This window comes from Salvia hispanica, chromosome 1, assembly GCF_029641045.1.
Source record: "Salvia hispanica isolate PSC_SH4W2 chromosome 1, Shi_PSC_v1, whole genome shotgun sequence".
NCBI lineage: Eukaryota > Viridiplantae > Streptophyta > Magnoliopsida > Lamiales > Lamiaceae > Salvia > Salvia hispanica.
Genome location: NC_142692.1, coordinates 56891574 through 56963662, shown reverse-complemented (window position 1 = coordinate 56963662; position 72089 = coordinate 56891574). Strand labels below are relative to the sequence as shown.

At 40.4% G+C, this 72089-nt stretch overlaps 1 protein-coding gene and 3 pseudogenes across 1 annotated transcript; 1 reads left to right on the top strand and 3 right to left on the bottom strand.

The window, feature by feature from the left end:
- The first annotated feature begins 5018 nt into the window (after window positions 1-5018).
- LOC125220334 (protein FAR1-RELATED SEQUENCE 5-like) lies at window positions 5019-8236 on the top strand. Its single transcript, XM_089062226.1, has 6 exons — window positions 5019-5092; window positions 5546-5643; window positions 5942-6127; window positions 6344-6542; window positions 6799-7748; window positions 7803-8236. Exons 1-6 carry the CDS (start codon window positions 5019-5021, stop codon window positions 8234-8236), a joined length of 1941 nt encoding a protein of 646 aa, XP_088918352.1.
- A 31159-nt stretch (window positions 8237-39395) lies between these two features.
- LOC148934185 (nucleolar complex-associated protein 3 pseudogene) lies at window positions 39396-41872 on the bottom strand (annotated as a pseudogene).
- Window positions 41873-52416: 10544 nt separating this feature from the next.
- Window positions 52417-55033, bottom strand: LOC148934184 (nucleolar complex-associated protein 3 pseudogene; annotated as a pseudogene).
- Window positions 55034-59840: 4807 nt separating this feature from the next.
- Window positions 59841-62457, bottom strand: LOC125220335 (nucleolar complex-associated protein 3 pseudogene; annotated as a pseudogene).
- Between the last annotated feature and the right edge of the window lie 9632 nt (window positions 62458-72089).

Sequence of the window (72089 nt, the reverse complement as noted above, 5' to 3'; positions counted from 1 at the left end):
TTTTATGCATGCTGAAAAAATATCATTTTATCGTGTATAAATATCATTTTTAGTAAAAATGATATTTTTGACCCATAAAATGATAGGGTTATAAATATGAGTTATGATATGATCGCACCCCTCTTAATACATCCATATATATATATATATATATATATATGATCGACGGAAAGGTCCGAGATCAAGAATCCCATGAGCTGCGCAACAAGATGAAAAGTAAACAAGAAAGTTCCAATCTTAGGAGTTAGGAGTTTTATCCGGCCTTTAGGCGAAGCCATTTGAAATTTCCTTGGTGCTTGCAAACTCGATCAACGGGAGGATCCGAAGGAGCTGAAAGCTAAAAACTAGAACAAACAACTTCTTGAGCCAACGGTTCTCTACTCTTCTTCCGACCCGCTTTTCCTGAACCAGAGGAGCAAAGCAGTGAGGAGAGGAGAAACAAACAAGCAACAAGATCCTTGCTTTATAATCCATTTGCCAAGGAGAGGCCTCCAAAGGAGAAGGGAAGCGGAAAAGCTAGATCTAGATTTATCTCAATATAAACAAACTAGTTCCATCTTCCTCAACAAGCAGATTACTATAGGAAGTAAAGCGGAATAGCGGAATTAAAGTCCCGCTGAAGAACTATCAAGCTGCAAAAGATGCTTGAGCAAGCGATGGTTGCTGAGTATCTGATACCTCCGAACATCAGGAGAACAACTTATTAGCGATAAATGATACTTTTGAGTCAACTCTTTCAGAAGATTCAAATCCTGTCATCCTCAGTCACCGAAGCTTAGCCAAAGGAGCTCTAGAGCTACAGATTCCATAGCTCCTCGTTATCACGCCTTCGGGCTAATAACCCTTTCCTGAACCTTATAGCCGAAGTCAGGAACTTCTTGACAAAGCTAAACCTGCCAAAACGAGGAAGATTCCTCTAGTCTTTGGAGCTAGTTAAACGCTTCAAAACTAGGAAGAAGACTCAGCGAATTAACCCGCTGGTTAGATCGATTGAACTCCTTACACTGATAGAAGACAAGGGAACTAAAGATTGAATGAACCCGTAGGATATATCCAATTCATCCTTGCGAGAAGAGATTTCTTCCCGTTAAGAACGCTACTGTTACTGAAAAGATACAGAGCGAACTAGCCCAGTTCATCGATTAGTAATAGACCAATTCATAAGTAATAGAAGAGTAAGAGCTCGATCAATTCGAAGATGTGATAGAGTACCTTCTCGACCCCATGAGCTGAGCCACGAGCGGATCAGGTCTATTGACGATCCCGCGAAGCCGGTAAGTCAGAGGAGCGAAGCCAGTTTCTTACTGATTGAGTTTGGTACGAAAGTAAAGGAAGAATTTATCATATACAAGGATATTTTATATAGGAATAAAGAAATCAATAGGAAAACAAGCAAGAAAACAAGGAGTTTTTGCATTCAAACAAGAAACCGGTGAAACCGCCGAGTGAGGAAGTCAAAGACAGACTCTTCTATCCTATAGCTCATACCCCTAGCTGCAACACCCCGTCGCCTACCGGCTCAGAACTCAGGACTAACAGCCTCGTAATTCAGTGCCGAGTGAGGCCTTCGGAGTTGTCCTGCTGACCCGATTGCCTTAGCTCACCGATCACATCCAACTGAACCAACTCCACTAAACCATCAAGAACAGAAGGACAGAAACTCAGAACATTAACTCTATCCTCTAGCTCATGCCGTGGAACAACAACGTGGCCTATTGCTTGGCTCTTTTTTTTTTCTATCCTTTCGCTCAATGCCATGCCAATGCCGAATACCGAATGGCCTAGCTGCACCGATTGTTTAGATGCATTCTCTCCTCGGCTCGGGCTGCATGTGCCTTCCTAAGCCGAATGGACTATTGAAGCGGTATTAATCAGATATTAAAGGACAGGGAAACGTGAAGACGTGACCGATTGCTAGCTTGTTGCTAAGCTCATAACTCAATAACTACAGGAAAACGAACTTGCAAATCACTAACAAAGCGAAATCAAGCCCCTACGAAAAAGAATAGGAATTACTAATCTATTACCGACATAGAATGGATGAGCGCTTATGAGTCCCACTATCGAATCATCTCATTTCCTATTCCGGGCATTGCATTGAAAGCGGAAATCAAAAGACATCAAGGCCTAAGCCTAAGTCAGACTAATGCCAATGATGATCTTCTCTTAAACTTAAAATAGCAAGAATATCTGGTGGAGGACTCTGCACCCATATATATATATATGGTGGCATGTTAAGGTGCCACCACCCCTTAAAATAACACCATACCACCATTTCTAGCCAATCATTTGTACACGTGGACGAATAATAAGCTGTCACGTGGCAAAAAAAAAATCTGGAAAAAGACGGGCAGCAATGTGCTGGTCTTTATACAACAATTTTTCTTGAACAGCAATATCCGACACACTATACATCAATCTATAAATTGCTGTGTAATGTTTGTAATATTGCTGTATAGCGTTTATAATATTGCTGTATAAGCGGTGCCACGGTGTCATTTTAAAAGGGGTTGTCATATATAGGTTTTTGATCAAAACAAGAATTGGTTTAAATAAAGAAATCAAGGCCAACTTCCAGCCTTTTTTTTCTTTTTTTTTCTTTTTTTTTTAAATTTAAATTCACCCCGAGGGTGGAGGGTTAAGGCGGACCCACACCTATGCATTACCAAAGACAATAAAAAACAAACACCGACTCGCCCAAAAGTGACGAGTCGCCAAGACCATTGAGAGTACAATGAGGGCTTCTCTATCAACTAGAGTAGCCACCTATCTACTCTTAACGAAACCTAATACAGTTGGGATGATGCCACCCGCATCGCAAAACCAAGCTTTTCATTGACCTCACAAATTGAGGTTGGTCGAACTTCCTCCCGGATCGATCACCTCGGCATTGCCAATCCCAAAAGACACCGTCGCCACGTTGTTGCCCTTGAGGAGAGTATCCAAATAATTGCCTTTATGAGCATATCCTTGCGGTTGGTGAAAGGTATATGTCGGTTGTCCTTTCCGTCGGTTTGACACTAATTGGAACCCATCTTCATCAACTTGGATTTGCACCTTCATTGGTGCTTTTACTCTTGATTTCCCGTCCGCATCCCCCTTCTCCTTGCTTGTCCCCGGCTCGGTTTCCTCCCTGGATGTGGTGTCTCGATCCGGGTTCAGGACGTGGGTGTCGGACGAAGGCTTTTTTGGCCTCCACGCCCGTCGGTTGGGATCTGACCCGAGATTGGGTCGACGGCCATGAGAAGGTCGACTAGGCTCCTTCGTGGGTTGCTCCGCCTTTTTCTTTCTCAATGTGAAGCATGTATCCTTGACGTGCCCAACGTGCTTGCATTCCACACAATACAAAGGGATGCGCTCCCACACCACCTTGTACCTAGTATCCTTGCCAAGGATGTTGAGGATGATCTCTTCCGGTGGAGGCGTCGAGATATCAATCTCAATACAAATCCGGGCATAAGTGAGTCGATTTTGGTTAAGTGTTGCTCGGTCGGCTTGAATTGGCTTCCCCAAGAGCTTGCCAATCGCAATAAGGGCTGATTGGTCATAGAGGTGGATTGGGAGACCAATCACCCTGCACCACACCACGACAATCGGAGATTCAAAGAAAGTGTCGAAATCCAGTGTCCACTTGAACACCCGCATAGGATGTTGCTCTATGTACCACACCAGCGCTCCGTTGGGGCCATTGAGCATCCGGCCATAGTCTCGTGCATCCCGGAATGGAATGAGGATGTGTTTGGCATTTACAAACTTCCACTTGAAGCCATCAATGAATTGGATGTGGGATAGGGATTTTTGGATTTGTTGTGGTGTCGGGATGGTATGGGAGAACTTCCCGATGATGGCGTGCCCAATCTTGTCCGCCAATAACTTTGTTTCTTTGTTTGAGAAAGTGAGCGATGGAACTCCCTCGCTCCTCCCGGCTGTTCCTAGCTCCTTATCGTGGCCAGCATCAAGGGTCACCGGGTCGGTATCCGCTGCTCCTCTAATCTCTACCTCGGCGCTTTGGCTCTCGGGCTTCTCCCCACGCGTCGGGTTGACTCGGTGGCTCCACACATTGCCGAGCAGATTGGCATTAGAGACCATTGGCTCCATTGGTCTCCCGGAGGGTGCAGCCATGCTGCCTTCCTCAAGAACCGGGCTGTCAGTTTGGGGCTGATCATTCTCATGTTGGGCCAAAAAAATTTCCGGCGAGCTTTCCGGCCGACGGCTTTCCGTCGGGGTCAGCCTCACCACCCACGATGGCTTCCTCGACCAAGGAGGATGAGCCAGCAGCAAATTCAAATTCAAGGGTGCTTTTGACATGAGACAGATCACATGTCTCACTAGCTAGTACAAGACTAGGCATTTCCGGAAATGGTGCAACAATATTGGTTGACTCGGAAAGCATATTGGCACCATCCCCGATCTGGAGGTTGTCCTCATCCATTGTAGCAATGCTTGCATCTACCACCACATGTAATGGCTGAGCTCTATCTAGTGCAACGGCACTATTCTCCACGGGCCGGTCAACCACCGGCCGAGCTCCGACCACGCTCGTCAACCCCGTTCCAGCAGCTACTTCCGGCTGCTCCTTGGTCGAAGTTTCCCTCTTGCCCATAGAAAAACGCAGGTCCTTCGCAAGCAATGGAAGGACTCCCGGCTCCACTTCGTTCAAGCCCATGGAGAGGTGCAGGGCCTCAAACGGACCAGGTCGGGTCTTTCTAGTCCACCGGCCTCCCTTTCTATCGCCGGTCGGCGAGCTCACCTTGCCCACGCCGGCGGGGGAATTTCCACCATTGATTCCGGCGGCTGATTCTTCAAGCTCGAAGACAATCTTCTTCCTCACCCGTCCGGTCTCCGTTAGTGAAGCAAGCGCATCACGTTTAGTATTACCACTAGCTTTTCCGGGGTGAGGAGTGGCTGTCCTTTTCAATTTCCGTCTTGCATTGGGTGGCCGGAAAACCCATTTCGGCGGAGGCGACGGATTTGTGTCCTTCACCGCCTTCACCGCCGAATCCCTTCCGGGCTGAACCATGGCCAAAGAGACGATGGTCACATATCCACCTCACCCAAGGGTGAGGGAGATGACCGAGATTCTAGAGAGAAGGTAGAGAGTTTTTTAGAGAGAGAATTCTCGTGGAGTTAAGGTGGCTGTACCTGCATCCAGGCCAACTTCCAGCCTTAGGATCTTGCGAGATCATCTTGCGATTAAAACATCTGATGGCTCACTTTATTAACTAAATCTTATTATTTTATTCATTAAAAATCCAATAAGGTTACTTTATTAAAACATCTGATGGCTCGCTTGTTATGGCAACTCCTATAATTTTGCAATGTCTCTTTCCACTAACAAATCATATGCGTGAATTATGATTTAACTTTCCTCAACTTCATCTCCTTCGTATCTTCATCTTCTTCAGCCACAGTACCATCAAACTTCCATTATACTTGTTCCAGATATATTTGTTCACAATCTCAATTCTATATCATCGTCGTTGGCAGATCCCAACTCCAATCGTGTTCCATATTAATCTGTTCTATTCTCAATTCTATATCATAGTCGTTGGCAGATCCTAACACCAAGAATGGAATCCGACACAAATTCTACTTCGCACGTAGATAATCAATCATACTCCGATGACGTTGTTGAGAATACAGGTTATGGTTATTGTTGTATTTTTAATTTATTTGTTATGCTCCATTTCATATATTTGTATCTGTGTCTTTCAGTGTCTTCTGTCAAAATGAATCTTTTCACCTATATTATTTGATCGATTTTTCCGCTATGCTTCGTTTTGTGTTTAGTATGACCCATTTCCGTATAAGACAATTGAACTTGTTGTATGCCGCGATTTCATCCTATTATGACCTATTATCATTCTAAATCCAGTTGATGAAAACTTGTCTTTACTTCATCGTTAGTTTTTAGGTGTGTTCTGATTATGAATTTTTATAGATTTAAATACACCAGAATGCCCTATAGAGCTTAAACCTTTTGTTGGCCGTAGCTTCCCCACATTGGACAACGCCATTGAGTTCTATGAGAACTATGGGCGTCGTGTCGGCTTTGACACAAGGAAGAACGGTTCAAAGAAGGTTGATAATCTCACCATATGGTTTTACATGGTGTGTAACAGAGAAGGTGAGCAGAAATTTATCGATGAACAACCCAAACGACGACGTAAATCGAAAAAATGTGGATGTAATGCTCGGGTTGCATTCAAATTCGATTCTGACCGTGGTTATGTCATTCAACACTTGAGCGAAGAACACAACTACCCCATGGTTTTGGTATAACACCAGAAGTTCATGAGATTAAATCGTCAACTTGATCCAGTACACCAAAAATTTATTACAGATTGTGCTGGTGCTAATATTGGTCCTTCACTCACTTTCAAGCTGTTGACTGAATTGATGGGCGGATATGATTCCGTTGGGTGTACAGTGTTGGACATCCGTAACTACACACGGGATATCAGAAGATATGCTGAAGGATATGACGCCCAAATGATAATAGACGAGATGAAGAAGAAGAAGGAAAGTTGTGACGCCTTCACGTACGAGTATGAGGTTGATTCTCGTAGTCGACTGACGCATTAATTCTGGTGCGATCCTATTGCTAAGAAGAATTTCATGCAATTTGGTGACATTGTCTCGTTTGACACTACCTACTCAACGAATAGGTAAATGTTGACCACTTAAAATTGCTACCTTTTTCTGTTGTGCTATGATTTCAGTTTATTATGACATATTATCATACTACATCGAGATCCACTTGTTCATGATTTAATCCTTTGTTGTTTTGCTGTGCAGGTACTCTATGATATTTGCTCCGTTCACTGGGAAGGACAACCATGGGCGTGCGGTGTCCTTTGGAGCTGGTTTGCTTTGTAGTGAGAGTGCAGACTCTTTTTCATGGCTTTTCAAACAGTTTATCAAGTGCATGGGACTAGCTCCTAAGTTGATAATTACTGATCAAGACTTGGGAATGAAAGTAGCTGTTGAAAAGGTTCTTGTGAATACACGTCATAGATGGTGCATGTGGTACATCATGGCTAAAGTCGCTGAAAAGGTACCTAAATCACTTCTTGGTAATTCTGATTTTAAAAAGGATTTGAATTCATGTATTTGGTCGGAGTTGATTGAACCCACCGAGTTTGAAGACAAGTGGAAGACTGTCATGGAGACATATGAACTTGAAGACGCTGAATGGTTTGTTTCTATGTTCGAATCTAGAGAGTTCTGGGTTCCGGCATACTTTAGCGACTTCCCTAACAGTTCTCTGATAAATACGACACCTGTTTCTGAATCTCAGAACAGTTTTTTAAAGAGGTATACTCAGTGTAGGGCTAACCTTGTTATGTTTTTAATGAACTTCAATAATGCTGTTGATGCCCAACGCAACCAGTCCGCAAAGTTGGATTATATGGACGTGAATACTACCGCAAAGATAAAAACAGAGTGGTCTGTTGAGAAGCATGCATCAACAATATTCACAGACTATGCATTCAAGGAAATTCAGGAACAGATTCTGGAGGCGTATAATCACTGCAGCCTTGTATCTATATCAAATGAATCAAGTCCTGAGCTTTACAAGGTATTAGATCATTATTCAAACACATGGGATGTAACATTATCCGTGGAGGATTCTTTGTTCCAATGTGGATGTAAGATGTTTTCTAGGATCGGTCTTGTATGCTGCCACATCTTTCATGTGTTGAAGAACAAAAAGATGCGCTTGATTCCGGAGAATCTGATTGGAGGTCGGTGGTTGAAATCACCTCTAGTTAAGGCTGTGCATGCTGTCTGATTTGAAGATGTAGCAACGCATGTTTTTGTTGATGAGAAGAAAAATGCGCAAGCAATTTTATTGGGAGAGATATTGGGTTTGTACCAGGCTGTATCTTTCAATATTGATCAAATTCATGAGCTGACATCTATAGTTCGTGAAGCAAGACAACAGATTTTCGCTGGCGGAGTAGTAACATCTACATCACAGAAGAAGAAGCTAATTGAAGAATTTTATGGGGCAGAGGCACCCCAGGAAGTAGATGTTCAACCACCTGATGTCGTCAGCACGAAGGGATCTGGTAGTAGACTCCCGTCAAGAGTGGAGAATGCTTTGAAGATTAAGAGCAAGCCTTTGCGTCAATGCAAGAAATGTCAGGAGTGGGGTCACCACGATTCAAGGAATTGCGTCAAACTCAAAGAGAAAGAAAAACGGCGTTCAAGAAGAAATTCTGAAGTTTGATACCATGTAATTTTATTTTTTTTTCTAGAAGTGACATCAGTCCAAGCTTCAGGTTTTTTGAAATTTCTCAGTTCGGTCTGTTTTGTATGCGGCATTCTGATATTCAATAGTTTTATGTCATGACTCGAATAGTGGATTATTATTACCCAATTAATCAAAGCGTTTCCATGACTCAAATATTCGTTTATTATGACCCAATGATAAGAATTGTGTATTTTTGGTTAAGTTTGTATGATATGAACATTTCGATCGGAATGACAGTAATGTGATGTCATGCATCAAATGTTGGTTTATTATGACACTAGTTGACCATAAGATGGTATGACTCATATATTCATTTATAATTACAAGGTGTTTCAGAGTGCAGTTTTATGCAACGACTAATTTTGGGGTATAGAAGTCCAATTTCACGTCATTATATGTGCAATTTTAATTCAAATGACTGAAAATTGGATGGAAAAAGGCGTAGGTGTAGCTTTGTAGATATCGGCAGCAAAATTGGACATACGACGTGTTGGTATATCTATTTTTTTAATAATTGGTACAATGCAGCATGAGGTGGAGTACTATTACTAGTACATAGAGACTCCAAAAATGAATACAAATGAAATAATATATAGTAATAAAAACAACAGGCTGTCTTATATAAACCATGGTCCTCAAAACAAGAATTACAATGTCTAAACATCATTTATTTCAAATAGTGGTAATCTATAAAGAAAATGGACAATAATTTTCACTAGTTTTAGTTATGACAAAAGTAGTGATCAGGATCCGTAGTTTGCTATCATCTTTTCTACGTTGATCTTTGTTATCTTGCTCTCCTTCGCATAGTGTTTGGATGCCTCCTCTTTATTCAGTAATGCAATGGTTATTTCTTGCTAACAACAACACACGATTGTATTTAGCTCTTAGATACTGAAGCACACCTCTGTTTTTAGTCGATAGTCCACAACTCCATTGACCCTCTCTTTCACCCATGTAGACTTCAAGGTGTCTTAGCAAATAAACACCACTGTCCGCAATATTATCCGTCGTTCTCCAACTCATCTTCAACCTCTAAATAGGTGCGTCGATCACTATCTTGCATTGATTGTGGCAACCAATCATGCTTAAATACTTACAGAAGAACGTCATCTGCAAAACATGCAACGCGTCAGTATAAATAACATTTAAGTATTACTGCGAGGACTAATGTGTCACACATACCAACATCTCTGGAACAGAACCGTAGGTATACCGGAAGTCATGCTCTTCTCTATCTTTAGAAGCGTCTATTATTACCACTGCTTTGCGATGGAAACAGAAGCACACAGTGTAGTACTTTTTTGAAAGGCAGAATGCAAAGAAAACCTATATTTTGTAACATGTTAGGCTTTTTGTCAAAAATGATTGGAGTTTGCTCTTAACATTTTGAATTTGTATCATGGTTGCAACATCAACATACCATATCTATATCTCCCCATCTGAAGTGTGGTATTTCGCTGACCTCTTTGTCAACGTTTGTTGCAAATTTATTTAGTTTGTCTGCATCATCAGTTTTTCCATTTGCCTCCACAACCGTGTACAACTGCACAAGTTATAGCAGCAGAGTTAGGTCATAACTTTTAATCATAAAAAAACCATGTCATGATAACTAGATATTCGTGTCATGATAGACTGATTAGGTATACTCACAGCAGGGTAGGTTGTGAAAAACAGCCTTTTGGGTGAAGTGACCGATTTCAAATCTTCCATTTGGTTAAGTACCGAGCAGTAGGCACTAATTATTCCAGTAGAAACCTCTTTATGTGGCAATAGCGAACAGAATTCCAAAAGTGTGACTTCAACAACTCGATCAATGTAAATAATATTTTCTCTGACATTCCAACAAATTATTTATTAGTTATTAGTCCAAAGATTTATTAGGTTGGTTTATTTCATAATACTTACTCATTTCCGTGGTAAGTGGTCATCATCCAGTAATACATAACCCGTTCCTCCGGAGTAAGCTTGCATGACACGGTTACTGCTCTCTCAAGAAATGGCGAACGCAATGCATTAGAAACTCTCATTTCTGCCTTAGAGCGAACGTTCATCTTCAAGTTTTGATGGTTGTCACGTAACTACAAGTAGATATTACAGGTCATTTGGATATGATGTATAAATACTCTCTAACTTCAGTTTAGGCAGTATATCCCCCTTCTACCTGGAACCAAATAGATCAGTACAACAAAACTTACTTGTTGGTTTTCATAGATGACCACATCTTTGCCCACTTTTGTTTTTGACTTATTAGAGAAAGGCGTGACAAAATCCTCATCAACTTCATCACATTCCATGTACGCTTCCACTACCGACTTTATAATTCCTTTAACATCGTGTTCCTTAACCTACATGTTAATTTTAACATAATGTTACAAAAGACGGGCATATAACATTGGAGTTGTTCTTTAATAATGGAACTAAGGATACACACATACCTTAGTTTCATCAATGCTACCAAGCTTATGATCCAAATTTGTTATTAATTTTGTTCCTAACGCTTCCAAGAAAAAATCGTCTGCAGCATCATTACCACCGCCTTCCATGTAGTCAGCCATGGTTGATTTTATAATCTCATCCACATTAATAGCTCCTCCCTATTTATAAGACAGTTCAGAATAAGCTGTGAAATTATCTTTGACTAATGTCAATTTGTATTATCCTTTGGGTCATAATAGATGCAAACAACGATATTTATCAACGCGTAATGTACCTTTTCTGAACCCGTCGTATGTGATCCACTTCCACCACTGTGTAATGATGTACCAGTATTTGGGTTGCGCTCCTGATACTCACTCTGCAAGAGTCATAGATAATAAGTACTATACACTAACTCAACAAATATTTCAATACATATAGTTTTTGAATTACATTATAACATAATCATTTACCTTCGATGCACATAAACGTGCTGCTCCGGAACCAACACTCATAACAGACTTCTCTATGTCCGAGCATTGATTTCTTCCTATAGCTGTGAAACTACTGATCTGTGAAACAGACTAAATAAAACAGTAATATTAATGAAGGTTTAAGTATGACATTCATATGCACTCAAATGTAATATAGATATCGTACAATGAAGCCATTGTACAAGATATACCTTGTTGACTCCAATATATGGTGTACCAAAACAACTCTGAAATTCATTTATGTTAGTTCTATTTCTTTCTTTCATGGCGATTCTTCTGGCGATACCACCCTGCGAGTCACTATGTTTGTGTAACAGAATTCATTGGAAAAGAGTATCATGCATCAGACTAAAAGAGCAAGTATATCACATATATCAGATAAACTTGTCATGGGTAAAAAAAAATTCTACGCCCGAAGAATACTCTAACAATATCCAAAAACATTATACTAAACGCATATCTGAGTCATACTAAACGCATATACGAGTTTGGGTAATACTAAATGCATATCCGAGTTTTGGTCATACTAAACGTATATATGAGTCATACTAAACGTAGAGCCGACTTTGGGTCATACTAAACGCATATCCTAGTCATGGAAAAATAAGTGAGGAGTGTGTCATAGCAAACGGTTCTTAGGTCAAACATAGTCATTGCACCATTACAAATTACATACTACTGAGACAACAGTATTGAAATATTTAGTACAGGCAGCTTGCTTTTTCATCAAAAATTACATTTGTGTTCGGGATAGTCTTCAACTTACATTATCTGCTACAAAAGATGGATGGAGTTCAAACGATGGCCCTTGGTCTGTAAGCTTGTTCAGTTGTGCTGTAATTTTGATCATGCGTTGCACAACCTCTATAAGCTCTGGTGCATTCAGCTTGTCCTTTGCCAAAGCTGTCTTCATGGACGCAACCGTTTCCTCCTCGCCCACCTCCACTTCAGGAATTATCCCCATCATATTGCAGGCAGTTGATGCAGCAAGCTTCATCGCTTCAAAGTTCTTGATATCAGTTAAATCATCCATACTTCGCACCAAATTCTCCAGTCCCCGCACTGCATCGTCACTTGCATTTGCGAACGCCTCCATCGCGGTTTTCAACTGCTCCTTTGGCTCCGGCTCTTCTGCTTCAAAGACAACTAGCATTGATGGCCGAGGCAGCTTTTCAGGGTCACCTCTTTCTACCACACTTCCGCTCCCGATAGTATCACTGGACTCAAGCTCCATCTTCTCCCTCTGCCTGAGCTTTTCGCTTGTCCAACCATAAACGATCGGGAAAACGCGTGACACTAGCAGTTTTTTGTGGAAAACGCGATCCACATAAAAGGCCTGCAAGAATTTAACAAGTTATAACTCATGCTTCAAGAATTTAAATTATATACACAATGCAGATTTAGTAAATGGAACGTTATTTGGAAACTGTATATAAACAGAGTGTAACAAAGATCATACCACCAAGAATGCAATTGGTCCTGTGAAGGGGGCGTTGTTGGTTATCCTCCAGTTCTTTGTTGCAACTGCCAGTGTCTCAAGTACATAAGCACACCAGTTGTATTCTTTCACAACTGACATGTCTCTGAATAAATAGTCTATATGAGTTCTGCACTTGCCATCCCCACATGGATTTATCAGCACTGTGTCTAAGATAAGAACGGAGATCTTTCGAAACCATTCACCTCCAGACTTATACTTCAAAACCTGTTTTATAAGGTCTCCTGGAAGAATACGACCAGAGTTTTTTCCTATTCTTCGAGCAACCTCCTCAAAGAATGGTTTTTTTTTCTGCCTTTCGACGCGGTTGATCAACGTCCCCCCCATAGGAAACCCCAAAGTCATGTAAACATCTTCATGGTAAATAGGCAGTCGTCTGGTGTCCAACTATATTGTGCAGTCTATTTCGCGGAAACCTCTGACCAGGTCATAAGCCATTTTTCCAGGGACCTCAGCGATGAAAAAATGCTTTAACTCTCCAAATCCCATCTCTACCAGTTCATTCATCTGCTCTTCGTTTAGAGCTTGTAAAAGCTCTATGATTTTCTGCGGGCTGGCTTTGAGTTTAAGCGTTTCGTGCCTTATTATTTCTTCACCTGTCTCTGCTGTTCCAACAACCTCCTCGACCTTTTCCTTCCCTTTACTCTCCTTCTTCCCTGGACCCTTTTTTGGTAATTCTTCTTGTTGTATGACGTCAACCTTGTCCACCACTGGATCGCTTGTTTCCATAACAGATTCGCGAAGACGCTTTGAGCCTGCAAAAATAAAATAAAATCAAATAATATTTATACTTTATAGTATTAGTTGTTATATAATAGAGTAATACCTTTACACATATTAGGCGATTCAGTTACATCGCCAATCGTGTATGCCTTTGATGTATCTGCCTTATCTCTTTTTGTTGTTTCCATTTGCATAAATTTAAGGCTCTCCTTAGCCCTAGCTCTTTTTTCGTAATAGTTCATTGGCCTTGTTTAAGGACAGACCAGTCCTGCCTACACCTACACAGATATAGGCAAAATCAATTATTTTTCCAATGATATAATAATTTCACATAGGATTCATTATATCCGCTATGATGAATTAAAACCTAAAAATACAGTAACGCAGACAAATGGGAAACAAATGGGCTGATCATTTTAATTCCTTATTCAATGTCACTGTCACATTACCTACACAAGTATGACTTCATTCTTAGATGGAAGTAGGTCATTTTAAACAGTTATTACATGATTCAAATATGTTGCATACACATACATTACACACACATGCCATTTATATTACCACATCACAAACACCAAGTGGACAATCTATGACATGTTCCAACTGAATATATTTCCATTGGAACGTGTTTTTCTTCATGTTGCTGAATTTTTTACACATATTCCCTTAGTATAAGGACACAACTAAATCAACTTAATGGTGCGTAGTGCTTAAATATGATATCAGATTTAACATACTATGACATGTTCCAACTTATTTGTTTACATAAAATTAATTTTCAAAGTGTGTAACAAACAAATGCAAATGTATAACCTTTTACCGCATTCATTACGTTTGCTTCCACTTCTTTCCCTTTTGTAGTTGTGTTTGAATCTCCTATCAACGCATCTGTGCAATTCAATGATGCTAATATTAATACGTAACCGTCATAAAACAACATTTGAGTAAAAGAAATATCATTGCAGTTAGGGCTGGTTATTCGGTCGGTTCGGTTAATAACCGAACCGACTTGTCGGTTAACCGACCTCAAAATGCCTTCAAAAAACTAACCGGAACCGACCCGATCTTCGGTTCGGTTACTTAATTAACCGACTCGGTTAGAACCGGTCGGTTCTCGGTTATAACCGAACTAACCGAATTGATTTAACTTATTCAAATGTTTATTTTGCATGATTAAGGTTGTGATAGATAACTCAACCTACACCTAATCACACTATTAGTTTATCACCGAAAGTTGAATTAACTACCAATGATCAATCATTCAATTCAATGATTCAATCTATAATATATAAAATTCTGAAATTTTCTCACAAAGATTGTTAATTGATTTTGTGTATTCTCAATTCTACGCATTTCTGCATGATTGTAAAACCGAAAATGTCAAATTTTTTATCATATTTTTTTGCATTTTAGTCATAATCATTCAATTTTATCATACACCATAATAAATTAATTTAAATTAAAATAGACTTTTTTGACATTGCAAATTTGCAATATGAGACTTTGACAAAATATAGAAGTAAATTACAGATTATTATTATTATTATTATTATTATTATTATTATTATTATTATTATTATTATTATTATTATTATTATTATCATTATCATTATTATTATACTCCTATTTACAAGCAATACATATATGATATATTTTTTAGGCTCTTTAATAGACTTAAACTTTAAATGATCTAAAATTTGAAAACTTTTCTCTAATAATAAGTGTAAGGTTATCTTATTTTTAAAATAGTAGTATTGCTTAAGCACTTGTTAACTTTGAGAGATCTTATTTTTAAAAATATATTTAGAAACTTTATTGAATTTGATATATTATAACTTTATAAGTATAAATAACTAATAGGTAACAAACTAAAATAGATTTTTTTGGCCTTGCAAATATGCAATATGAGACTTTGACAAAATTTAGAAGTAAATGACAGATTATTCTATTGTGACAAAGTTTAAAAGTAAATTACAATTTCTGTTATTATTAATTAAAAATATAATTAAATTTAAAATTATTTATGGTTTTAACTTTTAACTTTTCATCTACTTTTTTATTATTATTATTATTATTATTATTATTATTATTATTATTATTATTATTATTATTATTATTATTATACTCCTATTTAAAAGTAATATATAAATTGTTTAGGCACTTTAAAAGACTTGAACTTTACATGATCTATATTCTATACTTTAAAAACTTGTCTCCAATAACAAGTGAAGGGTTATTCTATATTTAAAATTAAAATAGTAATTCTTAAGAACTTTATTGACTTTGAGATATAAATTTATAAGTATAATACTCTAATTGATAGTGACACAAATTAAAATGGACTTTTTTTGACATTGATTTAGACAAAATTTAGATATAAATTACAATTTCTTCCATTGTGACAAAGTTTGAAGTAAATTATAATTTATTCTAGTATTAAATAAACATATAATTGAAATTAAAATTGAATTTAATTCGGTTACCGGTTATAACCGATAACCGGTTGGTTATAACCGATAACCGACTTTTAGCAAAACTTAAAACCGGAACCGAACCGATAACCGTAAATGTCGGTTATCGGACCGGTTTTGGTTCGGTTCTCGGTTAACCGATTAACCGAAAACCGTTTACCCACCCCTAATTGCAGTCATATCAAGTTATGATTTGAGTTAAAAGTAATTACCTTTTCCAGAAATGGTAGCAGCTACACCCGTCCCTTTAATCTTTTCTACTTCAGCAATGACATTTGGAGGTGGTCCTGCATCTGAAAAATCAACAAAATAGTTTCTCAAAAAGGGCAGGTCAAGTAGATCTAACTTTAACCTTGTTAAAATGATTATAGCCTCAACATACTATGACATGTTCCCACTTAAGTATGTGTTAGAAATTATATTCAAAGATGTCAAACATATACTCCCTCCGTCCCAAGGTATTAGACCAACTTTCCTTTTTGGGATGTCCCAACATATTAGACTCATTTCCTTTTTTAGCAAAAAGCATCTATCTTATTTTATTCTCCACCTACTTTTTTCTCTCTTCTCTCCCCTACTTTTTCCCTCTCTCATACTTTACTCTCTCCACTTTAACTATTTAAATATCAATTCCTTAAATCATGTGCCCAAAAGAAGTGAGTCTAATACTTCGGGACGGAGGGAGTAATATTTACAACCTTTTTCAACAGTGACTACAGTAGATGCCGGTTCCATCCCTCCGGTAGTTGCTTCCGAATTCGCTGCATAAAAAACAAGGTCAAAAGTCCGGCCTGCTCGTCAATAAATAATAATTTTGTATATCAAGTTCTGATTTGTGTTTACTCACCTGTTCCAGTATTCACAACGTTTTTTTTCTTTTCATATCCATTACTGTTTAACATTTACACAAACAAAGCATAATAGTATGGCCTTTTTACAGCAAATATATCCCACGTTTGTCTTATTATAATAGTAAATACATATATGTTTAACCTGTATACCAAATCAGATCTCACAAAAAGAATTAAAACTTCATTCCTTCAAATAATAATCCAGTAAAAGGAATTCGTCATACCTTTCCGTTCCTTAGGTTTTGGGGATGCCTTCTGCTTCCCAGTATTCGTCATACCAACCTTTTCCGTCATAAGGCGAGTTTCCTGAAGATCTTGTTTCCACCATGGTTGGAGAAGACGGTACACAAATCGCGCTTCACAAGTTGAGATTTGAAGTCGATTTCGATGCCCAGCCATGACCCTCTTCGCCGATAATGTGCCTAGTGTTTTGTAGGGTTAGGTGATTTTGCTTCCGAGTCGATTTAGGTGATAATTCGTGGGGGGAACTGTTAGGGTTTTTGGGTTTTCGTCGGGATTTTGAGCGAGAGAGAGAGGGAATTGAATGGCGCGGGAACCGAAGAATCAACATAATATTATGGGGAGTAATTATTATCCCAATAAATCCGCTCCTGAAAAACGGAAGGGCGTTTCATTATATTTCCAGTCCCTGTTTTACCCTTGCATGACACAGAACGATCTTATTATGACCCACGGGTTTGACAAAACCAATCCAGATCGTGGCCTTTCATCTCCAGAATCTAACGGACCATATATGGTCTTTATTTCTTTACTTAGGGGCTTACTTGGTAGGTTAAAACCCTATATATATGTATATATATATGTATAGAGTTTTGATCTATGAAAACTAGATTTAAATACAGAAACGCAGAACACGGTCATGCGTAGGGCATTTTTAGGTCATAGTTAATTTAGTTATAGGTCATGCTAACGAAGTATGACCTAAAATGATCTTATCATGACATTAAACCCAAACCTTATAATATGACCTAAAACTGCTTAATTATGACCTTACGTATTTTTGGTTAATTAAATGCATACTTGTTTTGATCATCTCTCTCTCTCTCTCTCTCTCTCTCTATATATATATATATATATATATATACCCTTAGATTCTTTTTCCTTCTTAATATCAACCATTAGATTGATGGAATGGATGGACTAGATTAAAAGGACAAACATGATCCCGTGTTGCATTATTAGTTCAATTTCGTGCATTATAAGGGTAAAGGAGTAAAATAACATACTACCCAGGCGATTCAAAACGGCATGTCTGATATTCACGCGGCATTTTGATCGAACTTTCCATCCCCTCTCTCTCTCTCACTCCATCCCATCAACATTCTATCAACACTATTTCTCCCCTAATTCAGAACACGATAAACCCTAGCTACCGCACTCTCGAAATTCAGCAACGATTTCGGCCGTGGAATCGCCGTTCATCGACGAATCTCTCTCACAAAAGCTTCTATTTAGGTTCGCGCGCTCGGTTGGTAGTCGATTCATCTACTGGACACAACAAAGGTGTGTTTCTGAAACATTTTTTTTAGGTAGAAACACTAATTCCCCTCGATTGGCGATGTTTTCAAACACAACCAGTAGTCGATTAACAATTTTTGGTGTCCTTTGAATTTCGATTCGAAATAATGCACAAAATTTTTTTAGTCGTTAAAGGTCTCTGTGGAACAAGCCAACTTCGAATCCGATCCCTCCCCCGGCAACAGAGCTAATATCAACAGGGCCATCGCGGAGTACATCCTCCTCCTAAGAATGGAAGAGGATTTTTGGAGACAAAAAGCGACTCTACGTTGGCTTTCAGATTGGCATCTGGCGTAGGAAACTGGTTGTCTGCCCAGTTTAAGATAAAGGATTTAAGAGAAACTAATTACATTCTTAGCTTGCTAGAAAGAATGTTGAGATTCTCTTAGGAATCCTATATCTACACATTGCTTGGAACATTTTAGCATTAGAAATTCCATGAAAAGGTTTTATACCTTTCAGGATGGAATTGTCTTGTCTCTAGTCAAGTGTCGTTTGACTAGTTTCAGAGATAGTTGTCTCATGTATGCTATAATGTGTACTAAGTTTGATATTAGTTGTGCTTATGCATGATAAACGTATATCATATTAACCATGGCAAAGGACTTTGATTGAGGTAAAAAGTATACCATAGTACTTGAGAAAGACTAATTGCTATATTCTAGTTTACCAGTCATTCATGTAATGTCCTTGGGGTTACACTGACTTAGTTTTATGACTAATCAGTTATCGAGTAACTCATCCTCTGAATATGTGTTTACCTTAGGAGTATCTTCCTATTTGCTTTAATAGAGGCTTTCGAGACCGACCCCTCTCCGGATAATAGAGCTAATGTCAACAAGAACATTGCCCAATACATCCTCCTCTTGAAAATGGAAGAAGACTTTTGGAGACAAAAGGCGTCTATCCGATGGTTAAAGGATGGTGACAGAAATACCAATTCTATCAAAGTTGGGTTAAGCAGAAGAGAGCCCGGCTCCACATTCATGAGATCCACGAGAGAGGCCAGCTCATCACAGACGAGACGGAGGTGCGGAACTTAGCAGCTCGCTTCTTCCAAAGCCTTCTTTACAAAGATCCTTTCGGCAAGGCTTGCGCCGATTCTCCCCAAGGTAATCGCGCCGAATCAAAGTGGGTTTGTTAAGGGAAGATTACTAAACGACAATGTGTTGTTGGCGCAAGAAATGTTCCATGAACTTCACAGGAACAATCCTACGCCTAACGCTGCTCTTAAGCTAGATATGGCAAAAGCTTATGATAGAGTCCAGTGGTCGTTCCTCATTAAAATCCTCGGCCCAACAGATTAACATCACGAAGAGCAGCTTTTATATCACTGAAGCTCATGAGCAATGGGCTGCGATTATCGAGGTGGAAAGGGGTTCTCGAGAGGGTCTTTCCCCTTTCTGTATCTTGGGGTGCCCATTTATAAAGGCTTTAAGCGTACAGACATGTTCCAATTCCTACGGGAAAAAATTTCAAAGAGAATCTCCGGGTGGGCTCATAGACACTTATCCTTCGGTGGGCGGCTGACTCTCATTAGGAGCACGCTTGAACCGATTCCAATTCACCTTTTCCAAGCCATTGAGCCCACAAAGACTGCCCTGCACTGTCTTGAACAACAGTTGGGCTTGCTTCTTTTGGGGTGCCATCAATGAGAAGAAGAAGACGCCCTGGATTGGATGGGAACAAATTTTTCTCTCGACGGCGGAGGGGAGTCTTGGGATTAGACGGTTCGAAGAGGTCCTCCGAGCCTTCAGCATCAAACTCTGGTGGAGATTTAGGGAACAAAACTCCCTGTGGGCTACTCATATCTATAGCAAATACTGCTCCAAAAAATCGCCAATGACCGCACACTCCTCGGGGTGTAATAGCTCGACGTGGAGAAGACTTACTAAGGCCTGGCCCCATGCCAACCCGAACATTAGATGGATCATTGGAGACGGCAAAGTTCTGTTTTGGGACGACATTTGGCTGGGTGAAAGACCGCTGAGAGAAGTGGTTTTGGACACGAGAGGGAACCCCCGGAGCAGAGTCTTGGACTTCTGGAGCGAGGGCACTGGGACCCTGCGAAATTGTCATTAGCTCAGAATCAGTCGGGCATCAATAGAATCTGTCAAGATTATTCGATTGGAATATCCTAGAGTGACAGAATGTTTTGAGTGATCAAAAGATCCTCAAATAGTTTCTGACACAAGTCATCGCCTAAAGTAATAAGAAATGACTACAAGAAGGTTTAACTGAAAAATAAAAAATCTTCAGAATAATAGTCGTTGTATTACTGTTAGAGGAAAGTAACATGATAGATGACGAAATGGGAGAGCCTGAATTATCAACAAAGTTTGTTTAAAGCGAGAAAAGATGCTTTGTGAGTTGGATTGACCTGTTTTATAGAAGGACAAAGTACATGACAATGCAACTTCTAAGTAAGAGATCTTGATCCAGTTAGGTTTTTGTTGCAGTGGGAGCTATTAATGCTCAACTGTTATTTTATGGTTGATGCTTAAGGCATCATAGTATTAAAATAATATAAGTGCGACAAGGTTGAGTATTCAACAACACATCAACTTCTTAATCATTGAATGATAAAGTATCTATTGCTCTTAGTCTTAAGGCCAAGAAAATACTTAGCAATTGTTCGAACTGATCTAGACTATCAAGTTTAACATTTCGTTAAATAGCTTGAGAGTTGGGAAAGTATGTTTGATGCACTATGAGTTAGAATCATTTGATTTTTCAAGATATTCAGAATACTTATAGAAGTGCAACATAGAAAGACTAGCAAGTCTCAATGGTTTACACCATAAGGAGACGAGCAAAGGGTTATGATCAGTAGTGGGAGTCTAATCTCCACTAACGAATCCAAGCATTCATCTAATGAATGGGATACTTATGTAGGAATGGAAGTCTCTCTAAGACAAGTTTGATTAAGTGATGAGTTGTACTCATTAAAATCTTATCATTGATGGGATAAACATTAAAGAAACTACCAACATCAGTACCTTCTACAAAGCACGAGTTGTGGACAGAGCGTCTCTAGTCTAGCACATCACAAGGTGTAATGTTGTTCCAACGTGTTGGAAAAGTGTCCAAGAAATTGGAGTTGAGTACTGAGGCATGTTTTAAGGTTTGTCCCAAATGATGTAAGGTTATAAGTTCTGTAATCTTCAAAGATATAATTCTTGTATGAAGATCAAGAGATGAACTTCAAGCCTAACAACGTGATAACTCTCAAAATAAAGAGAGAGATATCGGATTTTCCACATTACCAAGAAGTCATACCATTAGAAACTTTTGCACTAATAAAATCAACTTCAATACCTAAGATTGTAAGAACCATGTCGTGGTGGGAGCGTTCCACTGGAACACAACAAGTTCATGGGTCTAAGAGTGTCGTAAGACTCAGTCTTAGATTAACTTGAACATAATCCCTTAAACTACAATGTAGTATTGGTTAATTTGGATAATCATCTTTGAAAAGGTGATAGATATCATATTACAATCTAAAATAGACAACATATTTTACAAGACTTGCAATACTACCTACAGGCTGTGTCAGTCAGTGGGAGCAAGTATCCTTGCAAGTGTAAATGTGGATATCAAATGGCTAGACAATGACAATGGGTTATGCCCAGAGAGAATTATCTTCTCGCTATCGTTGTGCCAGGATTTATTCGATCATATTGTCTGTTAGAACTTACATAAATAAATCATCTACTAGAACATTCTAATGGATATGTAATTAAGGGCAAGAAACGCATGATTGGAAGCTTATATAGACCTTCGTGGTCTTAGGCAAGCATCTAAATCAGAGGATATGTGTTTTATTAAAATTGTCAAAAGTTTGGAATTTGACTTGTGTCCTTAACAGTGTTGTAAGCACAAGGAAGTTGAAAGTGCATTACATATGGTATTATTGGTACTCTACGATGATGAAATCTACAAAAGTTGCAAACAACTAAGATTGGCATCTGGCGTAGGAAACTGGTTGTCTGCCCAGTTTAAGATAAAGGATTTAAGAGCAAGTAATTACATTCTTAGCATCTAAGTCCTTTTAAGATACTAGAACATTCTAATGGATATGTAATTAAGGGCAAGAAACGCATGATTGGAAGCTTATATAGACCTTCGTGGTCTTAGGCAAGCATCTAAATCAGAGGATATGTGTTTTATTAAAATTGTCAAAAGTTTGGAATTTGACTTGTGTCCTTAACAGTGTTGTAAGCACAAGGAAGTTGAAAGTGCATTACATATGGTATTATTGGTACTCTACGATGATGAAATCTACAAAAGTTGCAAACAACTAAGATTGGCATCTGGCGTAGGAAACTGGTTGTCTGCCCAGTTTAAGATAAAGGATTTAAGAGCAACTAATTACATTCTTAGCATCTAAGTCCTTTTAAGATACTAGAACATTCTAATGGATATGTAATTAAGGGCAAGAAACGCATGATTGGAAGCTTATATAGACCTGCGTGGTCTTAGGCAAGCATCTAAATCATGTTTTTATCAAAATTGTCAAAATTTTGGAATTTGACTTGTGTCCTTAACAGTGTTGTAAGCACAAGGAAGTTGAAAGTGCATTACATATGGTATTATTGGTACTCTACGATGATGAAATCTACAAAAGTTGCAAACAACTAAGATTGGCATCTGGCGTAGGAAACTGGTTGTCTGCCCAGTTTAAGATAAAGGATTTAAGAGAAACTAATTACATTCTTAGCTTGCTAGAATGAATGTTGAGATTCTCTTAGGAATCCTATATCTACATATTGCTTGGAACATTTTAGTATTAGAAATTCCATGAAAAGGTTTTATACCTTTCAGGATGGAATTGTCTTGTCTCTAGTCAAGTGTCGTTTGACTAGTTTCAGAGATAGTTGTCTCATGTATGTTATAATGTGTACTAAGTTTGATATTAGTTGTGCTTATGCATGATAAACGTATATCATATTAACCATGGCTTGAGAAAGACTAATTGCTATATTCTAGTTTACCAGTCATTCATGTAATGTCCTTGGGGTTACACTGACTTAGTTTTATGACTAATCAGTGACCGAGTAACTCATCCTCTGAATATGTGTTTACCTTAGGAGTATCTTCCTATTTGCTTTAATAGAGGCTTTCGAGACCGACCCCTCTCCGGATAATAGAGCTAATGTCAACAAGAACATTGCCCAATACATCCTCCTCTTGAAAATGGAAGAAGACTTTTGGAGACAAAAGGCGTCTATCCGATGGTTAAAGGATGGTGACAGAAATACCAATTCTATCAAAGTTGGGTTAAGCAGAAGAGAGCCCGGCTCCACATTCATGAGATCCACGAGAGAGGCCAGCTCATCACAGACGAGACGGAGGTGCGGAACTTAGCAGCTCGCTTCTTCCAAAGCCTTCTTGCACCGGAACCAATGGACCTCGCGGAGCCGGATTTAAACCTGATACATCAACTCCCGGATGACACCAATCTGGAGGGGCTCATAGCACAACCTTCGGAAGAGTAGGTAAAACGTGTTGTATTTGATATCTCGGGGGATAGTGCTCCGGGCCCGGATGGTTTCACGGCTACGTTCTACCAGCAGCACTGTTGGGGCATTGTGGAGGCTGTGAGGCAGTTTTTTAATGGTGCTTTCTTGCCGCGTAGCATCACCGCAACATCTATTGTGCTCCTTCCAAAGAAAGACAATCCGGAAGCATGGTCGGACTATCGACCAATTAGCCTATGCAATGTCTCAAACAAGATCTTTACAAAGATCCTTTCGGCAAGGCTTGCGCCGATTCTCCCCAAGGTAATCGCGCCGAATCAAAGTGGGTTTATTAAGGGAAGATTACTAAACGACAATGTGTTGTTGGCGCAAGAAATGTTCCATGAACTTCACAGGAACAATCCTACGCCTAACGCTGCTCTTAAGCTAGATATGGCAAAAGCTTATGATAGAGTCCAGTGGTCGTTCCTCATTAAAATCCTCAAACTCATGGGCTTCCCTGATGCGTGGCTGAGCATGATTGAAAGATGCATTGGCTCTTGCTGGTTCTCAGTCCTTGTGAACGGAGCGCCGGCGGGCTTCTTCAGGACAACCCGGGGGTTGAGGCAAGGCGACCCCATTTCCCCTGCTCTTTTCGTCATTGCTATAGATTATTTATCAAGAAGTTTGGACCAGCTGATCCTTGGCAAGAAAGAAATGGTTTTTAAGTCCTCTCGCGGCAGTGCCGAAGTGAGCCACCTTGCATATGCCGATGACATCCTAATCTTCACCCAAGCGGCACCAGGGTCTCTCCGTCGCCTCAAAGCTTGTCTTCATGACTACACAGCAGCCTCGGCCCAACAGATTAACATCACGAAGAGCAGCTTTTATATCACTGAAGCTCATGAGCAATGGGCTGCGATTATCGAGGTGGAAAGGGGTTCTCGAGAGGGTCTTTCCCCTTTCTGTATCTTGGGGTGCCCATTTATAAAGGCTTTAAGCGTACAGACATGTTCCAATTCCTACGGGAAAAAATTTCAAAGAGAATCTCCGGGTGGGCTCATAGACACTTATCCTTCGGTGGGCGGCTGACTCTCATTAGGAGCACGCTTGAACCGATTCCAATTCACCTTTTCCAAGCCATTGAGCCCACAAAGACTGCCCTGCACTGTCTTGAACAACAGTTGGGCTTGCTTCTTTTGGGGTGCCATCAATGAGAAGAAGAAGACGCCCTGGATTGGATGGGAACAAATTTTTCTCTCGACGGCGGAGGGGAGTCTTGGGATTAGACGGTTCGAAGAGGTCCTCCGAGCCTTCAGCATCAAACTCTGGTGGAGATTTAGGGAACAAAACTCCCTGTGGGCTACTCATATCTATAGCAAATACTGCTCCAAAAAATCGCCAATGACCGCACACTCCTCGGGGTGTAATAGCTCGACGTGGAGAAGACTTACTAAGGCCTGGCCCCATGCCAACCCGAACATTAGATGGATCATTGGAGACGGCAAAGTTCTGTTTTGGGACGACATTTGGCTGGGTGAAAGACCGCTGAGAGAAGTGGTTTTGGACACGAGAGGGAACCCCCGGAGCAGAGTCTTGGACTTCTGGAGCGAGGGCACTGGGACCCTGCGAAATTGTCATTAGCTCAGAATCAGTCGGGCATCAATAGAATCTGTCAAGATTATTCGATTGGAATATCCTAGAGTGACAGAATGTTTTGAGTGATCAAAAGATCCTCAAATAGTTTCTGACACAAGTCATCGCCTAAAGTAATAAGAAATGACTACAAGAAGGTTTAACTGAAAAATAAAAAATCTTCAGAATAATAGTCGTTGTATTACTGTTAGAGGAAAGTAACATGATAGATGACGAAATGGGAGAGCCTGAATTATCAACAAAGTTTGTTTAAAGCGAGAAAAGATGCTTTGTGAGTTGGATTGACCTGTTTTATAGAAGGACAAAGTACATGACAATGCAACTTCTAAGTAAGAGATCTTGATCCAGTTAGGTTTTTGTTGCAGTGGGAGCTATTAATGCTCAACTGTTATTTTATGGTTGATGCTTAAGGCATCATAGTATTAAAATAATATAAGTGCGACAAGGTTGAGTATTCAACAACACATCAACTTCTTAATCATTGAATGATAAAGTATCTATTGCTCTTAGTCTTAAGGCCAAGAAAATACTTAGCAATTGTTCGAACTGATCTAGACTATCAAGTTTAACATTTCGTTAAATAGCTTGAGAGTTGGGAAAGTATGTTTGATGCACTATGAGTTAGAATCATTTGATTTTTCAAGATATTCAGAATACTTATAGAAGTGCAACATAGAAAGACTAGCAAGTCTCAATGGTTTACACCATAAGGAGACGAGCAAAGGGTTATGATCAGTAGTGGGAGTCTAATCTCCACTAACGAATCCAAGCATTCATCTAATGAATGGGATACTTATGTAGGAATGGAAGTCTCTCTAAGACAAGTTTGATTAAGTGATGAGTTGTACTCATTAAAATCTTATCATTGATGGGATAAACATTAAAGAAACTACCAACATCAGTACCTTCTACAAAGCACGAGTTGTGGACAGAGCGTCTCTAGTCTAGCACATCACAAGGTGTAATGTTGTTCCAACGTGTTGGAAAAGTGTCCAAGAAATTGGAGTTGAGTACTGAGGCATGTTTTAAGGTTTGTCCCAAATGATGTAAGGTTATAAGTTCTGTAATCTTCAAAGATATAATTCTTGTATGAAGATCAAGAGATGAACTTCAAGCCTAACAACGTGATAACTCTCAAAATAAAGAGAGAGATATCGGATTTTCCACATTACCAAGAAGTCATACCATTAGAAACTTTTGCACTAATAAAATCAACTTCAATACCTAAGATTGTAAGAACCATGTCGTGGTGGGAGCGTTCCACTGGAACACAACAAGTTCATGGGTCTAAGAGTGTCGTAAGACTCAGTCTTAGATTAACTTGAACATAATCCCTTAAACTACAATGTAGTATTGGTTAATTTGGATAATCATCTTTGAAAAGGTGATAGATATCATATTACAATCTAAAATAGACAACATATTTTACAAGACTTGCAATACTACCTACAGGCTGTGTCAGTCAGTGGGAGCAAGTATCCTTGCAAGTGTAAATGTGGATATCAAATGGCTAGACAATGACAATGGGTTATGCCCAGAGAGAATTATCTTCTCGCTATCGTTGTGCCAGGATTTATTCGATCATATTGTCTGTTAGAACTTACATAAATAAATCATCTACTAGAACATTCTAATGGATATGTAATTAAGGGCAAGAAACGCATGATTGGAAGCTTATATAGACCTTCGTGGTCTTAGGCAAGCATCTAAATCAGAGGATATGTGTTTTATTAAAATTGTCAAAAGTTTGGAATTTGACTTGTGTCCTTAACAGTGTTGTAAGCACAAGGAAGTTGAAAGTGCATTACATATGGTATTATTGGTACTCTACGATGATGAAATCTACAAAAGTTGCAAACAACTAAGATTGGCATCTGGCGTAGGAAACTGGTTGTCTGCCCAGTTTAAGATAAAGGATTTAAGAGCAAGTAATTACATTCTTAGCATCTAAGTCCTTTTAAGATACTAGAACATTCTAATGGATATGTAATTAAGGGCAAGAAACGCATGATTGGAAGCTTATATAGACCTTCGTGGTCTTAGGCAAGCATCTAAATCAGAGGATATGTGTTTTATTAAAATTGTCAAAAGTTTGGAATTTGACTTGTGTCCTTAACAGTGTTGTAAGCACAAGGAAGTTGAAAGTGCATTACATATGGTATTATTGGTACTCTACGATGATGAAATCTACAAAAGTTGCAAACAACTAAGATTGGCATCTGGCGTAGGAAACTGGTTGTCTGCCCAGTTTAAGATAAAGGATTTAAGAGCAACTAATTACATTCTTAGCATCTAAGTCCTTTTAAGATACTAGAACATTCTAATGGATATGTAATTAAGGGCAAGAAACGCATGATTGGAAGCTTATATAGACCTGCGTGGTCTTAGGCAAGCATCTAAATCATGTTTTTATCAAAATTGTCAAAATTTTGGAATTTGACTTGTGTCCTTAACAGTGTTGTAAGCACAAGGAAGTTGAAAGTGCATTACATATGGTATTATTGGTACTCTACGATGATGAAATCTACAAAAGTTGCAAACAACTAAGATTGGCATCTGGCGTAGGAAACTGGTTGTCTGCCCAGTTTAAGATAAAGGATTTAAGAGAAACTAATTACATTCTTAGCTTGCTAGAATGAATGTTGAGATTCTCTTAGGAATCCTATATCTACATATTGCTTGGAACATTTTAGTATTAGAAATTCCATGAAAAGGTTTTATACCTTTCAGGATGGAATTGTCTTGTCTCTAGTCAAGTGTCGTTTGACTAGTTTCAGAGATAGTTGTCTCATGTATGTTATAATGTGTACTAAGTTTGATATTAGTTGTGCTTATGCATGATAAACGTATATCATATTAACCATGGCTTGAGAAAGACTAATTGCTATATTCTAGTTTACCAGTCATTCATGTAATGTCCTTGGGGTTACACTGACTTAGTTTTATGACTAATCAGTGACCGAGTAACTCATCCTCTGAATATGTGTTTACCTTAGGAGTATCTTCCTATTTGCTTTAATAGAGGCTTTCGAGACCGACCCCTCTCCGGATAATAGAGCTAATGTCAACAAGAACATTGCCCAATACATCCTCCTCTTGAAAATGGAAGAAGACTTTTGGAGACAAAAGGCGTCTATCCGATGGTTAAAGGATGGTGACAGAAATACCAATTCTATCAAAGTTGGGTTAAGCAGAAGAGAGCCCGGCTCCACATTCATGAGATCCACGAGAGAGGCCAGCTCATCACAGACGAGACGGAGGTGCGGAACTTAGCAGCTCGCTTCTTCCAAAGCCTTCTTGCACCGGAACCAATGGACCTCGCGGAGCCGGATTTAAACCTGATACATCAACTCCCGGATGACACCAATCTGGAGGGGCTCATAGCACAACCTTCGGAAGAGTAGGTAAAACGTGTTGTATTTGATATCTCGGGGGATAGTGCTCCGGGCCCGGATGGTTTCACGGCTACGTTCTACCAGCAGCACTGTTGGGGCATTGTGGAGGCTGTGAGGCAGTTTTTTAATGGTGCTTTCTTGCCGCGTAGCATCACCGCAACATCTATTGTGCTCCTTCCAAAGAAAGACAATCCGGAAGCATGGTCGGACTATCGACCAATTAGCCTATGCAATGTCTCAAACAAGATCTTTACAAAGATCCTTTCGGCAAGGCTTGCGCCGATTCTCCCCAAGGTAATCGCGCCGAATCAAAGTGGGTTTATTAAGGGAAGATTACTAAACGACAATGTGTTGTTGGCGCAAGAAATGTTCCATGAACTTCACAGGAACAATCCTACGCCTAACGCTGCTCTTAAGCTAGATATGGCAAAAGCTTATGATAGAGTCCAGTGGTCGTTCCTCATTAAAATCCTCAAACTCATGGGCTTCCCTGATGCGTGGCTGAGCATGATTGAAAGATGCATTGGCTCTTGCTGGTTCTCAGTCCTTGTGAACGGAGCGCCGGCGGGCTTCTTCAGGACAACCCGGGGGTTGAGGCAAGGCGACCCCATTTCCCCTGCTCTTTTCGTCATTGCTGTAGATTATTTATCAAGAAGTTTGGACCAGCTGATCCTTGGCAAGAAAGAAATGGTTTTTAAGTCCTCTCGCGGCAGTGCCGAAGTGAGCCACCTTGCATATGCCGATGACATCCTAATCTTCACCCAAGCGGCACCAGGGTCTCTCCGTCGCCTCAAAGCTTGTCTTCATGACTACACAGCAGCCTCGGCCCAACAGATTAACATCACGAAGAGCAGCTTTTATATCACTGAAGCTCATGAGCAATGGGCTGCGATTATCGAGGTGGAAAGGGGTTCTCGAGAGGGTCTTTCCCCTTTCTGTATCTTGGGGTGCCCATTTATAAAGGCTTTAAGCGTACAGACATGTTCCAATTCCTACGGGAAAAAATTTCAAAGAGAATCTCCGGGTGGGCTCATAGACACTTATCCTTCGGTGGGCGGCTGACTCTCATTAGGAGCACGCTTGAACCGATTCCAATTCACCTTTTCCAAGCCATTGAGCCCACAAAGACTGCCCTGCACTGTCTTGAACAACAGTTGGGCTTGCTTCTTTTGGGGTGCCATCAATGAGAAGAAGAAGACGCCCTGGATTGGATGGGAACAAATTTTTCTCTCGACGGCGGAGGGGAGTCTTGGGATTAGACGGTTCGAAGAGGTCCTCCGAGCCTTCAGCATCAAACTCTGGTGGAGATTTAGGGAACAAAACTCCCTGTGGGCTACTCATATCTATAGCAAATACTGCTCCAAAAAATCGCCAATGACCGCACACTCCTCGGGGTGTAATAGCTCGACGTGGAGAAGACTTACTAAGGCCTGGCCCCATGCCAACCCGAACATTAGATGGATCATTGGAGACGGCAAAGTTCTGTTTTGGGACGACATTTGGCTGGGTGAAAGACCGCTGAGAGAAGTGGTTTTGGACACGAGAGGGAACCCCCGGAGCAGAGTCTTGGACTTCTGGAGCGAGGGCACTGGGACCCTGCGAAATTGTCATTAGCTCAGAATCAGTCGAGCATCAATAGAATCTGTCAAGATTATTTGATTGGAATATCCTAGAGTGACAGAATGTTTTGAGTGATCAAAAGATCCTCAAATAGTTTCTGACACAAGTCATCGCCTAAAGTAATAAGAAATGACTACAAGAAGGTTTAACTGAAAAATAGAAAATCTTCAGAATAATAGTCGTTGTATTACTGTTAGAGGAAAGTAACATGATAGATGACGAAATGGGAGAGCCTGAATTATCAACAAAGTTTGTTTAAAGCGAGAAAAGATGCTTTGTGAGTTGGATTGACCTGTTTTATAGAAGGACAAAGTACATGACAATGCAACTTCTAAGTAAGAGATCTTGATCCAGTTAGGTTTTTGTTGCAGTGGGAGCTATTAATGCTCAACTGTTATTTTATGGTTGATGCTTAAGGCATCATAGTATTAAAATAATATAAGTGCGACAAGGTTGAGTATTCAACAACACATCAACTTCTTAATCATTGAATGATAAAGTATCTATTGCTCTTAGTCTTAAGGCCAAGAAAATACTTAGCAATTGTTCGAACTGATCTAGACTATCAAGTTTAACATTTCGTTAAATAGCTTGAGAGTTGGGAAAGTATGTTTGATGCACTATGAGTTAGAATCATTTGATTTTTCAAGATATTCAGAATACTTATAGAAGTGCAACATAGAAAGACTAGCAAGTCTCAATGGTTTACACCATAAGGAGACGAGCAAAGGGTTATGATCAGTAGTGGGAGTCTAATCTCCACTAACGAATCCAAGCATTCATCTAATGAATGGGATACTTATGTAGGAATGGAAGTCTCTCTAAGACAAGTTTGATTAAGTGATGAGTTGTACTCATTAAAATCTTATCATTGATGGGATAAACATTAAAGAAACTACCAACATCAGTACCTTCTACAAAGCACGAGTTGTGGACAGAGCGTCTCTAGTCTAGCACATCACAAGGTGTAATGTTGTTCCAACGTGTTGGAAAAGTGTCCAAGAAATTGGAGTTGAGTACTGAAGCATGTTTTAAGGTTTGTCCCAAATGATGTAAGGTTATAAGTTCTGTAATCTTCAAAGATATAATTCTTGTATGAAGATCAAGAGATGAACTTCAAGCCTAACAACGTGATAACTCTCAAAATAAAGAGAGAGATATCGGATTTTCCACATTACCAAGAAGTCATACCATTAGAAACTTTTGCACTAATAAAATCAACTTCAATACCTAAGATTGTAAGAACCATGTCGTGGTGGGAGCGTTCCACTGGAACACAACAAGTTCATGGGTCTAAGAGTGTCGTAAGACTCAGTCTTAGATTAACTTGAACATAATCCCTTAAACTACAATGTAGTATTGGTTAATTTGGATAATCATCTTTGAAAAGGTGATAGATATCATATTACAATCTAAAATAGACAACATATTTTACAAGACTTGCAATACTACCTACAGGCTGTGTTAGTCAGTGGGAGCAAGTATCCTTGCAAGTGTAAATGTGGATATCAAATGGCTAGAAAATGACAATGGGTTATGCCCAGAGAGAATTATCTTCTCGCTATCGTTGTGCCAGGATTTATTCGATCATATTGTCTGTTAGAACTTACATAAATAAATCATCTACTAGAACATTCTAATGGATATGTAATTAAGGGCAAGAAACGCATGATTGGAAGCTTATATAGACCTTCGTGGTCTTAGGCAAGCATCTAAATCAGAGGATATGTGTTTTATTAAAATTGTCAAAAGTTTGGAATTTGACTTGTGTCCTTAACAGTGTTGTAAGCACAAGGAAGTTGAAAGTGCATTACATATGGTATTATTGGTACTCTACGATGATGAAATCTACAAAAGTTGCAAACAACTAAGATTGGCATCTGGCGTAGGAAACTGGTTGTCTGCCCAGTTTAAGATAAAGGATTTAAGAGCAACTAATTACATTCTTAGCATCTAAGTCCTTTTAAGATACTAGAACATTCTAATGGATATGTAATTAAGGGCAAGAAACGCATGATTGGAAGCTTATATAGACCTTCGTGGTCTTAGGCAAGCATCTAAATCAGAGGATATGTGTTTTATTAAAATTGTCAAAAGTTTGGAATTTGACTTGTGTCCTTAACAGTGTTGTAAGCACAAGGAAGTTGAAAGTGCATTACATATGGTATTATTGGTACTCTACGATGATGAAATCTACAAAAGTTGCAAACAACTAAGATTGGCATCTGGCGTAGGAAACTGGTTGTCTGCCCAGTTTAAGATAAAGGATTTAAGAGCAACTAATTACATTCTTAGCATCTAAGTCCTTTTAAGATACTAGAACATTCTAATGGATATGTAATTAAGGGCAAGAAACGCATGATTGGAAGCTTATATAGACCTGCGTGGTCTTAGGCAAGCATCTAAATCATGTTTTTATCAAAATTGTCAAAAATTTGGAATTTGACGTGTGTCCTTAACAGTGTTGTAACCACAAGGAAGTTGAAAGTGCATTACATATGGTATTATTGGTACTCTACGATGATGAAATCTACAAAAGTTGCAAACAACTAAGATTGGCATCTGGCGTAGGAAACTGGTTGTCTGCCCAGTTTAAGATAAAGGATTTAAGAGAAACTAATTACATTCTTAGCTTGCTAGAATGAATGTTGAGATTCTCTTAGGAATCCTATATCTACACATTGCTTGGAACATTTTAGGATTAGAAATTCCATGAAAAGGTTTTATACCTTTCAGGATGGAATTGTCTTGTCTCTAGTCAAGTGTCGTTTGACTAGTTTCAGAGATAGTTGTCTCATGTATGCTATAATGTGTACTAAGTTTGATATTAGTTGTGCTTATGCATGATAAACGTATATCATATTAACCATGGCAAAGGACTTTGATTGAGGTAAAAAGTATACCATAGTACTTGAGAAAGACTAATTGCTATATTCTAGTTTACCAGTCATTCATGTAATGTCCTTGGGGTTACACTGACTTAGTTTTATGACTAATCAGTGACCGAGTAACTCATCCTCTGAATATGTGTTTACCTTAGGAGTATCTTCCTATTTGCTTTAATAGAGGCTTTCGAGACCGACCCCTCTCCGGATAATAGAGCTAATGTCAACAAGAACATTGCCCAATACATCCTCCTCTTGAAAATGGAAGAAGACTTTTGGAGACAAAAGGCGTCTATCCGATGGTTAAAGGATGGTGACAGAAATACCAATTCTATCAAAGTTGGGTTAAGCAGAAGAGAGCCCGGCTCCACATTCATGAGATCCACGAGAGAGGCCAGCTCATCACAGACGAGACGGAGGTGCGGAACTTAGCAGCTCACTTCTTCCAAAGCCTTCTTGCACCGGAACCAATGGACCTCGCGAAGCCGGATTTAGACCTGATAGATCAACTCCCGGATGACACCAATCTGGAGGGGCTCATAGCACAACCTTCGGAAGAGTAGGTAAAACGTGCTGTATTTGATATCTCGGGGGATAGTGCTCCGGGCACGGATGGTTTCACGGCTACGTTCTACCAGCAGCACTGTTGGGGCATTGTGGAGGCTGTGAGGCAGTTTTTTAATGGTGCTTTCTTGCCGCGTAGCATCACCGCAACATCTATTGTGCTCCTTCCAAAGAAAGACAATCCGGAAGCATGGTCGGACTATCGACCAATTAGCCTATGCAATGTCTCAAACAAGATCTTTACAAAGATCCTTTCGGCAAGGCTTGCGCCGATTCTCCCCAAGGTAATCGCGCCGAATCAAAGTGGGTTTGTTAAGGGAAGATTACTAAACGACAATGTGTTGTTGGCGCAAGAAATGTTCCATGAAAATCACAGGAACAATCCTACGCCTAACGCTGCTCTTAAGCTAGATATGGCAAAAGCTTATGATAGAGTCCAGTGGTCGTTCCTCATTAAAATCCTCAAACGCATGGGCTTCCCTGATGCGTGGCTGAGCATGATTGAAAGATGCATTGGCTCTTGCTGGTTCTCAATCCTTGTGAACGGAGCGCCGGCGGGCTTCTTCAGGTCAACCCGGGGGTTGAGGCAAGGCGACCCCATTTCCCCTGCTCTTTTCGTCATTGCTGTAGATTATTTATCAAGAAGTTTGGACCAGCTGATCCCTGGCAAGAAAGAAATGGTTTTTAAGTCCTCTCGCGGCAGTGCCGAAGTGAGCCACCTTGCATATGCCGATGACATCCTAATCTTCACCCAAGCGGCACCAGGGTCTCTCCGTCGCCTCAAAGCTTGTCTTCATGGCTACACAGCAGCCTCGGCCCAACAGATTAACATCACGAAGAGCAGCTTTTATATCACTGAAGCTCACGAGCAATGGGCTGCGATTATCGAGGTGGAAGGGGGTTCTCGAGAGGGTCTTTCCCCTTTCTGTGTCTTGGGGTGCCCATTTATAAAGGCTTTAAGCGTACAGACATGTTCCAATTTCTACGGGAAAAAATTTCAAAGAGAATCTCCGGGTGGGCTCATAGACACTTATCCTTCGGTGGGCGGCTGACTCTCATTAGGAGCACGCTTGAAGCGATTCCAATTCACCTTTTCCAAGCCATTGAGCCCACAAAGACTGCCATGCACTGTCTTGAACAACAGTTGGCTTGCTTCTTTTGGGGTGCCACCAATGAGAAGAAGAAGACGCCCTGGATTGGATGGGAACAAATTTGTCTCTCGACGGCGGAGGGGAGTCTTGGGATTAGACGGTTCGAAGAGGTCCTCTGAGCCTTCAGCATCAAACTCTGGTGGAGATTTAGGGAACAAAACTCCCTGTGGGCTACTCATATCTATAGCAAATACTGCTCCAAAAAATCGCCAATGACCGCACACTCCTCGGGGTGTAATAGCTCGACGTGGAGAAGACTTACTAAGGCCTGGCCCCATGCCAACCCGAACATTAGATGGATCATTGGAGACGGCAAAGTTCTGTTTTGGGACGACATTTGGCTGGGTGAAAGACCGCTGAGAGAAGTGGTTTTGGACACGAGAGGGAACCACCGGAGCAGAGTCTTGGACTTCTGGAGCGAGGGCACTGGACCCTGCGAAATTGTCATTAGCTCAGAATCAGTCGAGCATCAATAGAATCTGTCAAGATTATTCGATTGGAATATCCTAGCGTGACAGAATGTTTTGAGTGATCAAAAAAGATCCTCGAATAGTTTCTGACACAAGTCATCGCCTAAAGTAACAAGAAATGACTACAAGAAGGTTTAACTGAAAAATAGAAAATCTTCAGAATAATAGTCGTTGTATTACTGTTAGAGGAAAGTAACATGATAGATGACGAAATGGGAGAGCCTGAATTATCAACAAAGTTTGTTTAAAGCGAGAAAAGATGCTTTGTGAGTTGGATTGACCTGTTTTGTAGAAGGACAAAGTACATGACAATGCAACTTCTAAGTAAGAGATCTTGATCCAATTAGGTTTTTGTTGCAGTGGGAGCTATTAATGCTCAACTATTATTTTATGGTTGATGCTTAAGGCATCATAGTATTAAAATAATATAAGTGCGACAAGGTTGAGTATTCAACAACACATCAACTTCTTAATCATTGAATGATAAAGTATCTATTGCTCTTAGTCTTAAGGCCAAGAAAATACTTAGCAATTGTTCGAACTGATCTAGACTATCAAGATTTTAACATTTCGTTAAATAGCTTGAGAGTTGAGAAAGTCTGTTTGATGCACTATGAGTTAGAATCGTTTGATTTTTCAAGAGATTCAGAATACTTATAGAAGTGCAACATAGAAAGACTAGCAAGTCTCAATGGTTTACACCATAAGGAGACGAGCAAAGGGTTATGATCAGTAGTGGGAGTCTAATCTCCACTAACGAATCCAAGCATTCATCTAATGAATGGGATACTTATGTAGGAATGGAAGTCTCTCTAAGACAAGTTTGATTAAGTGATGAGTTGTACTCATTAAAATCTTATCATTGATGGGATAAACATTAAAGAAACTACCAACATCAGTACCTTCTACAAAGCACGAGTTGTGGACAGAGCGTCTCTAGTCTAGCACATCACAAGGTGTAATGTTGTTCCAACGTGTTGGAAAAGTGTCCAAGAAATTGGAGTTGAGTACTGAGGCATGTTTTAGGGTTTGTCCCAAATGATGTAAGGTTATAAGTTCTGTAATCTTCAAAGATATAATTCTTGTATGAAGATCAAGAGATGAACTTCAAGCCTAACAACGTGATAACTCTCAAAATAAAGAGAGAGATATCGGATTTTCCACATTACCAAAAAGTCATACCATTAGAAACTTTTGCACTAATAAAATCAACTTCAATACCTAAGATTGTAAGAACCATGTCGTAGTGGGAGCGTTCCACTGGAACACAACAAGTTCATGGGTCTAAGAGTGTCGTAAGACTCAGTCTTAGATTAACTTGAACATAATCCCTTAAACTACAATGTAGTATTGGTTAATTTGGATAATCATCTTTGAAAAGGTGATAGATATCATATTACAATCTAAAATAGACAACATATTTTACAAGACTTGCAATACTACCTACAGGCTGTGTCAGTCAGTGGGAGCAAGTATCCTTGCAAGTGTAAATGTGGATATCAAATGGCTAGACAATGACAATGGGTTATGCCCAGAGAGAATTATCTTCTCGCTATCGTTGTGCCAGGATTTATTCGATCATATTGTCTGTTAGAACTTACATAAATAAATCATCTACTAGAACATTCTAATGGATATGTAATTAAGGGCAAGAAACGCATGATTGGATGCTTATATAGACCTTCGTGGTCTTAGGCTAGCATCTAAATCAGAGGATATGTGTTTTATTAAAATTGTCAAAAGTTTGGAATTTGACTTGTGTCCTTAACAGTGTTGTAAGCACAAGGAAGTTGAAAGTGCATTACATATGGTATTATCGGTACTCTACGATGATGAAATCTACAAAAGTTGCAAACAACTAAGATTGGCATCTGGCGTAGGAAACTGGTTGTCTGCCCAGTTTAAGATAAAGGATTTAAGAGCAACTAATTACATTCTTAGCATCTAAGTCCTTTTAAGATACTAGAACATTCTAATGGATATGTAATTAAGGGCAAGAAAAATGCATGATTGGAAGCTTATGTAGACCTGCGTGGTCTTAGGCAAGCATCTAAATCATGTTTTTATCAAAATTGTCAAAAATTTGGAATTTGACTTGTGTCCTTAACAGTGTTGTAAGCACAAGGAAGTTGAAAGTGCATTACATATGGTATTATTGGTACTCTACGATGATGAAATCTACAAAAGTTGCAAACAACTAAGATTGGCATCTGGCGTAGGAAACTGGTTGTCTGCCCAGTTTAAGATAAAGGATTTAAGAGAAACTAATTACATTCTTAGCTTGCTAGAAAGAATGTTGAGATTCTCTTAGGAATCCTATATCTACACATTGCTTGGAACATTTTAGCATTAGAAATTCCATGAAAAGGTTTTATACCTTTCAGGATGGAATTGTCTTGTCTCTAGTCAAGTGTCGTTTGACTAGTTTCAGAAATAGTTGTCTCATGTATGCTATAATGTGTACTAAGTTTGATATTAGTTGTGCTTATGCATGATAAACGTATATCATATTAACCATGGCAAAGGACTTTGATTGAGGTAAAAAGTATACCATAGTACTTGAGAAAGACTAATTGCTATATTCTAGTTTACCAGTCATTCATGTAATGTCCTTGGGGTTACACTGACTTAGTTTTATGACTAATCAGTGATCGAGTAACTCATCCTCTGAATATGTGTTTACCTTAGGAGTATCTTCCTATTTGCTTTAATAGAGGCTTTCGAGACCGACCCCTCTCCGGATAATAGAGCTAATGTCAACAAGAACATTGCCCAATACATCCTCCTCTTGAAAATGGAAGAAGACTTTTGGAGACAAAAGGCGTCTATCCGATGGTTAAAGGATGGTGACAGAAATACCAATTCTATCAAAGTTGGGTTAAGCAGAAGAGAGCCCGGCTCCACATTCATGAGATCCACGAGAGAGGCCAGCTCATCATAGACGAGACGGAGGTGCGGAACTTAGCAGCTCGCTTCTTCCAAAGCCTTCTTGCACCGGAACCAATGGACCTCGCGGAGCCGGATTTAAACCTGATACATCAACTCCCGGATGACACCAATCTGGAGGGGCTCATAGTACAACCTTCGGAAGAGTAGGTAAAACGTGCTGTATTTGATATCTCGGGGGATAGTGCTCCGGGCCCGGATGGTTTCACGGCTACGTTCTACCAGCAGCACTGTTGGGGCATTGTGGAGGCTGTGAGGCAGTTTTTTAATGGTGCTTTCTTGCCGCGTAGCATCACCGCAACATCTATTGTGCTCCTTCCAAAGAAAGACAATCCGGAAGCATGGTCGGACTATCGACCAATTAGCCTATGCAATGTCTCAAACAAGATCTTTACAAAGATCCTTTCGGCAAGGCTTGCGCCGATTCTCCCCAAGGTAATCGCGCCGAATCAAAGTGGGTTTGTTAAGGGAAGATTACTGAACGACAATGTGTTGTTGGCGCAAGAAATGTTCCATGAACTTCACAGGAACAATCCTACGCCTAACGTTGCTCTTAAGCTAGATATGGCAAAAGCTTATGATAGAGTCCAGTGGTCGTTCCTCATTAAAATCCTCAAACGCATGGGCTTCCCTGATGCGTGGCTGAGCATGATTGAAAGATGCATTGGCTCTTGCTGGTTCTCAATCCTTGTGAACGGAGCGCCGGCGGGTTTCTTCAGGTCAACCCGGGGGTTGAGGCAAGGCGACCCCATTTCCCCTGCTCTTTTCGTCATTGCTGTAGATTATTTATCAAGAAGTTTGGACCAGCTGATCCTTTTTTTTTTTTTTTTTTTTTTTTGAAAAAATACAATCTCCCTCAATCAAATTATATTGTCACAAATTATGAAAGATTTGAGTATCATTGTGTGTTTTTGGACCAAAATTCTAACAGTCTACATAATTTAACACTGAAAAACTGCTTCTTACTACACCACATCTATTAAAATGTAGTTATCTTAATTTGATCTAGTCTTCCTCTTCTTCTTCTGCATCTTGTACGTCTCGTACAGATTTAGAGACTGCCTTGTGCGGTCCATCTCGGATCTTAACCTCTCGTTTTCTTGGATATCGCGTAGCAATGAGAAGTGTTTGGAAAGTTTACTTCTAATTGCATTTTCATCAATTTCATCTGAAGAATTTAGGTCTAATCCTTGGACAGGCACGCTGTCGCTTACCTTTCTCTTGTTATTGGTTCTTTTTATGGCACTAGGTGTGGCAAATGACTCGTTTTCCTTTAATAACTCCGTGTACGCTTGTTGTGGAGAGGCATGGACACGAAAGACCTGGTTTGTGTTGGCGTTCATGGTTGAGATAGTGGCCGCGATTGATGAAACAGAAGGGTGATAGTGTTTCATCAGAAGGTTAAGCTCCCAAAGGACTGAAGCTAGTGCGCCACAAAGGTTCGGGTCCAGCACTTGAGGTTGGAATTTTGCAATTGCACCAGCAACAGATCCACCTCCAGCATCGTTTTCCAACAGATTACGGCATTTAGCATTCTTCTGAAGAAGATGCTTCACAGTGACCAGTGCAGCCATGGACTCAGCCGGCCTAAAGCATAATGCGAATGTAGCCAACCGCTTTATAAATGCAGCAGCTCGTTGCATATCATGCTGTCTTTCATCGCACAGCATTATCTTCAGGGCTTCAGCCAACAAATCCCCATCATCCCTTCCTGGCTGGTATTCGAGTATAAGATTGTATAACTGGATAAAAAACTCCTGTAGATCAACATTCAGAGCATCTAGGTTGTTCCTCATCACTTTGAAAGCAACAATACAGCACCGTAACCGTTCCGACACTGTTAGCTGACAAGAGGAATTCTCGGAATAATCTGCGGACTTATTGCCATTCCCAGCAAGTTTTCTCAGACATTGCATGAGATCAGCCATAAAATCCAAGTCAATTAGATGAGCAAACTTTCCAATTCCATTCAAACAAGGATCGAGTAGGGGATGGCTTCCAAATGCACCATGTACTGAACCTTCAGATTTTGGCTGCACAGTATGTTTTAGTACGCGGAAGAATGTCTGAAATACAGCAGAGAGAGTTTGTGACTGCATTTTCCTTCGCTCTTGGGGATCTTGATCAGATGAAACGGCTTTGTAGTCTGCATTTACCTCCTCTCTAGTCTTTGACATCATCTCTTTCCTACTCTTCTTCCTGTCATTTTCCGGCTTTTGATTTGACTCATCCGAACCTTTTCTCTTCTTGAATTTTTTGTATTTTGCTTTTTTATCCATATCAGATCTTTCTGGTTTTCCAAGATCCTCATCGAATGACAGAGACAAGAAAACTTCTAAGGAATCTGGATGCAGTTGGCAGTTGTGGCTTTTTACAAGTTCTGCAATCCTTCTTACAGCTTCCACAGTAACTTCACCACCATGTTTGCCTTCATTAGTGAAAAGTGACTTCACGGCAGAGCAACAAAGTTTTCTTATAACATCATCTTGGGAACTTATATCTTTAACAACGGCAGCCAACAAGCTCTCACGATAGTTGAAGTGTGGGACTGCTGCAAGCAAAGTACATAAGCAACGGGTGGCCACAAGTTGATAAGCTGTTTGTTGCTGCAGTGCTACCAACTTCTGAACATAAGCCTTGTATGCGGACAAAAGCGTGGACTCATAAAATCTCATCTTCTTAACATCCTTTGAAACCTTCATCTCTTGTTCCTTTTCAGTAGGCAGCCTGATCCGATAACCTGGAATGATGTCTTTGAAGACAGCCAACAAAGATTTAAGCCCAAGTATGACAATGGTACTGTCTCCATCTTTTGAAATCTCCAGCATCTCTTTTAAAAGCCTAATATTGGACTCTGGATCAGCAAGTAGAGTGGTACCCAACTCAGCAAACTTATATTTCTTCTTCTCATTTGCTTCTTCAGCTGTCAGATCTTTTTTCACTTCATCCAATACTTCTTCCTGAGGAGTTTGCTGCACTTCCTCCTCCTTAGCTTGTTTCTTCGCCTCTTTCCTCAATTTCTTAGTCTTCAACCGTTTCTCTGCTTTCGTTGGCTTCACCAGAGCTGGGTCCTTAATCGATTCCCCAGACTCTTCTGCAGCCTCTTTTGGCTCCTTCACTACTCTTCTATAGTATAACTGTCCATCCTCCGTTTTCAACAGAAGTGCATCAATCGGATCAACCTCCAACGTATTCTCTTCTTTCTCTTTGTTTTCCAATTTCTTCCTCAACTTCTTCTCATACAACAGTTCTAGAGCTCCTTCATTGGCATCAGCCACTCGACTAACATGCTTGGTGAGAGAAGGAGTGTCAATTTTGGACATAAAATTAGCATAATCTGAATGCTGGTGGACAAAATCGAAATCCTCGTCAGAAACTTCAACTTCTTCATCGGGAACTTCTGGAGGAAGGTCAGGCGGTAGTATTATCTTCTGCTTCTTCTTCCCCATTTTGACAAAATTTCGTCGGAGAAGAAAAGAAGAGAGGATTCGTCGGAAAAGAGGAAGCAATTCGTTCCCTTGGACCAGCTGATCCTTGGCAAGAAAGAAATGGTTTTTAAGTCCTCTCGCGGCAGTGCCGAAGTGAGCCACCTTGCATATGCCGATGACATCCTAATCTTCACCCGAGCGGCACCAGGGTCTCTCCGTCGCCACAAAGCTTGTCTTCATGACTACACAGCAGCCTCGGCCCAATAGATTAACATCACGAAGAGCAGCTTTTATATCACTGAAGCTCATGAGGCAATGGGCTGCGATTATCGAGCTGGAAGGGGGGTTCTCGAGAGGGTCTTTCCCCTTTCTGTATCTTGGGGTGCCCATTTATAAAGGCTTTTAAGCGTACAAACATGTTCCAATTCCTACGGAAAAAAATTTCAAAGAGAATCTCCGGGTGGGCTCATAGACACTTATCCTTCGGTGGGCGGCTGACTCTCATTAGGAGCACGCTTGAAGCGATTCCAATTCACCTTTTCCAAGCCATTGAGCCCACAAAGACTGCCATGCACTGTCTTGAACAACAGTTGGCTTGCTTCTTTTGGGGTGCCACCAATGAGAAGAAGAAGACGCCCTGGATTGGATGGGAACAAATTTGTCTCTCGACGGCGGAGGGGAGTCTTGGGATTAGACGGTTCGAAGAGGTCCTCCGAGCCTTCAGCATCAAACTCTGGTGGAGATTTAGGGAACAAAATCCCTGTGGGCTACTCATATCTATAGCAAATACTGCTCCAAAAAATCGCCAATGACCGCACACTCCTCGGGGTGTAATAGCTCGACGTGGAGAAGACTTACTAAGGCCTGGCCCCATGCCAACCCGAACATTAGATGGATCATTGGAGACGGCAAAGTTCTGTTTTGGGACGACATTTGGCTGGGTGAAAGACCGCTGAGAGAAGTGGTTTTGGACACGAGAGGGAACCACCGGAGCAGAGTCTTGGACTTCTGGAGCGAGGGCACTGGACCCTGCGAAATTGTCATTAGCTCAGAATCAGTCGAGGATCAATAGAATCTGTCAAGATTATTCGATTGGAATATCCTAGCGTGACATTATGTTTTGAGTGATCAAAAGATCCTCGAATAGTTTCTGACACAAGTCATCGCCTAAAGTAACAAGAAATGACTACAAGAAGGTTTAACTGAAAAATAGAAAATCTTCAGAATAATAGTCGTTGTATTACTGTTAGAGGAAAGTAACATGATAGATGACGAAATGGGAGAGCCTGAATTATCAACAAAGTTTGTTTAAAGCGAGAAAAGATGCTTTGTGAGTTGGATTGACCTGTTTTATAGAAGGACAAAGTACATGACAATGCAACTTCTAAGTAAGAGATCTTGATCCAGTTAGGTTTTTGTTGCAGTGGGAGCTATTAATGCTCAACTATTATTTTATGGTTGATGCTTAAGGCATCATAGTATTAAAATAATATAAGTGCGACAAGGTTGAGTATTCAACAACACATCAACTTCTTAATCATTGAATGATAAAGTATCTATTGCTCTTAGTCTTAAGGCCAAGAAAATACTTAGCAATTGTTCGAACTGATCTAGACTATCAAGATTTTAACATTTCGTTAAATAGCTTGAGAGTTGAGAAAGTCTGTTTGATGCACTATGAGTTAGAATCGTTTGATTTTTCAAGAGATTCAGAATACTTATAGAAGTGCAACATAGAAAGACTAGCAAGTCTCAATGGTTTACACCATAAGGAGACGAGCAAAGGGTTATGATCAGTAGTGGGAGTCTAATCTCCACTAACGAATCCAAGCATTCATCTAATGAATGGGATACTTATGTAGGAATGGAAGTCTCTCTAAGACAAGTTTGATTAAGTGATGAGTTGTACTCATTAAAATCTTATCATTGATGGGATAAACATTAAAGAAACTACCAACATCAGTACCTTCTACAAAGCACGAGTTGTGGACAGAGCGTCTCTAGTCTAGCACATCACAAGGTGTAATGTTGTTCCAACGTGTTGGAAAAGTGTCCAAGAAATTGGAGTTGAGTACTGAGGCATGTTTTAGGGTTTGTCCCAAATGATGTAAGGTTATAAGTTCTGTAATCTTCAAAGATATAATTCTTGTATGAAGATCAAGAGATGAACTTCAAGCCTAACAACGTGATAACTCTCAAAATAAAGAGAGAGATATCGGATTTTCCACATTACCAAAAAGTCATACCATTAGAAACTTTTGCACTAATAAAATCAACTTCAATACCTAAGATTGTAAGAACCATGTGGTAGTGGGAGCGTTCCACTGGAACACAACAAGTTCATGGGTCTAAGAGTGTCGTAAGACTCAGTCTTAGATTAACTTGAACATAATCCCTTAAACTACAATGTAGTATTGGTTAATTTGGATAATCATCTTTGAAAAGGTGATAGATATCATATTACAATCTAAAATAGACAACATATTTTACAAGACTTGCAATACTACCTACAGGCTGTGTCAGTCAGTGGGAGCAAGTATCCTTGCAAGTGTAAATGTGGATATCAAATGGCTAGACAATGACAATGGGTTATGCCCAGAGAGAATTATCTTCTCGCTATCGTTGTGCCAGGATTTATTCGATCATATTGTCTGTTAGAACTTACATAAATAAATCATCTACTAGAACATTCTAATGGATATGTAATTAAGGGCAAGAAACGCATGATTGGATGCTTATATAGACCTTCGTGGTCTTAGGCTAGCATCTAAATCAGAGGATATGTGTTTTATTAAAATTGTCAAAAGTTTGGAATTTGACTTGTGTCCTTAACAGTGTTGTAAGCACAAGGAAGTTGAAAGTGCATTACATATGGTATTATCGGTACTCTACGATGATGAAATCTACAAAAGTTGCAAACAACTAAGATTGGCATCTGGCGTAGGAAACTGGTTGTCTGCCCAGTTTAAGATAAAGGATTTAAGAGCAACTAATTACATTCTTAGCATCTAAGTCCTTTTAAGATACTAGAACATTCTAATGGATATGTAATTAAGGGCAAGAAAAATGCATGATTGGAAGCTTATATAGACCTGCGTGGTCTTAGGCAAGCATCTAAATCATGTTTTTATCAAAATTGTCAAAAATTTGGAATTTGACTTGTGTCCTTAACAGTGTTGTAAGCACAAGGAAGTTGAAAGTGCATTACATATGGTATTATTGGTACTCTACGATGATGAAATCTACAAAAGTTGCAAACAACTAAGATTGGCATCTGGCGTAGGAAACTGGTTGTCTGCCCAGTTTAAGATAAAGGATTTAAGAGAAACTAATTACATTCTTAGCTTGCTAGAAAGAATGTTGAGATTCTCTTAGGAATCCTATATCTACACATTGCTTGGAACATTTTAGCATTAGAAATTCCATGAAAAGGTTTTATACCTTTCAGGATGGAATTGTCTTGTCTCTAGTCAAGTGTCGTTTGACTAGTTTTAGAGATAGTTGTCTCATGTATGCTATAATGTGTACTAAGTTTGATATTAGTTGTGCTTATGCATGATAAACGTATATCATATTAACCATGGCAAAGGACTTTGATTGAGGTAAAAAGTATACCATAGTACTTCAGAAAGACTAATTGCTATATTCTAGTTTACCAGTCATTCATGTAATGTCCTTGGGGTTACACTGACTTAGTTTTATGACTAATCAGTGATCGAGTAACTCATCCTCTGAATATGTGTTTACCTTAGGAGTATCTTCCTATTTGCTTTAATAGAGGCTTTCGAGACCGACCCCTCTCCGGATAATAGAGCTAATGTCAACAAGAACATTGCCCAATACATCCTCCTCTTGAAAATGGAAGAAGACTTTTGGAGACAAAAGGCGTCTATCCGATGGTTAAAGGATGGTGACAGAAATACCAATTCTATCAAAGTTGGGTTAAGCAGAAGAGAGCCCGGCTCCACATTCATGAGATCCACGAGAGAGGCCAGCTCATCACAGACGAGACGGAGGTGCGGAACTTAGCAGCTCGCTTCTTCCAAAGCCTTCTTGCACCGGAACCAATGGACCTCGCGGAGCCGGATTTAAACCTGATACATCAACTCCCGGATGACACCAATCTGGAGGGGCTCATAGCACAACCTTCGGAAGAGTAGGTAAAACGTGCTGTATTTGATATCTCGGGGGATAGTGCTCCGGGCCCGGATGGTTTCACGGCTACGTTCTACCAGCAGCACTGTTGGGGCATTGTGGAGGCTGTGAGGCATTTTTTTAATGGTGCTTTCTTGCCGCGTAGCATCACCGCAACATCTATTTTGCTCCTTCCAAAGAAAGACAATCCGGAAGCATGGTCGAACTATCGACCAATTAGCCTATGCAATGTCTCAAACAAGATCTTTACAAAGATCCTTTCGGCAAGGCTTGCGCCGATTCTCCCCAAGGTAATCACGCCGAATCAAAGTGGGTTTGTTAAGGGAAGATTACTAAACGACAATGTGTTGTTGGCGCAAGAAATGTTCCATGAACTTCACAGGAACAATCCTACGCCTAACGTTGCTCTTAAGCTAGATATGGCAAAAGCTTATGATAGAGTCCAGTGGTCGTTCCTCATTAAAATCCTCAAACGCATGGGCTTCCCTGATGCGTGGCTGAGCATGATTGAAAGATGCATTGGCTCTTGCTGGTTCTCAATCCTTGTGAACGGAGCGCCGGCGGGCTTCTTCAGGTCAACCCGGGGGTTGAGGCAAGGCGACCCCATTTCCCCTGCTCTTTTCGTCATTCCTGTAGATTATTTATCAAGAAGTTTGGACCAGCTGATCCTTGGCAAGAAAGAAATGGTTTTTAAGTCCTCTCGCGGCAGTGCCGAAGTGAGCCACCTTGCATATGCCGATGACATCCTAATCTTCACCCAAGCGGCACCAGGGTCTCTCCGTCGCCTCAAAGCTTGTCTTCATGACTACACAGCAGCCTCGGCCCAACAGATTAACATCACGAAGAGCAGCTTTTATATCACTGAAGCTCACGAGCAATGGGCTGCGATTATCGAGGTGGAAGGGGGTTCTCGAGAGGGTCTTTCCCCTTTCTGTATCTTGGGGTGCCCATTTATAAAGGCTTTAAGTGTACAGACATGTTCCAATTCCTACGGGAAAAAATTTCAAAGAGAATCTCCGGGTGGGCTCATAGACACTTATCCTTCGGTGGGCGGCTGACTCTCATTAGGAGCACGCTTGAAGCGATTCCAATTCACCTTTTCCAAGCCATTGAGCCCACAAAGACTGCCATGCACTGTCTTGAACAACAGTTGGCTTGCTTCTTTTGGGGTGCCACCAATGAGAAGAAGAAGACGCCCTGGATTGGATGGGAACAAATTTGTCTCTCGACGGCGGAGGGGAGTCTTGGGATTAGACGGTTCGAAGAGGTCCTCCGAGCCTTCAGCATCAAACTCTGGTGGAGATTTAGGGAACAAAATCCCTGTGGGCTACTCATATCTATAGCAAATACTGCTCCAAAAAATCGCCAATGACCGCACACTCCTCGGGGTGTAATAGCTCGACGTGGAGAAGACTTACTAAGGCCTGGCCCCATGCCAACCCGAACATTAGATGGATCATTGGAGACGGCAAAGTTCTGTTTTGGGACGACATTTGGCTGGGTGAAAGACCGCTGAGAGAAGTGGTTTTGGACACGAGAGGGAACCACCGGAGCAGAGTCTTGGACTTCTGGAGCGAGGGCACTGGACCCTGCGAAATTGTCATTAGCTCAGAATCAGTCGAGCATCAATAGAATCTGTCAAGATTATTCGATTGGAATATCCTAGCGTGACAGAATGTTTTGAGTGATCAAAAAAGATCCTCGAATAGTTTCTGACACAAGTCATCGCCTAAAGTAACAAGAAATGACTACAAGAAGGTTTAACTGAAAAATAGAAAATCTTCAGAATAATAGTCGTTGTATTACTGTTAGAGGAAAGTAACATGATAGATGACGAAATGGGAGAGCCTGAATTATCAACAAAGTTTGTTTAAAGCGAGAAAAGATGCTTTGTGAGTTGGATTGACCTGTTTTATAGAAGGACAAAGTACATGACAATGCAACTTCTAAGTAAGAGATCTTGATCCAGTTAGGTTTTTGTTGCAGTGGGAGCTATTAATGCTCAACTATTATTTTATGGTTGATGCTTAAGGCATCATAGTATTAAAATAATATAAGTGCGACAAGGTTGAGTATTCAACAACACATCAACTTCTTAATCATTGAATGATAAAGTATCTATTGCTCTTAGTCTTAAGGCCAAGAAAATACTTAGCAATTGTTCGAACTGATCTAGACTATCAAGATTTTAACATTTCGTTAAATAGCTTGAGAGTTGAGAAAGTCTGTTTGATGCACTATGAGTTAGAATCGTTTGATTTTTCAAGAGATTCAGAATACTTATAGAAGTGCAACATAGAAAGACTAGCAAGTCTCAATGGTTTACACCATAAGGAGACGAGCAAAGGGTTATGATCAGTAGTGGGAGTCTAATCTCCACTAACGAATCCAAGCATTCATCTAATGAATGGGATACTTATGTAGGAATGGAAGTCTCTCTAAGACAAGTTTGATTAAGTGATGAGTTGTACTCATTAAAATCTTATCATTGATGGGATAAACATTAAAGAAACTACCAACATCAGTACCTTCTACAAAGCACGAGTTGTGGACAGAGCGTCTCTAGTCTAGCACATCACAAGGTGTAATGTTGTTCCAACGTGTTGGAAAAGTGTCCAAGAAATTGGAGTTGAGTACTGAGGCATGTTTTAGGGTTTGTCCCAAATGATGTAAGGTTATAAGTTCTGTAATCTTCAAAGATATAATTCTTGTATGAAGATCAAGAGATGAACTTCAAGCCTAACAACGTGATAACTCTCAAAATAAAGAGAGAGATATCGGATTTTCCACATTACCAAAAAGTCATACCATTAGAAACTTTTGCACTAATAAAATCAACTTCAATACCTAAGATTGTAAGAACCATGTCGTAGTGGGAGCGTTCCACTGGAACACAACAAGTTCATGGGTCTAAGAGTGTCGTAAGACTCAGTCTTAGATTAACTTGAACATAATCCCTTAAACTACAATGTAGTATTGGTTAATTTGGATAATCATCTTTGAAAAGGTGATAGATATCATATTACAATCTAAAATAGACAACATATTTTACAAGACTTGCAATACTACCTACAGGCTGTGTCAGTCAGTGGGAGCAAGTATCCTTGCAAGTGTAAATGTGGATATCAAATGGCTAGACAATGACAATGGGTTATGCCCAGAGAGAATTATCTTCTCGCTATCGTTGTGCCAGGATTTATTCGATCATATTGTCTGTTAGAACTTACATAAATAAATCATCTACTAGAACATTCTAATGGATATGTAATTAAGGGCAAGAAACGCATGATTGGATGCTTATATAGACCTTCGTGGTCTTAGGCTAGCATCTAAATCAGAGGATATGTGTTTTATTAAAATTGTCAAAAGTTTGGAATTTGACTTGTGTCCTTAACAGTGTTGTAAGCACAAGGAAGTTGAAAGTGCATTACATATGGTATTATCGGTACTCTACGATGATAAAATGTACAAAAGTTGCAAACAACTAAGATTGGCATCTGGCGTAGGAAACTGGTTGTCTGCCCAGTTTAAGATAAAGGATTTAAGAGCAACTAATTACATTCTTAGCATCTAAGTCCTTTTAAGATACTAGAACATTCTAATGGATATGTAATTAAGGGCAAGAAAAATGCATGATTGGAAGCTTATATAGACCTGCGTGGTCTTAGGCAAGCATCTAAATCATGTTTTTATCAAAATTGTCAAAAGTTTGGAATTTGACTTGTGTCCTTAACAGTGTTGTAAGCACAAGGAAGTTGAAAGTGCATTACATATGGTATTATTGGTACTCTACGATGATGAAATCTACAAAAGTTGCAAACAACTAAGATTGGCATCTGGCGTAGGAAACTGGTTGTCTGCCCAGTTTAAGATAAAGGATTTAAGAGCAACTAATTACATTCTTAGCATCTAAGTCCTTTTAAGATACTAGAACATTCTAATGGATATGTAATTAAGGGCAAGAAAAATGCATGATTGGAAGCTTATATAGACCTGCGTGGTCTTAGGCAAGCATCTAAATCATGTTTTTATCAAAATTGTCAAAAGTTTGGAATTTGACTTGTGTCCTTAACAGTGTTGTACGCACAAGGAAGTTGAAAGTGCATTACATATGGTATTATTGGTACTCTACGATGATGAAATCTACAAAAGTTGCAAACAACTAAGATTGGCATCTGGCGTAGGAAACTGGTTGTCTGCCCAGTTTAAGATAAAGGATTTAAGAGCAACTAATTACATTCTTAGCATCTAAGTCCTTTTAAGATACTAGAACATTCTAATGGATATGTAATTAAGGGCAAGAAAAATGCATGATTGGAAGCTTATATAGACCTGCGTGGTCTTAGGCAAGCATCTAAATCATGTTTTTATCAAAATTGTCAAAAGTTTGGAATTTGACTTGTGTCCTTAACAGTGTTGTAAGCACAAGGAAGTTGAAAGTGCATTACATATGGTATTATTGGTACTCTACGATGATGAAATCTACAAAAGTTGCAAACAACTAAGATTGGCATCTGGCGTAGGAAACTGGTTGTCTGCCCAGTTTAAGATAAAGGATTTAAGAGCAACTAATTACATTCTTAGCATCTAAGTCCTTTTAAGATACTAGAACATTCTAATGGATATGTAATTAAGGGCAAGAAAAATGCATGATTGGAAGTTTATATAGACCTGCGTGGTCTTAGGCAAGCATCTAAATCATGTTTTTATCAAAATTGTCAAAAATTTGGAATTTGACTTAACAGTGTTGTAAGCACAAGGAAGTTGAAAGTGCATTACATATGGTATTATTGGTACTCTACGATGATGAAATCTACAAAAGTTGCAAACAACTAAGATTGGCATCTGGCGTAGGAAACTGGTTGTCTGCCCAGTTTAAGATAAAGGATTTAAGAGAAACTAATTACATTCTTAGCTTGCTAGAAAGAATGTTGAGATTCTCTTAGGAATCCTATATCTACACATTGCTTGGAACATTTTAGCATTAGAAATTCCATGAAAAGGTTTTATACCTTTCAGGATGGAATTGTCTTGTCTCTAGTCAAGTGTCGTTTGACTAGTTTTAGAGATAGTTGTCTCATGTATGCTATAATGTGTACTAAGTTTGATATTAGTTGTGGTTATGCATGATAAACGTATATCATATTAACCATGGCAAAGGACTTTGATTGAGGTAAAAAGTATATCATAGTACTTCAGAAAGACTAATTGCTATATTCTAGTTTACCAGTCATTCATGTAATGTCCTTGGGGTTACACTGACTTAGTTTTATGACTAATCAGTGATCGAGTAACTCATCCTCTGAATATGTGTTTACCTTAGGAGTATCTTCCTATTTGCTTTAATAGAGGCTTTCGAGACCGACCCCTCTCCGGATAATAGAGCTAATGTCAACAAGAACATTGCCCAATACATCCTCCTCTTGAAAATGGAAGAAGACTTTTGGAGACAAAAGGCGTCTATCCGATGGTTAAAGGATGGTGACAGAAATACCAATTCTATCAAAGTTGGGTTAAGCAGAAGAGAGCCCGGCTCCACATTCATGAGATCCACGAGAGAGGCCAGCTCATCATAGACGAGACGGAGGTGCGGAACTTAGCAGCTCGCTTCTTCCAAAGCCTTCTTGCACCGGAACCAATGGACCTCGCGGAGCCGGATTTAAACCTGATACATCAACTCCCGGATGACACCAATCTGGAGGGGCTCATAGCACAACCTTCGGAAGAGTAGGTAAAACGTGCTGTATTTGATATCTCGGGGGATAGTGCTCCGGGCCCGGATGGTTTCACGGCTACGTTCTACCAGCAGCACTGTTGGGGCATTGTGGAGGCTGTGAGGCAGTTTTTTAATGGTGCTTTCTTGCCGCGTAGCATCACCGCAACATCTATTGTGCTCCTTCCAAAGAAAGACAATCCGGAAGCATGGTCGGACTATCGACCAATTAGCCTATGCAATGTCTCAAACAAGATCTTTACAAAGATCCTTTCGGCAAGGCTTGCGCCGATTCTCCCCAAGGTAATCGCGCCGAATCAAAGTGGGTTTGTTAAGGGAAGATTACTGAACGACAATGTGTTGTTGGCGCAAGAAATGTTCCATGAACTTCACAGGAACAATCCTACGCCTAACGTTGCTCTTAAGCTAGATATGGCAAAAGCTTATGATAGAGTCCAGTGGTCGTTCCTCATTAAAATCCTCAAACGCATGGGCTTCCCTGATGCGTGGCTGAGCATGATTGAAAGATGCATTGGCTCTTGCTGGTTCTCAATCCTTGTGAACGGAGCGCCGGCGGGTTTCTTCAGGTCAACCCGGGGGTTGAGGCAAGGCGACCCCATTTCCCCTGCTCTTTTCGTCATTGCTGTAGATTATATATCAAGAAGTTTGGACCAGCTGATCCTTTTTTTTTTTTTTTTTTTTTTTTGAAAAAATACAATCTCCCTCAATCAAATTATATTGTCACAAATTATGAAAGATTTGAGTATCATTGTGTGTTTTTGGACCAAAATTCTGACAGTCTACATAATTTAACACTGAAAAACTGCTTCTTACTACACCACATCTATTAAAATGTAGTTATCTTAATTTGATCTAGTCTTCCTCTTCTTCTTCTGCATCTTGTACGTCTCGTACAGATTTAGAGACTGCCTTGTGCGGTCCATCTCGGATCTTAACCTCTCGTTTTCTTGGATATCGCGTAGCAATGAGAAGTGTTTGGAAAGTTTACTTCTAATTGCATTTTCATCAATTTCATCTGAAGAATTTAGGTCTAATCCTTGGACAGGCACGCTGTCGCTTACCTTTCTCTTGTTATTGGTTCTTTTTATGGCACTAGGTGTGGCAAATGACTCGTTTTCCTTTAATAACTCCGTGTACGCTTGTTGTGGAGAGGCATGGACACGAAAGACCTGGTTTGTGTTGGCGTTCATGGTTGAGATAGTGGCCGCGATTGATGAAACAGAAGGGTGATAGTGTTTCATCAGAAGGTTAAGCTCCCAAAGGACTGAAGCTAGTGCGCCACAAAGGTTCGGGTCCAGCACTTGAGGTTGGAATTTTGCAATTGCACCAGCAACAGATCCACCTCCAGCATCGTTTTCCAACAGATTACGGCATTTAGCATTCTTCTGAAGAAGATGCTTCACAGTGACCACAGCCATGGACTCAGCCGGCCTAAAGCATAATGCGAATGTAGCCAACCGCTTTATAAATGCAGCAGCTCGTTGCATATCATGCTGTCTTTCATCGCACAGCATTATCTTCAGGGCTTCAGCCAACAAATCCCCATCATCCCTTCCTGGCTGGTATTCGAGTATAAGATTGTATAACTGGATAAAAAACTCCTGTAGATCAACATTCAGAGCATCTAGGTTGTTCCTCATCACTTTGAAAGCAACAATACAGCACCGTAACCGTTCCGACACTGTTAGCTGACAAGAGGAATTCTCGGAATAATCTGCGGACTTATTGCCATTCCCAGCAAGTTTTCTCAGACATTGCATGAGATCAGCCATAAAATCCAAGTCAATTAGATGAGCAAACTTTCCAATTCCATTCAAACAAGGATCGAGTAGGGGATGGCTTCCAAATGCACCATGTACTGAACCTTCAGATTTTGGCTGCACAGTATGTTTTAGTACGCGGAAGAATGTCTGAAATACAGCAGAGAGAGTTTGTGACTGCATTTTCCTTCGCTCTTGGGGATCTTGATCAGATGAAACGGCTTTGTAGTCTGCATTTACCTCCTCTCTAGTCTTTGACATCATCTCTTTCCTACTCTTCTTCCTGTCATTTTCCGGCTTTTGATTTGACTCATCCGAACCTTTTCTCTTCTTGAATTTTTTGTATTTTGCTTTTTTATCCATATCAGATCTTTCTGGTTTTCCAAGATCCTCATCGAATGACAGAGACAAGAAAACTTCTAAGGAATCTGGATGCAGTTGGCAGTTGTGGCTTTTTACAAGTTCTGCAATCCTTCTTACAGCTTCCACAGTAACTTCACCACCATGTTTGCCTTCATTAGTGAAAAGTGACTTCACGGCAGAGCAACAAAGTTTTCTTATAACATCATCTTGGGAACTTATATCTTTAACAACGGCAGCCAACAAGCTCTCACGATAGTTGAAGTGTGGGACTGCTGCAAGCAAAGTACATAAGCAACGGGTGGCCACAAGTTGATAAGCTGTTTGTTGCTGCAGTGCTACCAACTTCTGAACATAAGCCTTGTATGCGGACAAAAGCGTGGACTCATAAAATCTCATCTTCTTAACATCCTTTGAAACCTTCATCTCTTGTTCCTTTTCAGTAGGCAGCCTGATCCGATAACCTGGAATGATGTCTTTGAAGACAGCCAACAAAGATTTAAGCCCAAGTATGACAATGGTACTGTCTCCATCTTTTGAAATCTCCAGCATCTCTTTTAAAAGCCTAATATTGGACTCTGGATCAGCAAGTAGAGTGGTACCCAACTCAGCAAACTTATATTTCTTCTTCTCATTTGCTTCTTCAGCTGTCAGATCTTTTTTCACTTCATCCAATACTTCTTCCTGAGGAGTTTGCTGCACTTCCTCCTCCTTAGCTTGTTTCTTCGCCTCTTTCCTCAATTTCTTAGTCTTCAACCGTTTCTCTGCTTTCGTTGGCTTCACCAGAGCTGGGTCCTTAATCGATTCCCCAGACTCTTCTGCAGCCTCTTTTGGCTCCTTCACTACTCTTCTATAGTATAACTGTCCATCCTCCGTTTTCAACAGAAGTGCATCAATCGGATCAACCTCCAACGTATTCTCTTCTTTCTCTTTGTTTTCCAATTTCTTCCTCAACTTCTTCTCATACAACAGTTCTAGAGCTCCTTCATTGGCATCAGCCACTCGACTAACATGCTTGGTGAGAGAAGGAGTGTCAATTTTGGACATAAAATTAGCATAATCTGAATGCTGGTGGACAAAATCGAAATCCTCGTCAGAAACTTCAACTTCTTCATCGGGAACTTCTGGAGGAAGGTCAGGCGGTAGTATTATCTTCTGCTTCTTCTTCCCCATTTTGACAAAATTTCGTCGGAGAAGAAAAGAAGAGAGGATTCGTCGGAAAAGAGGAAGCAATTCGTTCCCTTGGACCAGCTGATCCTTGGCAAGAAAGAAATGGTTTTTAAGTCCTCTCGCGGCAGTGCCGAAGTGAGCCACCTTGCATATGCCGATGACATCCTAATCTTCACCCGAGCGGCACCAGGGTCTCTCCGTCGCCACAAAGCTTGTCTTCATGACTACACAGCAGCCTCGGCCCAATAGATTAACATCACGAAGAGCAGCTTTTATATCACTGAAGCTCATGAGGCAATGGGCTGCGATTATCGAGCTGGAAGGGGGGTTCTCGAGAGGGTCTTTCCCCTTTCTGTATCTTGGGGTGCCCATTTATAAAGGCTTTTAAGCGTACAGACATGTTCCAATTCCTACGGAAAAAAATTTCAAAGAGAATCTCCGGGTGGGCTCATAGACACTTATCCTTCGGTGGGCGGCTGACTCTCATTAGGAGCACGCTTGAAGCGATTCCAATTCACCTTTTCCAAGCCATTGAGCCCACAAAGACTGCCATGCACTGTCTTGAACAACAGTTGGCTTGCTTCTTTTGGGGTGCCACCAATGAGAAGAAGAAGACGCCCTGGATTGGATGGGAACAAATTTGTCTCTCGACGGCGGAGGGGAGTCTTGGGATTAGACGGTTCGAAGAGGTCCTCCGAGCCTTCAGCATCAAACTCTGGTGGAGATTTAGGGAACAAAACTCCCTGTGGGCTACTCATATCTATAGCAAATACTGCTCCAAAAAATCGCCAATGACCGCACACTCCTCGGGGTGTAATAGCTCGACGTGGAGAAGACTTACTAAGGCCTGGCCCCATGCCAACCCGAACATTAGATGGATCATTAGAGACGGCAAAGTTCTGTTTTGGGACGACATTTGGCTGGGTGAAAGACCGCTGAGAGAAGTGGTTTTGGACACGAGAGGGAACCCCCGGAGCAGAGTCTTGGACTTCTGGAGCGAGGGCACTGGGACCTTGCGAAATTGTCATTAGCTCAGAATCAGTCAGGCATCAATAGAATCTGTTAAGATTATTCGATTGGAATATCCTAGAGTGACAGAATGTTTTGAGTGATCAAAAGATCCTCAAATAGTTTCTGACTCAAGTCATCGCCTAAAGTAATAAGAAATGACTACAAGAAGGTTTAACTGAAAAATAGAAAATCTTTAGAATAATAGTCGTTGTATTACTGTTAGAGGAAAGTAACATGATAGATGACGAAATGGGAGAGCCTGAATTATCAACAAAGTTTGTTTAAAGCGAGAAAAGATGCTTTGTGAGTTGGATTGACCTGTTTTATAGAAGGACAAAGTACATGACAATGCAACTTCTAAGTAAGAGATCTTGATCCAGTTAGGTTTTTGTTGCAGTGGGAGCTATTAATGCTCAACTATTATTTTATGGTTGACGCTTAAGGCATCATAGTATTAAAATAATATAAGTGCGACAAGGTTGAGTATTCAACAACACATCAACTTCTTAATCATTGAATGATAAAGTATCTATTGCTCTTAGTCTTAAGGCCAAGAAAATACTTTGCAATTGTTCGAACTGATCTAGACTATCAAGTTTAACATTTCGTTAAATAGCTTGAGAGTTGAGAAAGTCTTTTGATGCACTATGAGATAGAATCATTTGATTTTTCAAGAGATTCAGAATACTTATAGAAGTGCAACATAGAAAGACTAGCAAGTCTCAATGGTTTACACCATAAGGAGACGAGCAAAGGGTTATGATCAGTAGTGGGAGTCTAATCTCCACTAACGAATCCAAGCATTCATCTAATCAATGGGATACTTATGTAGGAATGGAAGTCTCTCTAAGACAAGTTTGATTAAGTGATGAGTTGTACTCATTAAAATCTTATCATTGATGGGATAAACATTAAAGAAACTACCAACATCAGTACCTTCTACAAAGCACGAGTTGTGGACAGAGCGTCTCTAGTCTAGCACATCACAAGGTGTAATGTTGTTCCAACGTGTTGGAAAAGTGTCCAAGAAATTGGAGTTGAGTACTGAGGCATGTTTTAGGGTTTGTCCCAAATGATGTAAGGTTATAAGTTCTGTAATCTTCAAAGATATAATTCTTGTATGAAGATCAAGAGATGAACTTCAAGCCTAACAACGTGATAACTCTCAAAATAAAGAGAGAGATATCGGATTTTCCACATTACCAAAAAGTCATACCATTAGAAACTTTTGCACTAATAAAATCAACTTCAATACCTAAGATTGTAAGAACCATGTCGTAGTGGGAGCGTTCCACTGGAACACAACAAGTTCATGGGTCTAAGAGTGTCGTAAGACTCAGTCTTAGATTAACTTGAACATAATCCCTTAAACTACAATGTAGTATTGGTTAATTTGGATAATCATCTTTGAAAAGGTGATAGATATCATATTACAATCTAAAATAGACAACATATTTTACAAGACTTGCAATACTACCTACAGGCTGTGTCAGTCAGTGGGAGCAAGTATCCTTGCAAGTGTAAATGTGGATATCAAATGGCTAGACAATGACAATGGGTTATGCCCAGAGAGAATTATCTTCTCGCTATCGTTGTGCCAGGATTTATTCGATCATATTGTCTGTTAGAACTTACATAAATAAATCATCTACTAGAACATTCTAATGGATATGTAATTAAGGGCAAGAAACGCATGATTGGATGCTTATATAGACCTTCGTGGTCTTAGGCTAGCATCTAAATCAGAGGATATGTGTTTTATTAAAATTGTCAAAAGTTTGGAATTTGACTTGTGTCCTTAACAGTGTTGTAAGCACAAGGAAGTTGAAAGTGCATTACATATGGTATTATTGGTACTCTACGATGATGAAATCTACAAAAGTTGCAAACAACTAAGATTGGCATCTGGCGTAGGAAACTGGTTGTCTGCCCAGTTTAAGATAAAGGATTTAAGAGCAACTAATTACATTCATAGCATCTAAGTCCTTTTAAGATACTAGAACATTCTAATGGATATGTAATTAAGGGCAAGAAACGCATGATTGGAAGCTTATATAGACCTGCGTGGTCTTAGGCAAGCATCTAAATCATGTTTTTATCAAAATTGTCAAAAATTTGGAATTTGACTTAACAGTGTTGTAAGCACAAGGAAGTTGAAAGTGCATTACATATGGTATTATTGGTACTCTACGATGATGAAATCTACAAAAGTTGCAAACAACTAAGATTGGCATCTGGCGTAGGAAACTGGTTGTCTGCCCAGTTTAAGATAAAGGATTTAAGAGAAACTAATTACATTCTTAGCTTGCTAGAAAGAATGTTGAGATTCTCTTAGGAATCCTATATCTACACATTGCTTGGAACATTTTAGCATTAGAAATTCCATGAAAAGGTTTTATACCTTTCAGGATGGAATTGTCTTGTCTCTAGTCAAGTGTCGTTTGACTAGTTTTAGAGATAGTTGTCTCATGTATGCTATAATGTGTACTAAGTTTGATATTAGTTGTGCTTATGCATGATAAACGTATATCATATTAACCATGGCAAAGGACTTTGATTGAGGTAAAAAGTATACCATAGTACTTGAGAAAGACTAATTGCTATATTCTAGTTTACCAGTCATTCATGTAATGTCCTTGGGGTTACACTGACTTAGTTTTATGACTAATCAGTGATCGAGTAACTCATCCTCTGAATATGTGTTTACCTTAGGAGTATCTTCCTATTTGCTTTAATAGAGGCTTTCGAGACCGACCCCTCTCCGGATAATAGAGCTAATGTCAACAAGAACATTGCCCAATACATCCTCCTCTTGAAAATGGAAGAAGACTTTTGGAGACAAAAGGCGTCTATCCGATGGTTAAAGGATGGTGACAGAAATACCAATTCTATCAAAGTTGGGTTAAGCAGAAGAGAGCCCGGCTCCACATTCATGAGATCCACGAGAGAGGCCAGCTCATCACAGACGAGACGGAGGTGCGGAACTTAGCAGCTCGCTTCTTCCAAAGCCTTCTTGCACCGGAACCAATGGACCTCGCGGAGCCGGATTTAAACCTGATACATCAACTCCCGGATGACACCAATCTGGAGGGGCTCATAGCACAACCTTCGGAAGAGTAGGTAAAACGTGCTGTATTTGATATCTCGGGGGATAGTGCTCCGGGCCCGGATGGTTTCACGGCTACGTTCTACCAGCAGCACTGTTGGGGCATTGTGGAGGCTGTGAGGCAGTTTTTTAATGGTGCTTTCTTGCCGCGTAGCATCACCGCAACATCTATTGTGCTCCTTCCAAAGAAAGACAATCCGGAAGCATGGTCGGACTATCGACCAATTAGCCTATGCAATGTCTCAAACAAGATCTTTACAAAGATCCTTTCGGCAAGGCTTGCGCCGATTCTCCCCAAGGTAATCGCGCCGAATCAAAGTGGGTTTGTTAAGGGAAGATTACTGAACGACAATGTGTTGTTGGCGCAAGAAATGTTCCATGAACTTCACAGGAACAATCCTACGCCTAACGTTGCTCTTAAGCTAGATATGGCAAAAGCTTATGATAGAGTCCAGTGGTCGTTCCTCATTAAAATCCTCAAACGCATGGGCTTCCCTGATGCGTGGCTGAGCATGATTGAAAGATGCATTGGCTCTTGCTGGTTCTCAATCCTTGTGAACGGAGCGCCGGCGGGTTTCTTCAGGTCAACCCGGGGGTTGAGGCAAGGCGACCCCATTTCCCCTGCTCTTTTCGTCATTGCTGTAGATTATATATCAAGAAGTTTGGACCAGCTGATCCTTTTTTTTTTTTTTTTTTTTTTTTGAAAAAATACAATCTCCCTCAATCAAATTATATTGTCACAAATTATGAAAGATTTGAGTATCATTGTGTGTTTTTGGACCAAAATTCTGACAGTCTACATAATTTAACACTGAAAAACTGCTTCTTACTACACCACATCTATTAAAATGTAGTTATCTTAATTTGATCTAGTCTTCCTCTTCTTCTTCTGCATCTTGTACGTCTCGTACAGATTTAGAGACTGCCTTGTGCGGTCCATCTCGGATCTTAACCTCTCGTTTTCTTGGATATCGCGTAGCAATGAGAAGTGTTTGGAAAGTTTACTTCTAATTGCATTTTCATCAATTTCATCTGAAGAATTTAGGTCTAATCCTTGGACAGGCACGCTGTCGCTTACCTTTCTCTTGTTATTGGTTCTTTTTATGGCACTAGGTGTGGCAAATGACTCGTTTTCCTTTAATAACTCCGTGTACGCTTGTTGTGGAGAGGCATGGACACGAAAGACCTGGTTTGTGTTGGCGTTCATGGTTGAGATAGTGGCCGCGATTGATGAAACAGAAGGGTGATAGTGTTTCATCAGAAGGTTAAGCTCCCAAAGGACTGAAGCTAGTGCGCCACAAAGGTTCGGGTCCAGCACTTGAGGTTGGAATTTTGCAATTGCACCAGCAACAGATCCACCTCCAGCATCGTTTTCCAACAGATTACGGCATTTAGCATTCTTCTGAAGAAGATGCTTCACAGTGACCACAGCCATGGACTCAGCCGGCCTAAAGCATAATGCGAATGTAGCCAACCGCTTTATAAATGCAGCAGCTCGTTGCATATCATGCTGTCTTTCATCGCACAGCATTATCTTCAGGGCTTCAGCCAACAAATCCCCATCATCCCTTCCTGGCTGGTATTCGAGTATAAGATTGTATAACTGGATAAAAAACTCCTGTAGATCAACATTCAGAGCATCTAGGTTGTTCCTCATCACTTTGAAAGCAACAATACAGCACCGTAACCGTTCCGACACTGTTAGCTGACAAGAGGAATTCTCGGAATAATCTGCGGACTTATTGCCATTCCCAGCAAGTTTTCTCAGACATTGCATGAGATCAGCCATAAAATCCAAGTCAATTAGATGAGCAAACTTTCCAATTCCATTCAAACAAGGATCGAGTAGGGGATGGCTTCCAAATGCACCATGTACTGAACCTTCAGATTTTGGCTGCACAGTATGTTTTAGTACGCGGAAGAATGTCTGAAATACAGCAGAGAGAGTTTGTGACTGCATTTTCCTTCGCTCTTGGGGATCTTGATCAGATGAAACGGCTTTGTAGTCTGCATTTACCTCCTCTCTAGTCTTTGACATCATCTCTTTCCTACTCTTCTTCCTGTCATTTTCCGGCTTTTGATTTGACTCATCCGAACCTTTTCTCTTCTTGAATTTTTTGTATTTTGCTTTTTTATCCATATCAGATCTTTCTGGTTTTCCAAGATCCTCATCGAATGACAGAGACAAGAAAACTTCTAAGGAATCTGGATGCAGTTGGCAGTTGTGGCTTTTTACAAGTTCTGCAATCCTTCTTACAGCTTCCACAGTAACTTCACCACCATGTTTGCCTTCATTAGTGAAAAGTGACTTCACGGCAGAGCAACAAAGTTTTCTTATAACATCATCTTGGGAACTTATATCTTTAACAACGGCAGCCAACAAGCTCTCACGATAGTTGAAGTGTGGGACTGCTGCAAGCAAAGTACATAAGCAACGGGTGGCCACAAGTTGATAAGCTGTTTGTTGCTGCAGTGCTACCAACTTCTGAACATAAGCCTTGTATGCGGACAAAAGCGTGGACTCATAAAATCTCATCTTCTTAACATCCTTTGAAACCTTCATCTCTTGTTCCTTTTCAGTAGGCAGCCTGATCCGATAACCTGGAATGATGTCTTTGAAGACAGCCAACAAAGATTTAAGCCCAAGTATGACAATGGTACTGTCTCCATCTTTTGAAATCTCCAGCATCTCTTTTAAAAGCCTAATATTGGACTCTGGATCAGCAAGTAGAGTGGTACCCAACTCAGCAAACTTATATTTCTTCTTCTCATTTGCTTCTTCAGCTGTCAGATCTTTTTTCACTTCATCCAATACTTCTTCCTGAGGAGTTTGCTGCACTTCCTCCTCCTTAGCTTGTTTCTTCGCCTCTTTCCTCAATTTCTTAGTCTTCAACCGTTTCTCTGCTTTCGTTGGCTTCACCAGAGCTGGGTCCTTAATCGATTCCCCAGACTCTTCTGCAGCCTCTTTTGGCTCCTTCACTACTCTTCTATAGTATAACTGTCCATCCTCCGTTTTCAACAGAAGTGCATCAATCGGATCAACCTCCAACGTATTCTCTTCTTTCTCTTTGTTTTCCAATTTCTTCCTCAACTTCTTCTCATACAACAGTTCTAGAGCTCCTTCATTGGCATCAGCCACTCGACTAACATGCTTGGTGAGAGAAGGAGTGTCAATTTTGGACATAAAATTAGCATAATCTGAATGCTGGTGGACAAAATCGAAATCCTCGTCAGAAACTTCAACTTCTTCATCGGGAACTTCTGGAGGAAGGTCAGGCGGTAGTATTATCTTCTGCTTCTTCTTCCCCATTTTGACAAAATTTCGTCGGAGAAGAAAAGAAGAGAGGATTCGTCGGAAAAGAGGAAGCAATTCGTTCCCTTGGACCAGCTGATCCTTGGCAAGAAAGAAATGGTTTTTAAGTCCTCTCGCGGCAGTGCCGAAGTGAGCCACCTTGCATATGCCGATGACATCCTAATCTTCACCCGAGCGGCACCAGGGTCTCTCCGTCGCCACAAAGCTTGTCTTCATGACTACACAGCAGCCTCGGCCCAATAGATTAACATCACGAAGAGCAGCTTTTATATCACTGAAGCTCATGAGGCAATGGGCTGCGATTATCGAGCTGGAAGGGGGGTTCTCGAGAGGGTCTTTCCCCTTTCTGTATCTTGGGGTGCCCATTTATAAAGGCTTTTAAGCGTACAGACATGTTCCAATTCCTACGGAAAAAAATTTCAAAGAGAATCTCCGGGTGGGCTCATAGACACTTATCCTTCGGTGGGCGGCTGACTCTCATTAGGAGCACGCTTGAAGCGATTCCAATTCACCTTTTCCAAGCCATTGAGCCCACAAAGACTGCCATGCACTGTCTTGAACAACAGTTGGCTTGCTTCTTTTGGGGTGCCACCAATGAGAAGAAGAAGACGCCCTGGATTGGATGGGAACAAATTTGTCTCTCGACGGCGGAGGGGAGTCTTGGGATTAGACGGTTCGAAGAGGTCCTCCGAGCCTTCAGCATCAAACTCTGGTGGAGATTTAGGGAACAAAACTCCCTGTGGGCTACTCATATCTATAGCAAATACTGCTCCAAAAAATCGCCAATGACCGCACACTCCTCGGGGTGTAATAGCTCGACGTGGAGAAGACTTACTAAGGCCTGGCCCCATGCCAACCCGAACATTAGATGGATCATTAGAGACGGCAAAGTTCTGTTTTGGGACGACATTTGGCTGGGTGAAAGACCGCTGAGAGAAGTGGTTTTGGACACGAGAGGGAACCCCCGGAGCAGAGTCTTGGACTTCTGGAGCGAGGGCACTGGGACCTTGCGAAATTGTCATTAGCTCAGAATCAGTCAGGCATCAATAGAATCTGTTAAGATTATTCGATTGGAATATCCTAGAGTGACAGAATGTTTTGAGTGATCAAAAGATCCTCAAATAGTTTCTGACTCAAGTCATCGCCTAAAGTAATAAGAAATGACTACAAGAAGGTTTAACTGAAAAATAGAAAATCTTTAGAATAATAGTCGTTGTATTACTGTTAGAGGAAAGTAACATGATAGATGACGAAATGGGAGAGCCTGAATTATCAACAAAGTTTGTTTAAAGCGAGAAAAGATGCTTTGTGAGTTGGATTGACCTGTTTTATAGAAGGACAAAGTACATGACAATGCAACTTCTAAGTAAGAGATCTTGATCCAGTTAGGTTTTTGTTGCAGTGGGAGCTATTAATGCTCAACTATTATTTTATGGTTGACGCTTAAGGCATCATAGTATTAAAATAATATAAGTGCGACAAGGTTGAGTATTCAACAACACATCAACTTTTTAATCATTGAATGATAAAGTATCTATTGCTCTTAGTCTTAAGGCCAAGAAAATACTTTGCAATTGTTCGAACTGATCTAGACTATCAAGTTTAACATTTCGTTAAATAGCTTGAGAGTTGAGAAAGTCTTTTGATGCACTATGAGATAGAATCATTTGATTTTTCAAGAGATTCAGAATACTTATAGAAGTGCAACATAGAAAGACTAGCAAGTCTCAATGGTTTACACCATAAGGAGACGAGCAAAGGGTTATGATCAGTAGTGGGAGTCTAATCTCCACTAACGAATCCAAGCATTCATCTAATCAATGGGATACTTATGTAGGAATGGAAGTCTCTCTAAGACAAGTTTGATTAAGTGATGAGTTGTACTCATTAAAATCTTATCATTGATGGGATAAACATTAAAGAAACTACCAACATCAGTACCTTCTACAAAGCACGAGTTGTGGACAGAGCGTCTCTAGTCTAGCACATCACAAGGTGTAATGTTGTTCCAACGTGTTGGAAAAGTGTCCAAGAAATTGGAGTTGAGTACTGAGGCATGTTTTAGGGTTTGTCCCAAATGATGTAAGGTTATAAGTTCTGTAATCTTCAAAGATATAATTCTTGTATGAAGATCAAGAGATGAACTTCAAGCCTAACAACGTGATAACTCTCAAAATAAAGAGAGAGATATCGGATTTTCCACATTACCAAAAAGTCATACCATTAGAAACTTTTGCACTAATAAAATCAACTTCAATACCTAAGATTGTAAGAACCATGTCGTAGTGGGAGCGTTCCACTGGAACACAACAAGTTCATGGGTCTAAGAGTGTCGTAAGACTCAGTCTTAGATTAACTTGAACATAATCCCTTAAACTACAATGTAGTATTGGTTAATTTGGATAATCATCTTTGAAAAGGTGATAGATATCATATTACAATCTAAAATAGACAACATATTTTACAAGACTTGCAATACTACCTACAGGCTGTGTCAGTCAGTGGGAGCAAGTATCCTTGCAAGTGTAAATGTGGATATCAAATGGCTAGACAATGACAATGGGTTATGCCCAGAGAGAATTATCTTCTCGCTATCGTTGTGCCAGGATTTATTCGATCATATTGTCTGTTAGAACTTACATAAATAAATCATCTACTAGAACATTCTAATGGATATGTAATTAAGGGCAAGAAACGCATGATTGGATGCTTATATAGACCTTCGTGGTCTTAGGCTAGCATCTAAATCAGAGGATATGTGTTTTATTAAAATTGTCAAAAGTTTGGAATTTGACTTGTGTCCTTAACAGTGTTGTAAGCACAAGGAAGTTGAAAGTGCATTACATATGGTATTATTGGTACTCTACGATGATGAAATCTACAAAAGTTGCAAACAACTAAGATTGGCATCTGGCGTAGGAAACTGGTTGTCTGCCCAGTTTAAGATAAAGGATTTAAGAGCAACTAATTACATTCATAGCATCTAAGTCCTTTTAAGATACTAGAACATTCTAATGGATATGTAATTAAGGGCAAGAAACGCATGATTGGAAGCTTATATAGACCTGCGTGGTCTTAGGCAAGCATCTAAATCATGTTTTTATCAAAATTGTCAAAAATTTGGAATTTGACTTAACAGTGTTGTAAGCACAAGGAAGTTGAAAGTGCATTACATATGGTATTATTGGTACTCTACGATGATGAAATCTACAAAAGTTGCAAACAACTAAGATTGGCATCTGGCGTAGGAAACTGGTTGTCTGCCCAGTTTAAGATAAAGGATTTAGGAGAAACTAATTACATTCTTAGCTTGCTAGAAAGAATGTTGAGATTCTCTTAGGAATCCTATATCTACACATTGCTTGGAACATTTTAGCATTAGAAATTCCATGAAAAGGTTTTATACCTTTCAGGATGGAATTGTCTTGTCTCTAGTCAAGTGTCGTTTGACTAGTTTTAGAGATAGTTGTCTCATGTATGCTATAATGTGTACTAAGTTTGATATTAGTTGTGCTTATGCATGATAAACGTATATCATATTAACCATGGCAAAGGACTTTGATTGAGGTAAAAAGTATACCATAGTACTTGAGAAAGACTAATTGCTATATTCTAGTTTACCAGTCATTCATGTAATGTCCTTGGGGTTACACTGACTTAGTTTTATGACTAATCAGTGATCGAGTAACTCATCCTCTGAATATGTGTTTACCTTAGGAGTATCTTCCTATTTGCTTTAATAGAGGCTTTCGAGACCGACCCCTCTCCGGATAATAGAGCTAATGTCAACAAGAACATTGCCCAATACATCCTCCTCTTGAAAATGGAAGAAGACTTTTGGAGACAAAAGGCGTCTATCCGATGGTTAAAGGATGGTGACAGAAATACCAATTCTATCAAAGTTGGGTTAAGCAGAAGAGAGCCCGGCTCCACATTCATGAGATCCACGAGAGAGGCCAGCTCATCACAGACGAGACGGAGGTGCGGAACTTAGCAGCTCGCTTCTTCCAAAGCCTTCTTGCACCGGAACCAATGGACCTCGCGGAGCCGGATTTAAACCTGATACATCAACTCCCGGATGACACCAATCTGGAGGGGCTCATAGCACAACCTTCGGAAGAGTAGGTAAAACGTGCTGTATTTGATATCTCGGGGGATAGTGCTCCGGGCCCGGATGGTTTCACGGCTACGTTCTACCAACAGCACTGTTGGGGCATTGTGGAGGCTGTGAGGCAGTTTTTTAATGGTGCTTTCTTGCCGCGTAGCATCACCGCAACATCTATTGTGCTCCTTCCAAAGAAAGACAATCCGGAAGCATTGTCGGACTATCGACCAATTAGCCTATGCAATGTCTCAAACAAGATCTTTACAAAGATCCTTTCGGCAAGGCTTGCGCCGATTCTCCCCAAGGTAATCGCGCCGAATCAAAGTGGGTTTGTTAAGGGAAGATTACTGAACGACAATGTGTTGTTGGCGCAAGAAATGTTCCATGAACTTCACAGGAACAATCCTACGCCTAACGTTGCTCTTAAGCTAGATATGGCAAAAGCTTATGATAGAGTCCAGTGGTCGTTCCTCATTAAAATCCTCAAACGCATGGGCTTCCCTGATGCGTGGCTGAGCATGATTGAAAGATGCATTGGCTCTTGCTGGTTCTCAATCCTTGTGAACGGAGCGCCGGCGGGCTTCTTCAGGTCAACTCGGGGGTTGAGGCAAGGCGACCCCATTTCCCCTGCTCGTTTCGTCATTGCTGTAGATTATTTATCAAGAAGTTTGGACCAGCTGATCCTTGGCAAGAAAGAAATGGTTTTTAAGTCCTCTCGCGGCAGTGCCGAAGTGAGCCACCTTGCATATGCCGATGACATCCTAATCTTCACCCAAGCGGCACCAGGGTCTCTCCGTCGCCTCAAAGCTTGTCTTCATGACTACACAGCAGCCTCGGCCCAACAGATTAACATCACGAAGAGCAGCTTTTATATCACTGAAGCTCACGAGCAATGGGCTGCGATTATCGAGGTGGAAGGGGGGTTCTCGAGAGGGTCTTCCCCTTTCTGTATCTTGGGGTGCCCATTTATAAAGGCTTTTAAGCGTACAGACATGTTCCAATTCCTACGGGAAAAAATTTCAAAGAGAATCTCCGGGTGGGCTCATAGACACTTATCCTTCGGTGGGCGGCTGACTCTCATTAGGAGCACGCTTGAAGCGATTCCAATTCACCTTTTCCAAGCCATTGAGCCCAGAAAGACTGCCCTGCACTGTCTTGAACAACAGTTGGCTTGCTTCTTTTGGGGTGCCACCAATGAGAAGAAGAAGACACCCTGGATTGGATGGGAACAAATTTGTCTCTCGACGGCGGAGGGGGGTCTTGGGATTAGACGGTTCGAAGAGGTCCTCCGAGCCTTCAGCATCAAACTCTGGTGGAGATTTAGGGAACAAAACTCCCTGTGGGCTACTCATATCTATAGCAAATACTGCTCCAAAAAATCGGCAATGACCGCACACTCCTTGGGGTGTAATAGCTCGACGTGGAGAAGACTTACTAAGGCCTGGCCCCATGCCAACCCAAACATTAGATGGATCATTGGAGACGGCAAAGTTCTGTTGGAAAAGTGTCCAAGAAATTGGAGTTGAGTACTGAGGCATGTTTTAAGGTTTGTCCCAAATGATGTAAGGTTATAAGTTCTGTAATCTTCAAAGATATAATTCTTGTATGAAGAGATGAACTTCAAGCCTAACAACGTGATAACTCTCAAAATAAAGAGAGAGATATCGGATTTTCCACATTACCAAGAAGTCATACCATTAGATACTTTTGCACTAATAAAATCAACTTCAATACCTAAGATTGTAAGAACCATGTCGTAGTGGGAGCGTTCCACTGGAACACAACAAGTTCATGGGTCTAAGAGTGTCGTAAGACTCAGTCTCAGATTAGCTTGAACATAATCCCTTAAACTACAATGTAGTATTGGTTAATTTGGATAATCATCTTTGAAAAGGTGATAGATATCATATTACAATCTAAAATAGACAACATATTTTACAAGACTTGCAATACTACCTACAGGCTGTGTCAGTCAGTGGGAGCAAGTATCCTTGCAAGTGTAAATGTGGATATCAAATGGCTAGACAATGACAATGGGTTATGCCCAGAGAGAATTATCTTCTCGCTATCGTTGTGCCAGGATTTATTCGATCATATTGTCTGTTAGAACTTACATAAAAATAAATCATCTACTAGAACATTCTAATGGATATGTAATTAAGGGCAAGAAACGCATGATTGGAAGCTTATATAGACCTTCGTGGTCTTAGGCAAGCATCTAAATCAGAGGATATGTGTTTTATTAAAATTGTCAAAAGTTTGGAATTTGACTTGTGTCCTTAACAGTGTTGTAAGCACAAGGAAGTTGAAAGTGCATTACATATGGTATTATTGGTACTCTACGATGATGAAATCTACAAAAGTTGCAAACAACTAAGATTGGCATCTGGCGTAGGAAACTGGTTGTCTGCCCAGTTTAAGATAAAGGATTTAAGAGCAACTAATTACATTCTTAGCATCTAAGTCCTTTTAAGATACTAGAACATTCTAATGGATATGTAATTAAGGGCAAGAAACGCATGATTGGAAGCTTATATAGACCTGCGTGGTCTTAGGCAAGCATCTAAATCAGAGGATATGTGTTTTTATCAAAATTGTCAAAAATTTGGAATTTGACTTGTGTCCTTAACAGTGTTGTAAGCACAAGGAAGTTGAAAGTGCATTACATATGGTATTATTGGTACTCTACGATGATGAAATCTACAAAAGTTGCAAACAACTAAGATTGGCATCTGGCGTAGGAAACTGGTTGTCTGCCCAGTTTAAGATAAAGGATTTAGGAGAAACTAATTACATTCTTAGCTTGCTAGAAAGAATGTTGAGATTCTCTTAAGAATCCTATATCTACACATTGCTTGGAACATTTTAGCATTAGAAATTCCATGAAAAGGTTTTATACCTTTCAGGATGGAATTGTCTTGTCTCTAGTCAAGTGTCGTTTGACTAGTTTCAGAGATAGTTGTCTCATGTATGCTATAATGTGTACTAAGTTTGATATTAGTTGTGCTTATGCATGATAAACGTATATCATATTAACCATGGCAAAGGACTTTGATTGAGGTAAAAAGTATACCATAGTACTTGAGAAAGACTAATTGTTATATTCTAGTTTACCAGTCATTCATGTAATGTCCTTGGGGTTACACTGACTTAGTTTTATGACTAATCAGTGATCGAGTAACTCATCCTCTGAATATGTGTTTACCTTAGGAGTATCTTCCTATTTGCTTTAATAGAGGCTTTCGAGACCGACCCCTCTCCGGATAATAGAGCTAATGTCAACAAGAACATTGCCCAATACATCCTCCTCTTGAAAATGGAAGAAGACTTTTGGAGACAAAAGGCGTCTATCCGATGGTTAAAGGATGGTGACAGAAATACCAATTCTATCAAAGTTGGGTTAAGCAGAAGAGAGCCCGGCTCCACATTCATGAGATCCACGAGAGAGGCCAGCTCATCACAGACGAGACGGAGGTGCGGAACTTAGCAGCTCGCTTCTTCCAAAGCCTTCTTGCACCGGAACCAATGGACCTCGCGGAGCCGGATTTAAACCTGATACATCAACTCCCGGATGACACCAATCTGGAGGGGCTCATAGCACAACCTTCGGAAGAGTAGGTAAAACGTGCTGTATTTGATATCTCGGGGGATAGTGCTCCGGGCCCGGATGGTTTCACGGCTACGTTCTACCAACAGCACTGTTGGGGCATTGTGGAGGCTGTGAGGCAGTTTTTTAATGGTGCTTTCTTGCCGCGTAGCATCACCGCAACATCTATTGTGCTCCTTCCAAAGAAAGACAATCCGGAAGCATGGTCGGACTATCGACCAATTAGCCTATGCAATGTCTCAAACAAGATCTTTACAAAGATCCTTTCGCTTTCGGCAAGGCTTGCGCCGATTCTCCCCAAGGTAATTGCGCCGAATCAAAGTGGGTTTGTTAAGGGAAGATTACTGAACGACTATGTGTTGTTGGCGCAAGAAATGTTCCATGAACTTCACAGGAACAATCCTACGCCTAACGTTGCTCTTAAGCTAGATATGGCAAAAGCTTATGATAGAGTCCAGTGGTCGTTCCTCATTAAAATCCTCAAACGCATGGGCTTCCCTGATGCGTGGCTGAGCATGATTGAAAGATGCATTGGCTCTTGCTGGTTCTCAATCCTTGTGAACGGAGCGCCGGCGGGCTTCTTCAGGTCAACTCGGGGGTTGAGGCAAGGCGACCCCATTTCCCCTGCTCTTTTCGTCATTGCTGTAGATTATTTATCAAGAAGTTTGGACCAGCTGATCCTTGGCAAGAAAGAAATGGTTTTTAAGTCCTCTCGCGGCAGTGCCGAAGTGAGCCACCTTGCATATGCCGATGACATCCTAATCTTCACCCAAGCGGCACCAGGGTCTCTCCGTCGCCTCAAAGCTTGTCTTCATGACTACACAGCAGCCTCGGCCCAACAGATTAACATCACGAAGAGCAGCTTTTATATCACTGAAGCTCACGAGCAATGGGCTGCGATTATCGAGGTGGAAGGGGGGTTCTCGAGAGGGTCTTTCCCCTTTCTGTATCTTGGGGTGCCCATTTATAAAGGCTTTTAAGCGTACAGACATGTTCCAATTCCTACGGGAAAAAATTTCAAAGAGAATCTCCGGGTGGGCTCATAGACACTTATCCTTCGGTGGGCGGCTGACTCTCATTAGGAGCACGCTTGAAGCGATTCCAATTCACCTTTTCCAAGCCATTGAGCCCACAAAGACTGCCCTGCACTGTCTTGAACAACAGTTGGCTTGCTTCTTTTGGGGTGCCACCAATGAGAAGAAGAAGACGCCCTGGATTGGATGGGAACAAATTTGTCTCTCGACGGCGGAGGGGGGTCTTGGGATTAGACGGTTCGAAGAGGTCCTCCGAGCCTTCAGCATCAAACTCTGGTGGAGATTTAGGGAACAAAACTCCCTGTGGGCTACTCATATCTATAGCAAATACTGCTCCAAAAAATCGCCAATGACCGCACACTCCTTGGGGTGTAATAGCTCGACGTGGAGAAGACTTACTAAGGCCTGGCCCCATGCCAACCCGAACATTAGATGGATCATTGGAGACGGCAAAGTTCTGTTTTGGGACGACATTTGGCTGGGTGAAAGACCGCTGAGAGAAGTGGTTTTGGACACGAGAGGGAACCCCCGGAGCATTGTCTTGGACTTCTGGAGCGAGGGCACTGGGACCTTGCGAAATTGTCATTAGCTCACAATCAGTCGGGCATCAATAGAATCTGTCAAGATTATTCGATTGGAATATCCTAGAGTGACAGAATGTTTTTGAGTGATCAAAAGATCCTCAAATAGTTTCTGACACAAGTCATCGCCTTAAGTAATAAGAAATGACTACAAGAAGGTTTAACTGAAAAATAGAAAATCTTCAGAACAATAGTCGTTGTATTACTGTTAGAGGAAAGTAACATGATAGATGACGAAATGGGAGAGGCTGAATTATCAACGAAGTTTGTTTAAAGCGAGAAAAGATGCTTTGTGAGTTGGATTGACATGTTTTATAGAAGGACA

Bases quoted from the DNA above. Each gene is read 5' to 3' on its own strand.
- LOC125220334 (XM_089062226.1), top strand. From the start codon at position 5,019: ATGGCCAAAGAGACGATGGTCACATATCCACCTCACCCAAGGGTGAGG. The intron at 6,543-6,798 runs GTACGAGTATGA...TTTGCTGTGCAG, and splicing joins GAAAGTTGTGACGCCTTCAC to GTACTCTATGATATTTGCTC. The intron at 7,749-7,802 runs GTCGGTGGTTGA...TCTGATTTGAAG, and splicing joins TCCGGAGAATCTGATTGGAG to ATGTAGCAACGCATGTTTTT.